Genomic DNA, 72,089 nt, shown 5'->3' with positions numbered 1-72,089 from the left:
TATAAATTGGATTAGATCTAATTTAAAAATCTCAACTAATGATTTAAAACCTTTGTTTGAAATACTAAAGGGTGATTCAGATCCTGATTCAAGTAGAGTATTAACTAAAGAAAGAGAACAAGCCTTGCAAGTTGTTGAAACTGCAATTCAAAAACATTACTTGCAACAAGTTAATTATAACTTGCCTTGGGTTTTTATTGTGCTAAAAATGAAACATACTCCAACAGGTTGTTTATGGCAAAATGATCCACTTGAATGGATACACTTACCAGTATCAGGAAAAAAAATATTAATGTCTTATCCTACTATGGTAGCTTCTTTGGTATTAAAGGCTAGATTTAGATTTAGAATTGTTTGCTTGTGAAATGCATGAAATAATTATTCCTTACACAAGAGAACAATTTGACCAATTATTACAAATTGATGATCAATGGGCTATTGCATTTCTAAATTTTACAGGAAAAATTTCTTTCCACTTGCCCAATAATCCTTTACTACATTTTTTACTTCAAACAGAAATAATATTTCCTAAATGGTGCTCCTCAACTCCATTAACAATGCTATGTTAATATTTACAGATGGGTCATCAAATGGAAAAGCAGTTACCATAATTAATTCTCAACCCACAGTTCTATGGACACAAGAAACTTCTGCACAAAGAACTGAATTAGAAGCAGTCATCTATGCTTTCAAAACTGTTGCTCAACCCTTTAACTTATACACAGACTCACTATACATTGTTAAACTGTTTCCAACCATAGAAACAGCAATGCTCTCCTTTTCATCTAAAATTATACATAGGTTACAAGAACTTCAGTATCTAATTCATAAAAGAATTTCACATTTCTTTATAGGTCATATTTGGGGACATTGTGGATTACCTGGTCCCCTTGCTCAGGGTAATACCCATGTTGATCACTTAACTAAAAATTTTATTTTAACAGCTATAGAAGAAGCTATTATATCACACAAAAATCATCATCAAAATTTATCTGCCTTAGAAAAACAATTTCATATTTCTAGAGAAGAAGCTAGAACTATTGTTAAAAACTGTCATGTTTGTCCTAAATTTATTCCTTCTCCACAGATGGGAGTTAATCCTCGAGGACTTTTACCTAATGTCTTATGGCAAATGGATGTAACTCATATATCAGAATTTGGAAAATTGTCTTATGTTCATGTTAAATTGATACCTTTTCTCATGTTATTGTGGCCTCAGCCAGAACTGGGGAATCCTAAAAGGATGTGATTCAACATCTATTCCTTTGTTTTTCTGTTTTAGGAATGCCTAAAAAATTAAAAACTGATAATGCTCCGGCTTATACATCAAAGCCATTTAAAGATTTCTGTTCCTGGTTTAATATTTCTCATTCTACAGGAATTCCTTATAACCCACAAGGACAAGCAATAGTAGAAAGGAGCCACCAAAGATTAAAAATACAAATAAATAAGCTAAAGGAGGGAGAGCTTAAATACTCTTCCCCACATCACATTTTACAACATGCTTTATTTGTTTTAAATCATCTAAATACTGACAAGGAGGGAAATACTGCAATGATGAGACATTGGGAAAGTGAAAGGTCAAAACGAAGTTTAGTAAAATGGAAATATTTATTATCTGGTAAATGGAGAGGACCTGATGTCTTGCTGACATCCAGTCAAGGCTATGCTTGTGTATTTCCACAGGATGTGGAAACACTTTTGTGGATTCCAGACAGATTGATATGTCACTACAATGAGCCCTATTCAAAGGAGGAAGAACAAAGAGTATTGGATCCCTTAACAACCCAATCAGACAGACAAAAATGGGCTAGTATTTAAGATGAGACGGTTGCATCTTGCACAATCATCCGCAACTCGCAACTAAGACCTGCCAATTTGGGGACAAGTGAAACGCCTGACTGCCACTGCTGAACACATGATGAACAGCTCAGGAAAACCTAAAACCCCAGAGGCTTTGTTTTTTGCATTGATTGCTCTCATTTTGACTCAGGTACTGCCTATTCATGCTTATGATAATGAAGGGAAAGCTTACTGGACCTATTTTCCAAATCCTCCCTTACTGCATCCAACTACTTGGAGCAGATCTAATATTAAAGTATTTACTAATGAGCCTCAATTACTTAGAGGAATTTCAGATTTTTTAATACCACATAAAATAACATTTACAATTACATTTCATGGAATTACTGAAGAGACACCAATGTGCTTTAGTGCAGATAATCTACATGTGCCATTGGGATGTCTCCCTTTAAGTTATAGGACTTACATTACTGATTCTCCAGGAGAAGAAGACAATGAAAGAGATATATGGTCCCTAGAGATAACCTCACTTGGATATGCTAATTATAAAGATACAAATACTTCAGTGGCTTTACTGCCTCCTTTTAAACCCTGTGATGACTTTAACAGTCATAAAGACAGCTCTTGGAATCTACTCAATTTAGAAACAGATTTCCCAAAATTGTTTGAATGTGGTTTTCATCATACTTCATTACAGTTTAAGCCACAAGGCTCTGCTACTACTATTACAGATTATTCTGTGTCTTCTCCTGATTTTGATTATAAACTTTGGTTAAAGATAAGATGAAATAAAACAGTACATTTTAATTTTAACCCTTTTCATACCAATGAGCCTATTCATAGATGGTTTACTCCTGGATGGGTAACACCCATCTATTGGAGTGACCTTATAAATGGTAAATTTTCTTACCTTCCTGACTTGTATAAACTATTAGCAGCTATTAATATAGTATTACTACAAAGACCTAAGTTAAGTAAACCTAATGACTTTGCAGTACGTGCTTGTATAAATGCTTCTCATGCTATTCTTATGTCTACTATAAATAATTTCAATATCACTAAAAATAAGGAAGCTTATAACATTTATTGCCATGATTGTGTTCTTACTACTTGTATTAATTTAAACATGACTAAAGATTAAAAGGTGTTCTTAATTGTACATCAGACTAATTATGTTATATTGCCAGTAAACCTTACAGTATCTTGGTATGATGACACAGATGTTGAAATTTTAAAAACAGTTAATGAACTTTTAAGACCAAAAAGATTTTTTGCAGCTTTGATCCTAGGAATAACAGCTTTAATCAGTATAATCACTTCCTTAGCTCTCTTGACCACAGCACTTGTACAGGAAATTCATACCGCTTCACAAGTAAATGTTTTATCTCATAATGTCTCTGTGGCTTTAGCAGCACAAGAACAAATTGATAAAAAATTAAAAACAAGAATTAATGCTCTTGAATAAGCTATTCTCTTTATGGCAAATGAGATTCAAAATATTCAAACTAGAATGACCACTAGATGTCATGCTAACTATAAATGGATTTGTATTACTCCTTTAAAGGTTGATGATAATACTAATTGGGAACAAGTTAAAACTCACCTTAGAGGAGTTTGGATTAGTACTAATATAGCACCAGATATCAATGCTTTATAACTACAAATAAAAATGTTAAGTCAGGCTCATCTCTCAGTTGTTCCAGCAGATAATTTTGCCTCCCAAATATTTCATAATATAAAAACAACTATATTAAATATTATGTTCCTAAAATACAATATTAAAATATGGCTTGATTGGAGTATGTATTTTAATTTTAATTTTTTGTCTTCCAGTCATCCTCTGAGTAATCCTCAGACTAGTCAAGAAAATAAAAATTCAAGAAGGTCTCTTCACTTTACAAAATAAGAAAGGGGGAGCTGTGGGGGCATCCAGAATTCCATCCAGTGCTTGACAAAGATCCTCTGGAGGATGATTGCAAAGGCTAATCCTAAAAGGAATTGCCAGATGTTTTGCTCCAAAGCATGGTGTTTTCTCTGCTGTGTTTTTCTGTTAATATATTACTCAATTCAGTCTGAATGGATTGCTTAAGGGGATGAAGGGAATACAAAAAAAAATTCCAGAAAATATTACCTACAATCTGAAAAACAATGGGTCTTTACCACTAACAAAATTAAAAATAATTTTGCAACTGTCCAATGAGTCCCTGAAAGTCTCTGGAGAAAATAGTTGTAGATCTGCCTTTGTCTCCAACAGGCTGGTTAAATTTTACTGATGGTTTTGTTCATGTGTGGTGGTAAGGTATAAGAATAAGGTTTCATAACATTCCTTTCTTCCTACAAAGAATATGTCACCCCTATAATAAACATTGGTACACAATTACAATTGGGACCACTGCCCTACTGTACCCCTTAACTCAGCAATTCAGATATTAACCAGATGGACTGAGTAGAGATAGTCACATGAGATTACTTGTCTATTGTTTTAACCGTGAGAAAAATAAGAATAGTCTTAGGTCACATAGAGTTTAGATATTAAGGAAGTAAATATTGTATTAGTTCATTGACGTAGTTAGATATTCTTAAAACAATTGTGATTAGGTAAGGATAATTTATAAGGTTACTGTTTTCTCATAATTTTCTGTTTCTTGTTAAAAACAATTTCTGCCTATGCTTTGAAAACTTCTTTAATATTAACCACAAGACTGCCATTATAGCCTGAAGAAAAATGTATATAAACCCAGCCTTCCCCAGAAAAAAGTGGGATTGATTGCACCAGAACTAGAGTCTGTGTCTTTCATTCTCCATCCATTGCCGACGCTATCTCCCCGTGCCCCGTTTACCGGTGTGGAACCCGTGGACTCCTGATAGGGTTGGACCCTGGCACTTGGATCCCTGATACAATTTTGTGCTCAGAGATCAGTTACATCTGTTTTCCTCCTTAAGTGAATAGAGGAAAACTCTTTCCCTCAGGACACACCACTAGACTTGGGAATTGACATGCAAAAAATTTCCTTGCTGGATTTTTGTGAACAGGAGAATTAAGAATTCCTTAGATAATGTTTGGATTTCTCATGATTGCTTCTCTGCATACAATTACACAAAGTAAGACTGTTGATGATCAAGTGTTGTAACTTAGAGGAGCTGTTCCTGTGCTGTTGATGTATCCTATCAAGTACAGTGCCTCCCTCCCATGCATAAGGCTGTGTTTCAAGTCCCCAGCACTGTGGGATTGTGGAAATAACTGGCAAACAAAAGAAACCAATTCTGAGGCTCCTAACCTTCTATACTCTCTCCTTTTTTTTCTCTTCTTGTCACAAACTAAATCAAAACTGCAAAAAAAACATCAGTTTCACATGCAACTGATTTCCACTGAGCCACTTTCAGCAGGCAATTGCACTCCAAAATAGCAGTGCTGCCCACTCAACTGCATTTGATCACTCAACTCTCCTTAGGGTGTAGGTCACATGTGTCTCATGAGTGTCCTTATGCAGATATTACATCAGCACCTTCTTCAACTGCACAGTGTGCACCAGGATGCAGTGGGAGGAATTCAACATGACAACTGCACTTGTCCCTGGCACTCTCCAGGCTTTTTGGACACACTCCCAATACTCTGTCAATGCAGTGGACATCCACACCTGAACACTTTCCATGTGAACCTCAATGTTAACTGGAAAACCAAAGGGTGAAGACAAAAGACAGCCAGCTGCTCTTGTCCCTGTATTTTCTCTGACAGTTTTGCTTTTCATTGGCTAGCATGGGACTTCTTGATAAATAAGGGTAGCATTTGGGGCTGAATCCATGTTAGCTTCTATTGATAGCATTCAGGAGGATCATAGGGTGTTTGCAACCTACTCTCCCAATATCATTGGGGGTCCAGTTTCAAGAGGAATGGTGCCCTGCCGGGTTCCAGCCCTAGCAGGAGTCCATGGATTCCACACAGGTAAACAGGGCACAGGGAGAGAGGATCAGCAATGGATGGAGAATGAAAGACACAGACTGTAATTCTGGTGTAATCAATCCCATTTAATTCTTGGGAAGGCTGGGTTTATATACATTTTTCTTCAGGCCATAATGGCAGTCTTGTGGTTAATATTAAAGAAGTTTCCAAAGCATAGGCAGAAAACAGCAACCTTACAGATTATCCTTACCTAATCACAATTGTTTTAAGAATATCTAACTATGTTGATGAGCTAATACAATGTTTATTTCCTTAATATCTAAACTCTATGTGACCTAAGACTATTCTTATTATTTTCACGGTTAAAGCAATAGACAAGTAATCTCATGTGACTATCTCTACCAGGTCCATCTGGTTAATATCTAAATTGCTGAGTTAAGGGTTACAGGAGGGCAGTGGTCCCAATGGTTATTGGGTACCAACATTTATTATAGGGTTGACATATTCTTTGTAGGAAGGAAGGAATGTTATGAAACCTTATTCTCTTACCTCACTACCACACATAAACAAAACCATTGTTAAAATTTAACCAGCCTATTGGAGACAAAGGCAGATCTACAACTATTTTCTCCAGAGGCTTTCAGGGACTCATTGGACAGTTGCAAAATTATTTTTAATTTTGTTAGTGGTAAAGACCCATTGTTTTTCAGATTGTAGGTAATATTTTCTGGAATTTTTTTTGTATTCCCCTCATCCCCTTAAGCAATCCGTTCAGACTGAAATGAGTAATATATTTTCAGAGAAACACAGCAGAGAAAACACCATGCTCTGGAGCAAAACATCTGGCAATTCCTTTTAGGATGAGCCTTTGCAAACATCCTCCAGAGGATCTTTGTCAAGCACTGGATGGAATTTCAGACACCCCCCCCAGTGCCCTTTTATAGATCAATGTTAATATTGATGGACGACCTGAAGATATGCAGTGTAGAATTGGGTGAGGCAAAACAACCACCCAGGTTGTGAGTTATTCTCATGTTTAGCACAGATCTTGGAATTAATGCATTGTGCTTTTGGAGGTTAAGGAATGAAACAAGAAACCCTCTTTCCAAGAACTCACACCGGAAGAAGGAAATCAGAGACAATAACATGCTGGTGTGGATAGAAGCAAGACAAGAAAGAAAATTGATTTCACAATTTGCAAATGATTGAGGTATGCTTTTTCTGCTCAGTAATTCTATTACACTATTGGTTAGTATGGGACCACTTCTGTTTTGATAGTCAGGTTTTGCCGATGTAGGGTCTTCACACTTGAATATTCATAGGACTTTTGGGGATTAAATTTCTGATATTGTGGTGCACTTTTTATTAGGAGAGCCAGGGATTGGTGTTGCATATCCCAGGATCAACTGGTTAAAATTGTAGGTCATGGGTGTAGATGCTGTGATGTTAGGAAAGTCTTTGCTCATGGTTCTTGTGCCAGACAAAATAGGAATCAGCAAACGTGTATTCAGCTATCCCTTGGGAGCAACAGAAACTAGACAGAAATTTGCAAAGGCATTGATGTTCTTACAAGGGGAATGAGGGTCGGTATTCTTGGTTGAATACAAAATGAACGGGCAATAACTACTTCCTGTATTTTTAGTGTATGATGATGGTGAATATATATTGTGGAGTTTGTGGGTTGACCATGAACAATGGATAGTTTCATAGTGTCTCTTCTCCAAAGTTGTTTTCCAGCATCTACACCCTTCAGCATTTTTTGCCCCCCAAATGTACTCTCCCCTTTTGAATATTCAACTTGGAAGGTTTGAACTATTCCACTTTTAGCATGGACTCTGTTCAAATCTGGTGTTATGCCCTGTGAAACTGTGCTCATTGTGCCATCCCCATACTGTTATTTTATCCCCTGACTTGTAGTCTGCATTCTCCCAGAATTGTTTTAGAACTCTTGGTAATATCCAACAGGCCCTTGTGACAGAGAGGCATTTGTCTGGTCAAGAAGATGATCCATTGTGTGAATACAGATTGGCAAGACATTTCTGCAGCTTGAGGTGATTTGAGGTGCCCCTAGAAAAATCCCAGCAAGTAAGTTTCTGGGTGCAGCCTAGTTGTAAGGCAGCAGCCAAGGAGGAGTTTAACAGAACAACTCCTTTGCATGTCAGGTTCGTCCTGTCCTTCTTCCAACATGCTGAGTGAATGACTCTCTCCTCTCTTCATGAGCCACCAGAAGAGCCACTCACCTTCAAATAGCATGTGGACATCCCAGGTTTCAGGTGTCTTTTTTCCAGTCTTTGTATGTTAGGAAGGGAAACCCGACAGATGGAATGTGATGTGTCCCAATTCAATGATCACCTGAGCCACGGCACTGCACTGCATGCTCTACTGAACTGAGTTCTCACCAACCATTTCTCCCTGTGGCTGCCAGGCCTCTAGGCTAGTTTTCTGACTAGGAAGAAGACCCGGGTTTTCCCAGTCCAGGAGAAGTGGGTTCGTGTGGCAATTTCACTGTTGTGGCTGCTAAGCCTTGTGTTCCACGTGCTCTCAAGAACCCCTCCATCCCAGTCTGTTCCACTGGATATTGTGGGGGTTAATAGCCTGCAGAAAGATCCAGGTGAGCGGGCTGTCAGCATGTATTGTGCAGCCAAAGAGCACATCGTCACTTAGCACGCCTGTGTGGAAATGCGAGCTGTCAGGCTTCAGTTGGTTCACTTTTCCTGTCTGCACATGGAGGAATTTATCTCTCATGGTGCTTCATACCCCATACAGCCTGGTTCCTTGTCACCTGGGCAACAATGATAGAATCATTTCTTGAACCCGCAAGCCCCTGGCACCCACTCCCTTTGTCTTTCCTCTTACCCTCACAGCTGAACTGGTGCTTGTCTTGAATGTGGCTTGAAGCTGCCAGGAACAGAATTGTCTCCAGTTGCCATGGGAACCGTGATGCCACTGTGCTCTCATGCTGCTCCTCTGTGACCTCAGGTGGATTCTGGGGTGCAGGTGCCAAGTCATTGGAGCCACTCCTTCAAGTTCATGTTGTCCAAGGCTTTCAAAACCCTCTGGGGAGTGCAACCAAGTGCCTTCTTTTACAGGGATCTGGAAAACCCATGCCCTTCACAACCTAGCTGTCCAATGCGTGCTCCTTTCCTTTGATTAGAGGAGCTCTCCCATGTATGGCTCTCATGTCACAGAAGAACTGGTAACCAAATGATGCACTTTTCTAAGTGGAATTGAAGGCAACTTAATTATTGAAGGATCAAGTATATAATTTTCAGCCTCTTATCACACTGTAATGAATCTTGAGAGTAATAACTGAAAACATAATGAGAGGAAAATTGAAATTGGATGAGGAATGTTTTCTTTTTGCCACCACATTTTGATCCTGGGACCCCAGTCCCCATGAGCCATCACCTCTTTCCTTTGCCTGTTTATATCTCCCAACAACATCTGGCTAATTTTCTGAGGCACCCCCTCACTGATGGAAACAGGCTTAGCCCAAGAGGAACATCTTCCTCTGCCTCACCCATTCCTGAGTTGGTCAAGATCCAGCACCTGAACTGGCTTGTGCATTATGCCCAGCTCTGTGCTGTTTACAATATTGCTCTTTAACAGTGTACCATGTAAACAGTGATTGTTTGGCTTTTAGTAATCATTCTTTAGATTGTACATAGGTGAGGATCCTTTTGACCCACTTCCCCCTCTTTTGATGTTCTCATGGTGTTAGTTTGTAAATTCAATCATAAAACTGACACTTATTAGTGATGTGATTGTTGGTATAAGATTACCTACAATCTTATGGTCAGGGCTGTTCTCCCAATAGTCATTTTTTGGGATATTGTGTGATACAGTCAGCCAGTCAGTTTAATTAAGAACATCAAATTTGGACTTCTCAGTGGTGATCAGTCCGTTCTTAAGTTGTGACCCATAACATTGGATGATGTTTTTTGGAGGGTGGTCCTCAGTGCTCTGGGAATTAACATTTATTAAAATTGTGTAGCATTTCAGGCATTGGTGAGGAGTCTGTCTGCATGGCAGCACCAATGGCCTATTGAGGTTGTTGGCAAGAGGATATACCCACATTTCCTCAAGTGTGTTCTCTAATGTTGGCCTGGACATGCTGATAAGACCAGAAATGTTGTACTCACATTAGCTGGAATGGGTTTCACCCAGGTAATTAATTGGTAGAACAAGTTTGCTTAGGGCCCACTAGAGAGTGACCACTGATGATAATACTGTGCCCACTCAAAATTCCTACAGGTCATGAGCATGGGTGGGGGAGGGGCACTCAACCATGAGACTAAAGGGACTCTGATGTATGGTGTGGGAGGAAAAATTAAGTAAAGGAACCAGAGAAGACAGCATTTTCAGGTAAGGGGCACTCACCTACAGGATGCAGAGGAGTCTGTGCAATGATTGCCTTGGGGAAACTTGAACAGGACACAAAGAAAAATGAGTACTCTCAAATGAGGGGTGCTAAAGAGAAGGAACCAGAGTGTAATGAGTAAGAAACATTTAGAAAACTAAGAAAAAAAGAAACAGAGAAGACTGAGCACTGTTAGGTGAGGGGTTTTCACACAGACAACCCAAATGAGAATAAGTAATGACAAGTTAGTCAAATTTAGCAGTGTGAAGAAAGGAACTATCACCAAGAATGACGAGTGGAATAGGAGCACTAGTGGCTGCGGGGCACTCACCCACAGTACTCAGAGTACCTTGAGCAATGGTGGATGATAGGAAATTTATGGCAGGACCCAGAGAAGACTAAGCAGTTATGGGAGTGGGATGTTCACTAGCAGGACTCAGAAGATCCTGAACAATTCTGGTTGAGAGGCTGCTTATGGCAGAATGCAGAGACACAGTGCACAAATTAATGAGGTGCTCTTGAATACAGGATCAAAAGGAGAGTGAGGTCATTTGGGAAGGGGTTCTCATCTATAGTGCTCTGAGATTTGGGAACAATTTGGAAAGTGTCTTTTCAGCCAAAGTTTCAGTGACATCAAATAGAGTGGGAAGGATCCTATTTCAAAGGTAAAAAGAATTTCTGAAAAATATTAAGAACCAGCCATTGGCCACATTTCACACTGTTTTTAAAAGTGAGCATTGTGCCTGACTCACTTGTCCTAGAAAGTTTCCACTCTTCTCAAAAGAGTGCAGGCAGTATATATCAGAGAAGACACTAGAATTATGAAATATATTTTTTCATTCACTGTTCAGAAAGATGTCCAAAACCCTGGGCATGTTACCTCACCCATAAGAACTGTTATTGAATAATGGTGTGGAAATGGTGGAGAATGTGTGGTGGAATGAGATCTTCAGTTCTGTAGGAAGTGACATCCATTAATATTTTCATGGGTTTTCAGATTTTCTTTAGGAGCCTCCCTGCAGGGCAGCAGAAATAGGTGTATTGAGGATGTTGAGGGATTATCCACTACTCTCCATGTTTCTACAGTAGTGTTGGTATGGACATGCAGATTAAGGCAGAGATGGTGTGCTCCCATGAGCCAGAATTGGAATCACACAGACTCTTTACTAAGAAAACAAAGTTGCCTAGGGCTCAGTGGAGAATGAGTACTGGTCTTGGAAGTGTGCCGAACCCCAATATCCACAGGGGACTTAGCAAAGGTGGGAGAGGATTGCTCATTCATATTACTCAGAAGATCCTTAACAATGGTGCAGGAGGGGAGATTAAGAACAGGACCAAGAGAACACTGAACACTGGTGGGAGAGGTGGTTCACACACAGTACTCAGTTCGTGAGCAATATTGGAGTAGGTGAGGTTAAGAACCCAGGAAAGGCTGAGCAATATTAGACTATTTATGATAACACACAGATCCAGAAAGACTGAGATAAGATTGACTATGGAAACTTAGCACATGGCACAAAGAATAATGAGCACTTCTGGGTAAGGGGTGCTCTCCCAGGGGTCCAAGTGTATACTGAGCATTGCTGGATGAGGGACATTCAACCAGAGGACACAGAGAAGACATGATATTGGAGTGTAAGTGGCATTTTTAATAAATATTCTGGAAAAATTGAACATCTGTGTGTGAGGGGCAGTCGCCAGAGGACTCAGATCACATTAAGGATGGTGTTTGAAAGGAGATCAAAACACAACCCAGAGAAGACAGAGCACTGTCAGGGGAGGGGCACTCATCCATAGTATGCAGGGGAGTCCAAGTCAGAAGTTTCCTTGGGGATGCTGGAAGATGACAGTGAAAAGACTGACCACTCTAAGGTGAGGGAACTCACCAAAAGGACTCAGAGATGAATGAGCAAGGAATGTTTATGGAACTCAGGAAAAAGAAACAGATAAAACTGAGTGCTGTTTACTTAAGGGCACTCAGCCATAAGAACCAAAGAAGACTGAGTAAGAATAGTTTAGGAGAACTTAACAGCTTAGTCAAAGAAGGTTGTGACCGGTTACAAGATAGGCTATCACCAAGAAGACTCAGAGGAATTAGAGCACTACTGGATGAGGGGCACTCACCCACAGATCTCAGAATACCCTGAGAAATTGTGAATGAGGGGAGGTTTAGGGTAGGACCCAGAGAAAAATGAACATGGGGATTAAAGGGGCTATCACCCAAAGAACCCAATAGACCATGAGGAATATTTGTTGAGAAGTTTAGAGCAGAACCCAAAGAGAAAAAATACATATAGAGGTGGACTTGATTACAGGATCCAGAGGAGACAGAGTTATTGGGTAAGGGTTTCTGACCTATAGTTCTCTGAGTTTTTGGAAACATTTTTTTTTTAATTTCAAATGTTCCTTTATTAATTACACATTAATTTTCTCTATTATCAAAGTATTACATTATAAAATTTTAAAGAGAGACAAGGGAAAACAACACTCTTCATACCTTCTCATAACTTCTATAGGATATCAGTGTTCAGTGTTTTCTTTGTATCTTTATCCATGTGTGTTATTTCTTATATAGCATAATCAAAGTAGTTGTAAAAATACTTTTATAATAAAAATACCTATAGCTGGTTAGGTACAAAATCATACATTTCTTTATCCAAAAGAAATCAAGTACCATCCATGAGCCAAACTCTGTGGAAGGTGCTAGATCTCTGACAAGATAGTGTCACTGTTCCCACAAGGCTTCAGCTGGGTTTTGCAAATGTCCTAAGTGCTCTCAAAGGCTTGATGAGACTTAAGTAGATGCAGGAGCATGTCAAGGCCTCATATCAGTGATGCTTACACTAGCCTTGAGCCCAGGACCATGGTGTGAGATTAAGAAGTGTTCCCTGGGGTCCTAGACTTGAAGGACACCTTACACACCTTTGGTTGTGGCACCACATGAAAACTATTTTTCCCAAAGAATCCCAAACTCTTGTTATAGGATAAATATATCAATCAAACTCTGTTGTTAGCAGAAGTCTCTTTGACCAACATTTAGCCAATCTCTTCCCAATTATTTCAGGTAATAAGAAATTCACACTACTCACCCCTGCACAATCTTACCTACTTAGAATAACCATCAACTGAAAAAGTTAGTTTCATTGTCCCCTGTCTTTGGTAGATAAATGATATAATTACTAAGACCACACTGACTTATGGTGGCAGGTGTCTGTGCTCCTTCTCCCAGATCTGACCCACTCCATACTCCCACAACCAGATGACAGCCGGCTGGGTTCTGCAGCCATGGTGGTACCACACTTTTCCCATCAATCCTGGGCAAGCAATCAGAACTGGGCCAATCAGTTCTACATCTCAAAAACTGCTATAAAACACCTACCAGCTGTAGGTACATGGCTACCTCCAGAGCTAAGAGGTCATACAGCTCAGGGGCTAGCATGATCATATTAGGGATGAGTGAGCTGGCAGAACTGGCATGCAGAATAAAGGAGAGAACAGAAGGAAAAAATGCTATAACTCCAAAGAGAGAGCTAGAGATGTCCCTGATTCCTGACAACTTCCTAGTTCCCATTCTTACCCTTATCTTGACTTCTAAAGCCACATTCTGGGTAAGTTAGTTTGAGTCATTTTCTGACTCTTGGAACTAAACAATCCTTGATGAAAACAGGCCTACACTCAGCTGTTCCCTGAACTTCCCCTGAGCAATGCCTACATGCAATGGGGATGCAGGGATAGCTGAGAAGCTGAAAGCAGCTTCCTGCCTCAGAGAACTCAATCATGGAAAATAAGCAGGATGGTAATACTCAATCAGATATAGATTAATGGAAACAGATGGGAATGCAGGTATGACAGCCAAGATTCCAGTCCGTTCTACCACTGACTGCCTGTAACCTTCAGTGGGTCCCATCCCCCCATACACACAGTCTCAGTATCTTCATCTGTTAAATAAGGGGTGTGGAATAAATGACTTTCAAAGTCACTACTTGCTTTTAGGATTTCTTCAAAATGGAAACCTTTTACATAATCATAATCAGCAACAGTATTTTTAAGAGTGGTATGGGCTGTCGGCTATCTTGATTCTGCACAGTTTACCACTTCAGTTAGGAGCCAGTGAAACTCAGCAATACCTTGCAGCCCACATTCATGTTTCTGAAGGGTGGAGTCAGGGAAGGGCACTCTTAGAGAACTCATCAGCTCTGCAGTGTGTCCATGAGAGCTTCTGGGATGACAGAATGATGTAGAGTTGTGCTCTCCAACACTATAGCCCCTGGCTTCTCTGGTTCTTGACCACCTGAAATGAGGCTAGTGTGAGCAAATAAAATCGTTAATGCATTTAAGTGTGATTAGTTAACATTCAAGTTTAAACAACTATATGTGGATAGTGACTGATGTACTAGACAGCACAGTTGTGGATATCAACAAACATACCCAAGACAAGACAAACACAGCCCTTAAGGAACAACAGGAATAGAGAGGGTCACTGTTCTAATGTAGGTATGAAACAGTGGCACTGGGTCCTGAAGAGGACACTGAAAAGTCTTCCAGTACCAAAGTACTATTGGTGGGGTATAAAGGGGAGAAAATGAAGAGGAAGAACCTTATGGGAAATGAAAATGGTCTATCCAAAACCATGGCTGCCCAAGGACCCCAGCACAGCAGGGGACAGCAGCACATTCTACAGCAGGGTTGTGGACCCCCAACCCCCATCCTTCTCCTGAGTACCAGGCAAGATGGCAATATACCCAGCCCCCTTGTGGCTGGCAATATGATATGGTTCAGATAGTGAGATGCACAAGGAAGTCTATCAGGCATTTCTGGGGCAGTCTTGCTTTCTGGATACAGAGAGGTCACCCTTTCCTCTTTGATGCTTCCTTCTTTGTTCTAGTTGGAAATGGAGGAGAACTCAAAAGTGGAGGCATCCTTGTATCTTCTAAGGGAGTCACATGCCTTCTGTGGGGTGGCCACATGCAGGAATACCTACTACCTCCAAGAGTGCCATCGGATCTACACTGGAGTCCTGACAGTGTCACCAAGGTGGTATACTTTGGATTCAAAGTCCTTTTGTTCATGAGGCATCTCTGTGCTCACTGAGTGATACCTCATAATTTTTCTCTCAGAGACCCCTGGAGAGCCCTGAGTGAGCCTTGGAAGTTCTGGGCACCCCACTGGGAAATGACTCAGGGTGTTCACTCATCTCCGGAAGGTCTACTGCAGGGAGAGTTAACCAGGCTCTTCTGTGATAAGGCCCTCTGAGTCACTGGACAGGTTAACTGAAGAGCCAAGGAATTTGAAAAAAATCTCAGAGATGGGCAAGGCCTTCTTGTCACCCACAGATGGCTCTTTGCTGATGCTACTTAATGTGCTAGACACAGAGCTGTCCAGATCTACACTGGTAGAATGTTCCTGCAGGTTTTTTGCTTTATTCCTCCAAGACAAAATACTTTCTAAAGACTGTTAAAGATCTCTTTGCTTTGTTTTCCAGCATATCTAGCCTAAATCGAGTGGCACTGGCTGGCAATTTACTTCCAATATTCTCTTTTGCAATCTGTGATGCCTGTTTCATCTCCCAAACATGAATGTGTTCTTTCTGTTTCTCTTCATATAAACATATCAAAAAAGAAATGATCAATTCATTCTCTTGCTGCTCATTCCTTGGTCTCAATTTCTCAACCTCCTCAAAAATAGTTGCCTGTTCCTGGTTAGTTAATGTTGTCAGGTGTTTTTGGAGTTCTAGATTGGTTTTGGAAGAATTAATTCCCTCTATCCTCTCACAGAGTTTGTGCAGGGCCTGCAAGGGACAGCACTCACCCAGCTGGGCTGGCACTTTTGCCATCTGCCACACCTCAGCCATTGTGAAAGCATGTTTCAAGGTCATCATGATTTCATCAACCACAGCTTCATTTGTGCAGTGGAACATGTTACAGATGAAATGGAAGCCACCACCTCCTGTAGTATCCCGGCAGATAAACTTGAAATGGTCCCCATGTCTAATGCCCTGAGAGCAAAAGTATAGCTCCTTAAATTTTTTCTCCAGTGCTATCTTTTTGGTGAGGACTGATGAGGTAAACTTCAGACTGGTCAACCATGAAGTTCACTTTTCCTCAATATCTGTTGGCTGCACAATATTATGTCCCCTAATTACATGGTTCTCAATGGCATTTTCCTCAAAAGAGCTGAAGAAACTCCTGCTTCAGAGGCTGATTTCCTGAAACTCCTTCCTGAAGACCAGCAAGCACAGGCCAGACTGGGAGAAGGATTTGCGCATGGGCCTTTGTGGCTCCAGCGCCCTGTCCCAGTCTGCCCGCAGACTGCAGTTCATGTGGTTGAACTTCTCGATGCACTCCTCGATCAGTGCGGGTGGGGCCTTCTTGTGAGCCACCGTCAGATGGCCGCAGAAAAGCACCTCGAAATTCTTGGCGAATGTGTCATAGAATTCCGAGGGGCAATGCAACTCCTCCTGGAGAGCAATCACTAGCTGGCCTGGCGGGTGGAACTAAAGTTCTCAGGCACTTTTTCCACCCAGCTGAACAATGGCAACATCGCAGGCTGGGTGGTGGTTCCTCGAACGCCAGCTCCCTCTTACTCCCGCCACCGGGCTGTGAGCCCGCGGGCATCTGGGGATGGGCTCGGGGCATGCCGGGTCCCAGGCATCCTCCCCTCAGAGGCAGCAGCGAGGGTGGCAGGCTCCTCCCCGCTCATCAATGCCAGTGAGGTCGCGCCCGCTGGGCCCAGAAAGGGAAGTGGGAGGGGACAGCCAGTTTTTGGAAGTTTTTGGAAAGTATCCCTTGGGCCTAAATTTTAGTGACCTCAGGTAGGTTAAAAATGGTCCATTTTGAAGATCTGAACCACCAGTCCTTTATAATGATGCAAAATTGTCCTTGGCCACAATTCAAACTGTCTTTTGAAGGTTGCCTTGCACCTGACTCAGAAGTACTAGGAAGTCTCCATTCTTGTCAAAAGATTGCAACCAGTGACATATCACATGAGTTCCTCAAAATACTTAAATATACACTTACTGTCCACTGTTCATAATAATAACAGAAATCCTGGGCCTGCTATGTCACCCATGAGAACTCAGCCACTTAAGCAATGGTGTGAAAATGGTGGATAATGAGTGGAGCAATGAGGTCTTCGGTGCTGTGGAAATTGACATCCTTTAAAATTCCCTTGGGTTTTCAGGCATTGGTGAGGAGTCTATCTGCATGTCACCCCAAAACTCTATTGAGGATGTTAGAAAATGGAAGTATCCACATCTCTCCAAGTTTCCACAGCAGTGTTGCTATGGACCTGCAAACAAAGTCAGATATGGTGTACTCACATTAACCAGAGAGGGAATCACCCAGATATTTCACTGAGAGCACATTTGCCTAGGGCTCAGTGGAGATTGGACTGGTGGTAGAATTGTGCCCACTCAAAATACGCACATGTCAGTGAACACTGGAATGAGAAAGGCACTCACCCTCAGAAAGCAGAGGACCATAAAAATAGTGTGGGAGGGAGATTAAGGACAGAATGCAGAGAGCGCTGAGCACTGGTGGGAGAAGGATTCTAATCCACTAGACTCAGGAGACCATGAGAAATGGTAGAGTAGGTGAGATTAAGATAGAACCCAGAAAAGGCTGAGCAATGTTAGGCTATGCATAATCACACAGAGTCAGAGGAAGCTAAGATAAGATTGGTTATGGGAACATAGTACATGTTACAGAAGAGACTGTGCACTGCTACATGAGGTTCACACACCCAGAGGACTGAGAAGACCTTGAGCAATGGTGGTTGAGAGGAAGTTTAGGGCCTAACCCAGAGAAGAAAGAACAAATATTCATGAGGGGTGCTAGACTACAGGATCCAGAAGAGACTAAGTTCTTTTGAGAGAGATGTTTTAAACCTACAGGGCTCAGAATTTTTGGAATCATTTGGAGAATCCATTGGGCTATAAAGTTTTAGTGACCTCAGATTTGGTTGGAGTGGTCCTACTTCAAAGATCTGAAGATGTCCTCCATGATGTTGGGATACTGTCCTTGACCATATTTCACACTATATTTTGAAGGTGCATATTGTGCCTGTCTCAGAGGCCCTAGGAGGTTTTCTGTCTTATCAAAGGAGAGTAGACTATATCAGGGAAGATCCTGAAAACACTTAAATATATGCTTTGATTCACTATTCAGAATAAAGTAAGAAATCCTGGGCATGCTATATCATCCATAATTTTTCAGCCATTTGAGTGACAAAGGTGTGGATATTGTGTATGATGAGTGGTGGAATGAGGTTCTCAGTGCTGTGGGTATTGACATCTTTTAAAAGATTTTTGGGTTTTCAGGCATTAGTGAATAGCCTGTCTGCATGAGAACACCAAAAGCCTATTGAGGTTGAAAAGAGGAAGGATCAACATCTTTCAAAGTTTCCACAGTAGTGTTGGCCTCAATAGACAGATAAGTCTCAAGATTGTATACTTACATTAGTCAGAATGAGACTAACCCTGAGATTTCACTGAGAGAACCAGGTTACCTAGGGCTCAATGAAGAGTGGGGATTGTGGTAGATGTGTGCTCACCAACAATACACACAGGGGACTGAACTCTCATGGGAGAGGGGCTCTCACCCACAGGACTCATAGGATCCTGACAATGGTGTATGAAGGAATTTTAAGGAGTGGACCCAGAGAATACTGAGCAATTGTGGGAGAGGGTTTCTCACAAAGAGGACTCTGAAGACCCTGAGCAATGTTGGTGTAGGTGAGATGAAGACAAAACCCAGAAAAGGTTGAGCAATATTTAGCTACATATGGGCACACACAGCAGTCAGAGGAAATAAGATATGATTGGATATGGGAACTTAGAACATTGCATAGAGAATACTGAGCACTGCTGGATGAGTGGCACTCACCAGTAGAACCAAGAGGAGACAGAGTATTGAAAGTTAAAGGGGCACTCCAAAACAATGTTCAGGGAAAACTGAGCACTTCTGTGTGACTGACATTCACCACAAGACTCAGGTGACACTGAGAAGTTGTGTGAGAAGAGAGATTAAGGACAGGAAGAAGAGGAGACTGAGCACTGTCAGATAAGTGATACTCACCCACAAGACCCAGAGGAGTGGAGATTGGATAACCTGTGGGAAACTGGAACAGGACAGAGAGGAGACTTAGCACTATAAGGTGAGTGGTGCTCACCAGAAGGACCAAGAGAATTTTGAGGAAGGAATGATTATGGAACTGAGAAAAATGAACAGAGAATATAGAGCACTGTTAGGTGAGGGGCACTCACTCACAGGTCCCAAAGGAGACTGGGTAAGGACAAGTTATGCAAACTTAGTAGCTTGACCAAAGAAGTCTGAACCATGGTTGGGTAGGGGTTATTACCAAAATGACACAGTGGAATCAGAGAAGTAATGCATGAGGGACAGTCACCCACAAAACTCACAGTACCCTGAGTAATGGTGGATGAGGGGAGACTAATGTCAGGTCCCAGAGAAGACTAAAGAATGGTGGGAGAGGGGCACTAACCCAGAGAACTCAGAAGACCCTGAGCAATGGTGGTGGAGAGAAAATTAGGGCAGATACCAGAGAAGATAGTGCAATGGTAGAAGAGCATTACTTGATTACAGGATCCAGAAGAGATAGGTGTATTTGGGAGAGGGGTTCTCACTAATAGGACTCTGAGTTTTGGAACCTGTTTTAGAATACCCCTTGGGCCAAAGGTTTAGTGACCTTTTGTATGGCAAAAATAGTCCCATTTTGAAGGTCTGAAAAATTCCTCCATAAAGATGTACAATTGTACTTGACCACATTTCACACTGTCTTTTGAACATGTACATTGTGCCTGACTCAGAAGGTCTAAGAGTTCTCCTCTCTTGTCAAAAGAGAGCAGTCAGTGATATACTAGACAAGATTCTGAAAATATTTAATATAGGCTTTTCATGCACTGTTCAAAAATATGTCAGAAATCCTGGGCATGATACATCACCCATAGTTATTCAGCTACTTTAGCAATGGTGTGGACATGGTGGATGATGATTGAAGGAACAAGGTCCTCAGAGCCTGTGCATTGACATCTTTTAAAATTTTCTTGTGTTTTCAGGCATTGGTGAGGAGACTATATGGCAGCATCAAAGTTCTATTGAGAAAGAAGTATGCACGTCTCTAAGTTTCCACAGAAGTGTTAGCCTTGACATGCAGATAAGGTCCAAGAATTAGCCAGAATAGAACTCACCAAGAGATTTCACTAAGAGTAATGAGTTGCCTAGGGCTCAGGGGAGAGGGAAAAGTTGTGGAAGAAGTGTGCCCACTCACAATACCCACAAGGTACTGAGTACTATTGGAACAGGGGTGCTCACCCACAGGACTCAGAGGACCCTGAGAAATTTTGGGGATGGGATATTAAGGAGAGGAACCAGAGAAGACTGAGAAATCATAGGTGAATTGTGCACACCCACAGGACACAGGAGTCTGAGCATTGCTGTCCAGAGGACCTGGTACACAGGACAGTTTATGCCCTTAATACTTTGAATGTAGCACTCACTATTCACCTTTTGTCAACTGTTCCAATGCTGCCTTTGGGCTGATATGTGGCCTCATGGGATCTTCCATGCCTCCTCTGTTCCTCAGTGTCCTCTCCCCATGGTGGTATGGGAACAGTGTCCATCAATTTATGTTAACCTTAACAGTCTCTCTCTTTAACTCCCATACAGTTTGTGATGGCATAATGGCCTGAGGGGAGGGTCAGGCATGACTTTTTGCTATCAGGGCCTTGGAGAGGTTGTGTGGCCCTCAGGACTGATCATGTCCTCCCATCCTTGGACCTAATGACCTCTGAATCCACTGGCTCCAGTCAGAGGTCTGAAAAGCCTGACTCCATTTCTGTTTCTAACCCTGTTGTCCATGATCTTAGGAGTGTCTGGTTGGGAGGTGCTGTCCCAGGTATGAGGAGTGAGATCAAAATATGAGTGTTGAGTCTGGGTAAGAGTGCCTCAGTTTCCCATCCAGTCCCTGCTTGAGCCAGGGGCCTCTTTGCCCCTCCTACTCCATAGGGGCCACAGCTGTGGTCTGTAACCCTTGTTTCCTCATGCTCAGTCTTGAGCCCATAGTCTCCCCCTTCTCCCCTTCCTGTCTCCATGCCTGGCTCTGCTGCAACTCCACCTGGACATGATATAATGGGTCATTTGACCCTGACAGCAGAAGTTTCACAGACTCATGTGAGGTCCTTATTGACAGGTGGATAGAAAGATTACCACGGGATCTCGATCTGTCCTTGTCCCTAGGGCTCCTCATTGAGAGTCACCTATGAGCAGGCAGAGCCTGTACCACCATCACAGACTCACTCTGGTTCCCCTATGCCATAGAGTGGGACATGTCCTTGAAAGCATCATAACTCCCCCACAGATTGCCCAGGGTGTATGGTTTCAAAGGCGACTGAAATGCCTGGGACCAGGGGAAAGGAAAGGGACTCTGTGTGACTGCAGGACAGAAGCACAGCTAAGGGTGCCTGCTGCAGAGGGGCACAGGTGCTCTCTCCTCCTCACTCCCTGTTCTTCCTTTCTCAGATTTTCTGACATTTCCCAAGCACTGCAGGGAGCCCAGTGATAATTAAGAGGGCAGTTTTCCCAAACCCCAAGTCCTGATATAGCAAGTTCATGATATGCTCAGATCCAAGTAGCAGCCTCAGCCTGGACCCTCCCATGTTTCTCTCTACCCTTTGCCTTCTCCCCCTTGACAGGGTCCAAGGGTCCTGGGGGGGGGGGACCAGAGTGCCTTTCAGTTAAGTTACCCCATAGCACTTTTTGTATTTTATATTAAGGCAGAGTCTCTCTAAGATGCTCAAGTGGCTTCAAATTTGATCCTCCTGTTCAGCCTTCTGAATAGCTGGCATAGATGAGGCACCATGCCAGCCTCAGTCCATTTCTTGTTAAACAGAAGACTTTCCCTCACAAGGGCCTGATGTAGAGGAAGCTATAACTCAGACCCACACTGAAGTTAGCCAGGAAGCAAAGTGTGTCTAAAATCAGACACAATCTTGCTCACTTGTGTGCTGAAACTGAAACTGGGTTGTCCCCACTTGAAGGCTGATTGCAGTGCCCTAAAAAGTTGTCCACTACTATCAGGGTTCCAGGGTCTCACGTGGGTGCAAACCAACTTTAACCCCCACCTCAAGGAGCTCTAGGCTGGTGAAGTCTGTATAGCCTGGTCAAACAATATTCCCCACAGTGGTCTTGGATCCCAGAAAGGAGGATGGTCCAAAATGTCCAGAGTTCCCTGATGTGGATTCCCTCAGAGTCTCCCAGTGGTGGAACACCTCTGCAGTTGGGAAATAAGACTAAAGATCAGAAATGCTTTCCTGTCTGGGTCTTGCACTATCACATGTTCCTCTGTCCTAACATGCACCACCAACTAGGCTTCTGTCATCAGGTATCCCAGCTTGAGTCTCCCATTAGGCCACAGACCTACTTTCCAAACCTCTGCCAAGCTCTTCCAGCTTGAGGGATTTCCTGTTGTTTTGGGAACCCTGGCAGGTGTGTTTCCTCCAATAGCCCCCTCTAGAAATCCACCCAGTAACCTCCATTGTAGCATTCATGTTAGGTCCCCCGAGGGGCAGTTGCAGGGAGGTCATTCAGCACAGTCATGTGCTGGTAGCTGGTGGAACATGAGTGACCTGGGTCCTTCCCTCCAAGAGCCAGTCCTCAGAGTGGTCTTTGAGGACTAATGGGAGGGAATGAAAGCGTTCAACATGTTGGAGAAAGATGTGTGACTTGGGAGAAACTGCATGACCTTAATGAATGCTGACCCCTCCTTCATATTTAATGTTTATCTCTGAGAAGTTCTGAAGGGGATTATGTCAGGGAACAGAGCCCCTCTATGAGGCATTGGCGCATTCACGAGATAGGCCCAAAGAGCACTGACTAACATGTGAAACATAGCCAGAGGGCATGTCCAGGACCCAGAAAGGGGTACTGTCAAGACACGAAGGTTGCCAGTGCCATGATTTTGGATTAGAGACCTGAAAAACTGAGAAGGATGGCTGGGTGCCTGTTGGTCAGTCTTGCATCTCTTCAAAACAATTTGTGAATCATTTAACTGTATGGAGAAGAGCTAATTTCCCTCAGGTTTGTCATGTCTAAGCCAAGGAACTTACCTCATGCCAGTTCTTGTGAATGCCTCATAATCTGCCCATGAGCACCACAACATCAGGGTGTTTGGAGCAAGCATCTCCTCTCCAGGAGGGGTAGGTAGGCTCTTGCCACTATAACAATCCTCCTTAAGAAACACCTAGAGTCCAAGAGCACCCCTTTCCTGGAGTTTCTGCACTGATCCTGGGACTGCACACTAGACCAATCTCTAAAGGTGCCCTGCCTCCGCCTGGTAGAGCAAGTCTTCACTCACAATGGATCCTGCTGTGCACACCAACAGCAACCAAACCATAGCATACTGCCTTTGAGATTCCAGAAGTCACCAAGGACTACACACCCTCCTACCCTTCCTTCCTTCCTAGTATCTAGCACTGGGAGCAGTGGGGGGATGACTTTTTTAATGAACACAGAACTTGCTGGAAAATCTGTCTGTAATTCATACCTCCTGCTCTCCTCTGGACACAGAGAATAGAAATGCCCACAGTTCAGATTGCTTCATACAAATCTTTCTATTCTTCTACCTTGAGCCAGGTTTAGGGCAACCTGCTTTTAGTCTATTCTTCTATGTGTCCAGAGTACTGAGGGTACCCACACCTCATCCCTCTCCAACACTCTCCCTTTAGGTCTGGTGGACAGTTCTGCTCTTCTGTGCCTGTCAATCTGGTTCCTGGTGGACTGCTTCCTGACCAGCATGCAGGTCTTGAGCCAGGGAAGACTCTGGCCACCCAAGAATTTTACTTGCCCTAATCCCCTCTCCCTTCTCTCCCTGGTGACTAGGGGCATTTCTAGCAGACACTCTGGAGTAACTCAGGTGTCTGACTCTTCTGCAACAGCCAGGGTGTAGACACTGCCCCTTAGTGTGTGCCACAGGGGCTGCTACATTCAGCACAGAGTCTGACACAGGGCTGCAGGTAGTAGCCTCTCCCCTCCAGCTGGGGCACCTTTGTGTTTCCAGACTCTACTGAGGCTTCTCAAGCATACCTTCATCCACCAGGCCTTTCCAATGCCTGGGATCCCTGCCTCTACTATCACAAGTTTCTGAGACCCTCCTGGTCTCACTAGATTCCTGCACCCACCTGTGGGCTCAGCATCCTGTTTTAATGGCAGCACTGCCAACAATTCAGCTCCAGAAGGTTCCTCCCTGAATTTATTTTTGTTTTATTTATTTAATTAATTGACTCTACTGAGAATTGAAGTCAGGGATCTTTACAGCTGACAGTTCTAATTCATTTTATTTTGAGACATCTTGAAGTTGCAGAGGAAACCCTCAAAGTTGAATCCTACTGTCACAGCCTCCCTGGGCTCAGGGGTTACAGACTTGTGATACCTGCCCAGTGATGGCTTTTAAAGAATTCTCAGCCTCTCATACTAAATTAGAGGTCACAGTTTGGTCAAAAATAAGTCTCTAATTTTTTTTATGTAGCACTTTAAATTATATTAAATAAATATTATTACAGATGAAGCCACTATTGCCTTGTGGACACTACCCTGACCATGAAGTTTCCTTACTAAATCATCTGGGGCACACACAGGCAACAGGCCTCCAGGGTAAACCACTCCTCTGGGGAGGCCTTGGAGGCTGTCTGGGATCCCACCAAGCTTCACCTGTAGGCTGGGCAAAAGGCCAGGCACCAGCAGCAGACACTTGAAATTCTTCCCTGGGCGCCAGACCCAGGAGGGCTGAAATTGAGCCAAAACCTGCTGCTGATGCTCCTCCTCCTGGTCATGCCTCTCATCCCAGCCACCAGGGAGACTGATGTAGGAGGATCCCAAGTTGAGGGAGCCTTACATTCTAAATGAAATACTGGAAGTGTATGTGCATTTAAAACAATGCTAATATTTTAGGGTAAAAATGAATATTGGGAAAAATTGTAATTAAACAAGATTGGTCATGAAGTGTACCTGTTTAAACTCAGTAATAAATATATGAGATTTACATGTATTACCTTTCTTTGTTTCTCTTGTTAATTTAAAATTTGATTATAACTCTTGCTTTTCTTTGAGAATTTTTAAAAGATTTTGCTTTTCTAAACATGATAATTTGCTACATATTCCTTTTCAGTTTTCTTATTAAACTGGGTTCAATTGACTGTAAACACACCCCCAAAATAGAAAACAACACAACCATAAGAAAAGCTGGACAGACTGTGGAGAAAAAGGAAACTCCTGTAGTGGTAGTAGGAATGTAAATTAGCACCATCACTGTGGAGGTTTGTCAAAAGACTAGGTATGGAAACACCATATGGTCCAGCTATAAATACTTCAAGATTTATGCTGAAAATTAAAGTCAGCATACTGTAGCAATACACATATACCCATGTTAATAGCAGCACAATCACCATTGTCACACCTCAGAAACAGTCTAGGTGAGTGATGGTTTCAGTATACTTCCTTTCTGTTTCCTGCACGTGGGCTCTCAGTTTCAGGCCAGAGTTCATGGGCACTTAGAGGAGGAATTCAGACACATCCTTCACCCTGACCTGGTCACTCAGACAAAAAACAAGGGAGGGTGAGGGCAGTCGACCCCAGGTACATCGATGACCATAACCTGCACAGTTCTTTGGAGCTGACCTTGGTGTGATCAACCCTTCCTTCTCTCCCCTGGTGCTGTTCACAGGGCATCCTCTTCTGCCCTGGATACTGGACAGCACCTAGACTGGACCATTGGTGCTCTTCCCCTACTGCCAATGGCTTCCTGTAAGTTTGGTCACTCTTCCCCATGCCAGGCACCAGCTACACATGCCTTTCCCTCTATGCCTTGATATTAGCCTTGTCCTTTCTAGAACCTTCTGAGGTTACTAGCCAAGCTCTATCCACATCACTGTAGTGAGGTCCAAGTCATTGCCTCCTATTTCTCAGCAGGCGTTTCCTGCATCATTGTCTCAAGGATTTCTGATCTTTATATTTATGGATAGTTTTACAAGAAGGGAAGTTTACAAATCAAGAGTATGAGGAAAAGATAGGTCTCAGGAGGAATTCAGATAAGTCTGGCACAGGCTGCAGACCATTTCTCCATCTGGGGGCACCCATGATATGCATCTCTGCAGCAGGAAACTTTGTGCACATGAGCAGAATGTCTGTGCCCAGAGAAAACATGTCAAGTGTCTGGGTCTGAGGCTTTTATTTGGAGGTATTTACGTAAGTGCCCATGAACTCTGGCCTGAAACTGAGAGTCCAGGTGCAAGAAAGAGAAAGGAAGTATACTGAAACCATCACTCAAGCCACCCCTTGGGGATTCTTGTTTCTTCCTCCTTCTGTTAGTTGTCACAGATGTGCACCTTGATGGAATTTTTACTACACACTTGCATGTGCACAAAGTGCAGCCATGTTCTCTGGAAAGCATCACTCCCCAGCAAACCCCCTACTTTTTGGTCCCTCTATCTACTGATCTCCCTTGGATTTCATGACATCCCCTGATTTTATTCTCCTGATTTCCCTCCAGCTTTGGTTTATTTCATTTACCATAATGTTATCATGTTCCAGTCATTTTCCTGCAAATGATGTGACTTCATTTTTTTCATGGATGAATATATTTGCATTGTGTCTACATACCACATTTTCTCTGTCTTCATGCTTTGGTAGAACAGTCACCTAGACTGTTTCTGAGGTGTAACAATGGTGAATCATGCTGCAATTAACATGGGTATATGTGTATTGCTACAGTATGCTGACTTTAATTTTCAGCATAAATCTTGAAGTATTTATAGCTGGATCATATGGTGTTTCCATACCTAGTCTCTTGACAAACCTCCACATTGATGGTGCTAACTTACATTCCCACTACGACTACAGGAGTTTCCTTTTTCTCCACAGTCTGTCCAACTTTTCTTATGGTTGTATTGTTTTCTATTTTGGGGTTGTGGTTACAGTCAATTGAACTCAGTGGCACTCACAACTTAGGGCTCATTCCTAGGCTTATTTGTATTTTATTTAGATACAAGGTCTCACTGAATTGCTGAGAACCTCACTTTTACTTAAGCTGGCCTTGACATGACCATCCTCCTGCCTCAACCTACCCAGCTGCTGGGATTACAGGCATGCACCATGGAGACAAGTTAAGTGTTTGTGTTGATGACTACATTTCTAACTGGAATGAGAAGGAATTACAGTTTACTTTTGATTTGCATTTTCCTAATTAAAAATGATCTTGAATATTTTTCATATATTTGCCAGCTATATTTATCTCTTCTTTTTAGAAGTGTTTAATTCATTTTCCCAGTTATTAATGTCTCATTCAGGGGTAGGGTTTGATGTTAAGTATTTAAGTACTTTATGCATTCTAGATACTACTCTTCTATCAGAAATGTAACTAGCAAATACTTTTTCACATCCTCCATGTTCTCTCTTCACAGCCTCAATTATTTCTTTTCTGTGCAGAGACTTTTTACTTTGAATTTATACCACTTATTAACTTAGCATTATTTCCTGCATTTTAGGGGTCCCACTGAGAAGGATATGTCTGTGCCTTAAAGCTGGAGTGTTGCCCCTAGGTTTTCCTGTAGAAGTCACAAGGTTTCTTGTCTAATTCCAAGATATTGGATACATATAGAGCTGATACTGGTGCAGGGTGAGAGATGTAGCTCTAGACTCATTTATCTACCATGGATAACCAGATTCCCTGCACTATTTGTTACAAAGACTACCTTTTCTCCAATGCCTTTTTTTGACACCACTGTAAAGGATCAGGTGAGTGTTGATGTATGGATGTGTCTGTGTGTCTTCTAATCTGGACCATTAGTGTGGGTGCCTGTTTTTAGGCCAGTACCATGTAGATTTATTAAATAGGACTGTAATGTAATTTGAATCAGGTATTGCACCTGCAGCATTATTTGAACTTTGATTTTCTTTGACTTTTTGCAATCCTTTATTTGTCCAAATGAAGCTTAGGACTTTCTTTTCTAGTTCACTGAAGAATGTCATTGGTATCTGACAGAGATTGCCTTGAATCTCTGTATTATTTTGGTAGTATGTCCATTTTAACAGTATCAATTTTGCCTTTCTCTGAACATGGGAAGATTTTGCATCTTCCTGTGTTGGTTTCACTTTCTTTTCTATGTTCTGTAACTATAAATTTGGAGATCTCCTTGGTAAGATTAATTCTTAATTCCTCCTTTCTTCTTTCAATATATATATTTTTTCTCTTTTTCTTTCTTTCTTTTTCTTTCTTTCTTTCTCTTTCTTTTTTTCTTTCTTTCTTGTTTCTTTTTTTATTTTTGAGTGTTTTGTGAATGTGACTGTTTTCATAATTTCTTTCTCAGCAGATTCATTTTTGGTAGATAGAAAAGCTTTTGATTGTTTATGTTGATTTTGAAAATGAATACTTCCTTGAACTGTTTAAACTTTAGCTCTAGCAGTCTTTTGAAAGAAGTGGTAATTTGATTTCTTCCTTGCCTATTTTTACACCTTTTCTTTTCCTCCCTTGCCTACTTCCTCTGGATAAAATTACTAGAACTACATTTAAATACAGTGGTGAGAGTGGAAATTCTTCTCTTGTTCTGGATTGAAAAGGACATCTTTCAGCTTTCCCCCATTTACTATGAGGTTGGCTTTGGGTTAGTTGAATATAGCCTTTATGATATTGAGGGAGGTTCGATCTGTTTCTAGGTTTTCAGGAATTTGAGGAATTATACATGGATGCTGATATTTTTTAAATGTTTCTCTGCATATTTTGAGGTGACTATAAGATTTTTGCTCTTAATTCTATTTATGTGATTAATTTTATTTATTTGTTATTTATTTATTTATTTTTGTTAAACCATCCCAGCAACCCTGGGTTCAGTCAGCCTGGTAATGGTGTACAGTATTCTTCATATGTTGTTTTATATGCTTTGCTCAAACATTATTAAGGGTTTTTGCATTTATGTTCATTAGGGATATTGTTCAGTGGTTTTTCTTCCTTTATGTTTTCTTATTTTATTTGACTTTGTATAATGTATTTGGATGTGTTCCATCCCTTTCTAGTTCATGAATTAATTGAGAAGAACTGGGATTAATTCTTCAAAGCACTGATAGAATTCAGCAAAGATTCCATCTGGTTCTGAGTTTTTCTTTGTTGAAAGTCTTCTTGTTAATGCTTCTATCCCTTTGCAAGTTGGTGTTATCTTTAGGTTTTCTTTATCCTTTTGATTTTGTTCTGGCAGGTTTTATGTATCAAGAAATGTATCCATTTCTTCCACATTTCCCAATTTTTTGGAGTACTAGTTTCCAAATTATCCTCCATTGATCCACTGGATTTCTGTGGTGTCCATGATAATTGCTCCATTTCTATTTATATTTTTATTGACTTTGGGCCTTCTCTCTTTTTCTTTTGTTAGTATTGTCTAAGGACTTACCAATCTTGTTTATGTTTTAAAAAAATCAACTCTTTGTTTCATTATTGATTAATTTTTTTATTCTGATTTGATTGATTTTAGTTCTGATATTTATTATTTAATTCCATCTGTTACTTTTGGTTTTGTTTACTTTTGTTTCTCAAGGACATTGAAAGACATGATGAGGCTGTTTCTTTGAGATTTTTCTGATTTCTTCTGTAGACACTCAAGGTTATAAACATTCCTCTTAGAACTGTCCCCAAAATGTTCCAGTTTCTGATATGTTGTTTCATCCTTTTCATTTCTCTGTGAGAATTTTTTAATTTTTAATTTGATTTCTTCTATCATATATTTATCATTCAAAAGTGCATTTTTCAATATCCATGTATGTCCATGGTTCTGATAGTGTTTGTTCATGTTGGTTTCTAAATTCATTCTAGTATGATTTGATGAGATGTAAGAAATTACATCAATATTTTTATATTTCCTAATTGTTGCCTTATGACCTAAAATATGGTGTATTTTGGAGAAGATTCCAGGAGTTTCTGAGAAGGCACTGTTTTCACCCATTGTTTTGTAAAATATTTTTTGGAGGTCTTCTGAATGTTTTTGATTCATATTATTTTTTACATCCAATGAATCTTTGCTGTATTATTTCTGGATATCTTAGCTATCGGGGGCAGAGGTGTACTGAAATCACCCAGTGGTATGGTATTGTGGTCTGTCTGAGGCTGTGATTCAAGCAGTGTCTCTTTTAGGTAATTAGTTGCACCCATGTGTGGGCTACAAATAATTCTCATCATTACATTTGTTTGTTGTATTATTCCCTGTACCATATGAAATGAATTTCCTTGGCTCATCTGTTTAGTATTGTTTAAAAATCTGCTTGTCAGATAGGAGAGTAGATACTCCTGCTTCTTTGGGGTTCCCTTCATGGTTTATCAATTTTCATTTTTTTTATTTTCTGTGATTTGTGATACCAATAAAGTGTATCCCTTGCAAATAATACATATTTATGTCTTACTTTCTAGCACATTCTACCAGCCAGTGTCATTTAATTGGAGAGTTGAGGCCATTTACCTTCCATGTTAATGTAAAGAGATATTTATTAATTTCTTCCATTTGATTTCTTTCTAATGTTTACTTTTTTCCTTAGTCTCATTTGCTTAGCCACTCTGAATATTACTTGTTTATTTGTGGAAACTGGAGAGGATGCCAGAGCCACCAGGTCTGCTGGATTTAGGTTGCCTTTGGAGCCAAATGCTCATATTCAGCACACATGGTCCTTTATATGTCTCAGCAGACAATTTTCAGTTGAGAAGGTTGTGTCCCTCTAACCTGTGGAGAAAAGCTTTCTGTTCAACAGCAGAATCAGTCCCAGCTTCTCCTTTCTAGCTGCTGTATTCACCCTGGATTCTAAACCCCTCGAAGCATGATGTCTCCAAACCCAGCCACAGTGTTGGCCTGTCACTTGGAGAGATCTATCTGATTCCAAACTAAGTCATGACATTGCTGGTTGCCCCCCAAGCCCTGAATCCTCCCTATGTGGTCACAGGCTTACTATAAATAAGCCCAAAATATTCTGCATGACTTGCTGACACCCACACTGAGCTCAGAGCTGGGTCACAGGCTACAGGGATAATGTAACTTGTGAAAGACTCAGCAAGGGCCTCTTCTGACTCAGGGAAGAGGGTGTTGCCCACTACAGGTTTTGTCTGATGCTGGGCACAGCTTCCACCTCCCTGTTGGGTCTAGATTAGGTGGGACTATAGTCCTGACTGGGTACAATAGGAAACCAACATGAGGCAAAATTCTGTCAATTTCTCACAAATCCCTGTCTCCTGGGAGTGAGTTCAGAGGGCACCTACACCCAAGTGATATCGTTTCTCCCCACCAAACAGCTGGGACCCATGACTGAACCCATGATCCTGAACATCAGTGCCTGGAATTCCCAGGCAGTGTACTAGTGGAAGCTTTTTGCTCCAAACACCCATGGGCACACTGGACTCATGTGATGGTCACTGATCACACCTGAATTGCCCCAGTGGTTTGTCCTCATGACCAGAGAATACCAGCTCTTGAGAAAAGGAATGCATATTGGCAGAAGACTGATCTGGGCACTGATTTCTCCCTGGGCAGTAAAATTTAGAAAGTTTCTTTAATCAAGAATTTCCCAACTCTGGAACATAATAAAAACCCACATGACATTTTTAATTAATAACACGTGTTATATTTCTTGCTCAATTTAAGATTTTATAGATGTCCCACCTGTGGGGTGAAGGTTGATTGAGCAGACCCAGCCTGGAGTGCATGGGTTGCTGGGACTGCATGTGCCAACCATACTGCCTCTCAGGCCACCAACACACACCCAGTGATGCACAGGGTGTATCTGTTCCCATATGACTGACTCGCTTCCCCAGTCACTGAAAGACTTGGTGATCACCGATGGTCTCTAGTCCACTTTTCTCATCTCTCTTGAGTGCTGGACATACAGCACTGGTGTTGACCCTGGATCTTGTTCACCTGAGGTGTTGCCACAGGTTCCAGCTTCTCCAAGGCTGCTCTGGGGTTGAACCCTGGAATGTCAGTTGAGAGGAGCCAGGGTCACCTTGGTTGATTCCATTCCACTTCACCTACTCTCAATCCCAAGCATTCTCTGTAGCTACACTGTGGCCTTGCACTGTGTCCAACTCATCTACTGCTTCACCATCATTTTTCACCACTGGAGTGATTCCTCCCTGGTCTGAAAAGTAATCTCCATATCACGTTGCCCTGCACAATTTATGAGACCCTTCTGCATTTCTGCATGAAAATATCATCTTTCCCTTTCAAGGACTTCACAATTTCCAGATGTAGTCAAGCAGCAGATCTTCCTCTGATTGCTCTGTCTGCATCAGTGACCCCAAGAAGGTGAGCTTGGGGATGGGTTGTGTACTTGTCCCATTTTCATCAAACTTTTAAAGTTCTTTCCACTGGCTCATAAAAGTTGTATGTTTGGAAACTTCAATTTTAACTCCTCCTCCCTGGCAGTTGGTATATTCATTGTTAGAAAAGTTTTTGCCCACCAGGAGGGTGCCTTCAGATATCCCTCCCCTGCTTTTATTTATGTTTCTAAGCAATGTGTTCTCAGGCCTCATAAGGGTGATTACCTATTTTCTCCCTCTCATCATTCAGTGGATTTTCTTTCTCAAGAAATTCCCTGTGGATTGTTCTCCATGCAGGCAAGTGTAATATCCAGAGCTCTGACTTCATGTCCAGAGGAGACAAGAAGGACCCAAATCCAGTTCTTCTCAGGGGCTTTTATTCCTGAAGAGGGATGCACCAGGGTGGTCATAGGAGAAAAGTTATAGAAAGTGACAGAAGGCAGCAGAAGCCTGGGGAGTATAGTAGCCCTGAAACCTGGAGGGGAGCAGGAAATTCAGTGGCTGGAGGAGCCTCCAGAGATGGTCTGTGAACAGAACCAGCCCTTCTGTAAAAACTGCCAGCTCTGCCACACCTCCCCAGGCAAAATATGTGTATGAAAACCTGTATGCAAAAACCAGGGCTGCACATGGGTAGGGCTGAGCTATAGAGCCAACTGGGTGAAGAACCCTGCTTTTTTCACCTCCTTTCAGGGGTGCTCAATTATAGGACTCAGCAGACCCTAAAAATGTGCAGGAGGGGAGATTAAGTACAAGACTCAGATAGAATGAGCACTGTTGAGAAAGCTACCCTCATCCACATGACTCAGAATATGCTGAGCAATAGTGGCATAAGTGAGGTTAAAGTGTGAGGTAGAAAAGGCTGAGAAAACAGACTGACTGTGATCACACACAGGTCCAGAGGAGACTGAGATAAGATTGTATATGGGAACTTAGCACACAGCACAGAGGAGACTGAGCACTGCAGAGTTAGCAGCACTCACCCAGAGGTCCCAGAGTACAGTGGGCTCTGGTGGATGTGTGGCACTTACCTAGAAGACACAGAGGAGACATTACTGATGTGTAAGTGTCACTCAAAACAATATTCAGGGAGAACTGAGCACCTGTGTGCAAGGGGCAGTCACCACAAGACCCAAATGTCTCTTAGCAATGGTGACTGAAGGGGGATTAAGGACAGGACTCAGAGAAGACTGAATACTGTCAGGTTAGGAGTGCCCACTCACAGGATCCAAAGGAGTCAGAGTAAATATTGCCTTCAGGAACCTGGAACAGGACAAATAATATATTGAGCATTGTAATGTGAGGGGCATTCACGAAAAGAACCCAGAGAGGAAAGAGTTAGGAATGGTAATAGAACTCAGAAAGAAGAAACAGAGAAAACTGAGCAGTGTAAGGTGAAGTGGGTTCACCCACAAGACCAATGGAGACTGAGTAACTACAAGTTAGGCTTATGTAACAGCTTAAAGAGGGCTGAGCTCTGTTAGCAGAAGCACTGTCACCAAGAAGACCATGTTGAATCAGAGCACTAGTGGGCAAGGGACATTCACCCGCAGGACTCAGAGTACCCTGAGCAATGGTGGATGAGGGAAGATTTAGGGCAGTGCCCAGAGATGGCTGAGAACTGATGGAAGAGGGGGCTCACACTGAGGAGTCAGAAGCCCCTGAACTCCAGTGGTTAAGAGGAGGTTTAGGGCATAATTAAGAGAAGACAGAGAAAAAATAAATGGGGATATTTGACTACAGGATCCAGAAGAGTTGGAGTTCTTTTTGGAAAGGGGTTCTCACCTACAGCTTTTAGAGTTTTAGAATCTCTTCAAGAGTATTCCCTCTGGCCAAAGTTTCAGTGATCTCAGGTAGGGGTGGAATGGTCCTATATCAAAGGTCTTAAGAAGTACTCCATGATGATGAGAAGTTGTTCATGACCACCTTTCACACTATCCCTTGAGTGTGTGTATTTTTCCCGACTCAGTGTTCCTAGGAGTTTTCCTCTCATTTCAAAAGCAACAGCCAGTGACATATCAGTAAAAGATCCTGAAAATACTGGAATATTTGCTTACCATTCTCAGTTAGAGAGATGTTAAAAATCCTGGGACATGCTACATCACTGATAAGAGCTGAGCCACTTGAGTTAATGTGTGGACTTCTTGGACTGTAAGTGGTGAAAAGAGGTTGTCAGTGCTTTGGAAATGTCATGCATTAAATTATTTTGGGTTTTCAGGCATTGTTGAGGAGATTATCTTCATGACAGCACCAAAGGACTATTGAGGTTGTTGGAAAGAGGAAGAGTCCACATCTCTCCAAGTTTCCACAGTCATGTTGGTCTGGATATGCAGGTAAGTCCACTGCATGTCTACTGACATTAGCAGGAAAGGGGCTCACCCAGAGGGATCACTAAGCAAACTAGTTTGCCTAGGGCTCATTGGGAAGTGAGTATTGGTAGGTGAAGGGTGTCCACCCACAATATCCATGGGTGAGTGAGCACTGGTGGGAGAGATGTACTCACCCATAGGACTCATACAACACTGAGGAATGGTATACAAATGTACATTAAGGACAGGACCCAAAAAAGACTTATCACTGTCAAGAAAGGGACACTCAGTCACAGGACCCAGAGGAGTCTGAGCAAGGGTTGCCTTGTGGATCCTGGAAGAGGGCAGAGAAAATAATGATCACTCATATGTGAGGGGCCTCACCCAATGGACCCAAATAAGAATGAGCAAGCAATGTTTAGTTAACAGAAAAAAAAGAAACAGAGGAGAATGAGCAATGATGAGAGTTGGGGGCTCATTCACAGGACCCAGAGGAGGCTAAGATCAGGTTAGTCAAACTTAGTTAAAATAAAAAATGCTGAGCAATGTTAGAAAAGGAGATGTCATCATGAGAACTCAGTTGGGTCTGAGCACTTGTGGGTGAGGGGCACTCAACCCTAGTATTCAAAGTACCTTGAGAATTGATGAGTGAGTGGAGATTTAGTGCAGGACCCAAAAATGCCTTAGGCAACAGAGATTATGCTGGTCATGAGGCTTCTTAATTCTCAGAAAATACCAAGTTAAAATTGGCTACTCAGAATAGAGAGGTTCTATGGGTGAGTCAGTCAACTAAGGTCATATACACAACTCAGGTTTAAAAGGTTACAAAGCTAATGGGTTTTCATGGAAGCTAAAATGTTATTATATGGTAGTATGGTTATGATTTTATGGAGGTCATAAAAAGTTTAGATACCAAAGAGGATATTCAACTCATACAGATTTGGTATATAGTACAGCCTACTTAGTATAGAGATGCTACTCAGCTCATGCATGCTACAAATGTCATTTAGGTTACTAGACTGCAGAGATTACTAGACCATAGGAGCTAATAGAGTATACTGAGATAATTCATGCTACTTATAAAATTAAGGATAAGCAGGTCATAGAGGTTGAACCGAACATAGAATTTAGTCAATGATTGAGGTAGCACACACCAATGAATATAGACAGGTAATAGATGTTCCATAAATCACAGAGGCTACAGAAGCTAAAACAGAAATAGTGATTAAGTAGGCCACAAGAGCAATAAGTGACTTATATGATAGTGGGGTCAGAGCGTTTACAAAGTTCACAAGGGCTAATGAGATTTTAGTTCTTTTTTTATTTTTTATTTTGGTTCATTTTACACAAATGTGGTACAATTGTTGTTTTCCTGATTATACACAAATTGGAAATGCAACATTTTTGTAATCATACATGTAATGATGTTTGTCTCATTATGTTATCTTTCCTTCCCCAACCTCTCACCACTCCTTTGTTTCCTCTATACAATCCACCCTTCCTCCCATTCTTGACTCTTCTTCCCCCATCATGTATCATCATCTGCATATCAGAGATATAATTCATCCTTCTATATTTTGTCTTATCTCACTAAGCAACATATTCTCCAATTGCATCCATTTACTTGCAAATGCCATAATTTTATTCTTCTTTATGGCTGAGTAATATTCCATTGTGTATATATACCACAGGCTTTTTTTTAATTCATCAATTGGAGGGCATTGGGTTGGATCCACAATCTAGATATTGTGAATTGAGCACCTATGAACATTGATATGGCAGCATTACTGTCATATGATGACATTAAGTATTTTGGGTATAAGCAAATGAGTGAGAGAGTTGGGTGAAATGGTGGTTCCATTCCATGTTTTCTAAGGAATCTCCACACTGCTATCCAGAGTGACTGCACTAATTTGTAACCCCACCAGTAATGTATGAGTGCACCTTTTCCCCCACATCCTCAACAACAAGTATTTTTGCTTGATAATATCCATTCTAATGTGGGTGAGATGAAATCTTAGGGTGGTATTGATTTGCATTTCTCTTATTACTAGAATTGTTGAACTTTTTTATATATCTGTTTTTTTTATATTTTTAAAATTTTTATAATGGAAAAATTAATTATAAATTCATGATTGTGCTTATTTTTTGAACATATTACAATGTTAATGTAGCACTCCAAGCCTAATACTTAGGTGAACAGATCAAATATATTAAGATTTTTTTCATTGTTTTTGAACTAAAAGATGGACTTTAAAGGTTTACAAGTTATCAAAAATAAATAGTAAATATTTTTAAATTTCTCCCATATTTTCCCAAACTTCATAGTTTTAGGGAAGGGTTGTATTTCTGCTTTGAAAGATGTTTTACCATGTTTTATTACTTATTTTCTAAGTCTTCATATTGACTTCAGGTTGAAAAGTTCCACCTGCTCTGCAGGTGTTTTAGGTTCTGCCTCTGTCTGAAAGAGAAACCCTAGCAAGCCGAATGGAGTTGGGAGAGTGCAGGGAAGTAGGTGCCATCTTGCAGTCAGTGTGCAGGGTGACATGGTACTGGATGTGGTACACACTCTCCTTGATTCACAGAGAAAGTAGGATGAGATAGAGATGGGATTATTTTATTGTTCATTGATTTTCAGAAGAGCAAGACTATTTGATATCTGGAAGTGTTTTCTGATTACATTTTGACCAACCTGTTCTCTCTGGCTATATGCCAAAATGACTCTTGTCCCTATTTTGAGGCATTTTCTGAATATTGATGAAAGTGTGGCAGGAATTTCCTGGCATGAGTATGTGGGTATCTGCTTTATTTCACAGGTATTCTAGTTAAGGAGCTTTCTAGTGTCCATTAGCGACATTTCATCTCCAGGTAATCTGGTGTGGACTGATCCCATGTTCCACTGATTCAGAAGCAGGTTCAAAATACTTTCTGTAGCCTCTGGCTTCATACAGTGGTACTTGGGTAGGCAGTGGTTTGACAGGTTGTCATTTCCAGCATGTGTGAAGTTGATCATAGCTGCTCAAATTGTCGCTTCATCTGAGTCAGGTACACTTTTGATATTACATGTTGTCATTTAACATGTTCTCAAGAATAATACTGTGATTTGGCAATAAAAAAAGTTTGTGTAAACACAGAAAGAAATAAACCCAGAGTAGAGGGGAATATATTTGGTATTGGTCAGATATTCATTATTAGAGGAGTTCCATATTTTCTTGCAAAGCAACAGCAGGTATTTACAGAACCTTTTTAAAGGATATTGACAAATCAATGAAACTGATATTTTATTACTGAGATATGACCTAAATAATTTCTTGTTATCCCAAGCAGTGCATCTGAAAGTAGACAAAACTGCCATATTTCTATGAATAGATGTAATAAATTCAATTCATCCAGAGGCATATGTGATGAATTCAAGCAACATGAAGGATTAGTTAATTATGCCATTGAGTTAGTTTAATTGAGTGTTTTTCTTTACTAATTGTTGGAAAAAAATTGATGTGTCTTACAAGTGATCCTATAAGTGCATCTTAGGTTGAATGGAATTTAGTGTACAGAATGGGTTTTATTATCAGCTCTGTTGTCTCACTACAGAATGGGGTTTTGTTTTAGTTGGATCTGTGGTGGAGAACGTCTTACTGAAAGAATCATTAGAGATGACAGGTGGCTTTGTAATTTCTGTTTTTTCTTTTTTTGGTACCAGGGACTGAATGTAGGGATGCTTAATTACTGAACCACATCCCCTGCCCTTTTCTATTGTTCTTTTTTATTTTGAGAGAGAGTCTTGCTGAGTTGCTGAAGACCTCGCTAAATTACCAAGGCTGGCCTTGAACTTATGATCCTCCTGCCTCAGCCTCCCAAGTTGCTGGGATTACAGGCATGTTCCACCATGCCCGGCTGATTTTTTTTTTTTTTTCTGAGAAGCATTTTTGTCAGCAGTGCTTGCTATCTGCATGCTGTAGGAAAGGCCCCTCTCAGTTATTGTTTGTGAGACAAAAGCAAGCCCTGGTGTGTTTGGTAATGTGTCCCTGCCTGAGGACCATGGACAGGGAGGGAGGCTGCCAGGTTTGATGTGGTGGAAGCTGTTGGCCTCGTTCCTTCTCTGGTGTTTGCTGGTGGCACAGCCCAGCAGACACTCCTCATCTGGAGGCCTTTCTGCCCTTCTGCCTTGTGGTTCTCTAGTCTGACAATGGCTTCAAGCTTCCAGCAGACGAATCAGGATGGGATTTGCCACCTAAAGATTGGAGCTACGGCTTCCAGAATTATTCAAGATGGCCACTCTGGCTTCAAAATGTGTTGGCAAATGGGGAGTTGAAGCTCAGAGTGTGGCTGTGGTCAGCAGAAGGTCCTGGAGGTGGGATGCAGTTGGTCAGGCAGGGATCCTGGAGGTCAGGTGTGTTTGGTGTGGTTGTGGGATCCTGGAGGCCGGTTGCAATTGATACCACCATTTAATGGTGATGAGTTCTGCTCTTTCTAATGTTGAAGATTAAACACTAGAGAAGCATTCCAAGGCAAGTGTATTAAGCAGGTTTTATTTGAAGGTAATACTACAGACTTCTCCCAGCAGGAAGAAGGGGACCATGACTGATGTACTAAAGTCCCAAGAAGTGAGTGCACCCTACATCTTTTATATGTTAAAGTCTCTTTTCTTTCCAGTTCTCTTCCCACTTATCTCTCCCTTTCTGCCTACATGACTAGGCCTGGTTTTGCATTAAGTGAGAAACAATGGGCAGGGGGAGGGTCAAGGTGATTCAGGCAGGTAAGAGCTCAGGGGGCATTAATTAGCAGCTCCTTGCTTGCAGTCCTTGATAAAGGCAGGGAAATTTGGTAATCAATGGGCTCCAGAGATTCTTGACATTCCATTCTTCCAGGGGCAGTCTCCAACTTCCAGAGGCAGGTGGCTTCAGTCTGGCCAGGGGTCCTATGGGGCCTGGCTGTTGTCTTAAAATGTGGCAGTTACGTGTAATGAAACCTGCAGGTACTGTATCAGTGATCTTCCAGGTAACAGTAGGCAACTGATGCTCTGCTGGTGGTCGGCAATCAGTTTGCTGATTGTTGTTATATGATCAGGAGGAGAACCTTGTGCGTTGGGTGATGGGTAGGTGTAAGCAGGCGATGGACAGGTGAGAGGCAGGCAAATGGTGGATGATAGATGCCTGATAGTGAGCAACTGGCACTCAAAAAACACTTCAATATACTGGCAGACCGCAGGTGATCCCAGCAGACAAGTGGGGTAAACAGCAGGGGATCAATAAGCAGCAAAAAACTGCCTCACCAAGAAACAGATATTCTCTGTTTAAAACCGGAGTTAAGGAGCAACAAGGAACGCAGCCTCCCTCTAGTCTGCCATCTTGGATTTCTATATATCTGTTGATTGCTTGTGGATCTTCTTTCATGAAGTGTCTGCTCATTTCTTTAGCCCATTTACTGATGGGGTTATTTGTATTCTTGGTGTAAAGTTTTTTGAGTTCTTTATAGATTCTGGAGTTTAGTGCTCAATCAAAATTATTTGTAGAAAAGAGTTTCTCCAACTCTGTAGGTTCTCTCTTCATATTGTTGATTGTTTTCTTTTCTGAGAAAAAGCTTTTTAGTTTGAAGCTCTCCCAGCTACTGATTCATGCTTTTAATTCTTGTGCCTTGAGTATCATATTAAGAAAGTCTTGTCCTAAGCCAACAAGATGAATATTTAGATATATTTTTTATTTTATAAGGTGCAGAGTCTCTGGTGTGATTTTTAATTTTTGATGCATTTTGAGATGCAGTTTGTGCAAGGTCAGAGATAGGATTTTAGTTTCATTTTGTTGCATATTAATTTTGAGTTTTCCAGCACCATTTTAGAAGAGACTTTCCCCATTGCATGTTTTGGGCACCTTGTTCTAGTATGGGAAAGCTCTATTTATGTGGGTTTGTCTCTTTGTCCTCTATTCTGTACCATTGATCTCCCTGTCTATTTGTTGCCAATACATACCATTTTTTTTTTTTTTTTAACTATTGCTCTGTAGTATAGTTGAAGGTCTGGTATTGTGATACCTGCTACTTCACTCTTCCTAGTAAGGATTTCTTTAAATATTCTGCATCTCTTCTTCTTCCAAGTAATTGTCTTGATTGCTTGCTCTATTTCTATGAGTTGTGTCATTGAGATTTTAATTGGAATTTCATAGAATCTACATAGCACTTTTGGTAGTATGGAAATTTTGACAATATTAGTTCTGACTATGCAAGAACATGGGAGATATTCCATCTTCTAACTTTTCTTTAATTTCTTTATTTAGTGTTCTGCAGTTCTCATTGTAGAGATCTTTCACATCTTTTGTTAGATTGATTTTCAATTATTTATTTTTTTAAACTTTTGTGGTAGTTTTCCTAATATCTCTCAGAAGATTCATCATGTATGAATAAAAATGCATTAGGTTTATGAGCATTGATTTTACATCCTTCTATTTTACTGAATTCCTCTATGAGTTCTAGCATTTTTCTCATGGAATTTTTCAGCTCCTCTAAATACAGAATCATGTCATCAGAAAATAAGGATAGTTTCACTTCTTCTTTTCCTATTCATATCCATTTAATTTCTTTGTTTTGTCTAATTGCTCTGCCTAGAGTTTCAAGGATGATGTTGAATAGAACTGATGAAAGAGGTCATCCCTCCCCTCTTCTAGATTTTATGGGGAATGCTTTCAATTTTTCTTCATTTAGAATGATTTTGGCTGTGGACTTCGCATTGATAATCATTATAATGTTGAGCAATGTTCTTACTATCCTTATTTTTTCTAGTGTTTGAGCATAAGGGGGTGCAGTATTTTATCAAATGATTTTTCTGCATTTATTGAAATAATCATGTGATTCTTAACTTTAAGTCTGTTGACATGGTGAATTCCATTTTTTGATTTCTGGACGTTGAACCAACCTTTTATCCCTGAAGTAAAACCAAATTGATCATAGTGCATTTTCTTTTTAATATCTTTCCAAATATGATTTGTTAAAATTTTATTAAGAATTTTTGCAACTATGTTTATTAGGGATATTGGTCTGAAATTTTCTTTTCTCTATGTATCTTTGGTTTTGGAATCAGGGTGATATTAGCTTCACAGTATGAGTTTGGAAGGGTTCCCTCCTCTTCTATTTCATGGAGTGCTTTGAGGAGTATTGCAATGAGCTCTTAATTGAAGGTCTTGGAGAACTTGTATGAGAATTTATCTGGTCCTGGCCTTTTCTTTGTTGGTAGACTTTCATGACTTCTCTTTTTCATTTCTCAAGGTTGAACTTTTAAATTGTTTATGTCCTCCTGACTAAATTTGGGTGGATCATGTGTCTCTAGAGATTTTGTATTGTTTTGGACTATAGATTTTCAAAATAGCATCTAGTTATGTTTTGTATTTCAATAGTGCCTGACAACATATTCCTTTTTCATCCCAAATTTTAGTAATTTAAGTTTTGTCTCTCCTTCCACTTGTTAATATGGCTAAGATTTACCAATTTTGCTTATTTTAAAAAAAACAATATTTTTTCATTTTTTAAAATTATTTCTCTTGTTTTAATTTCATTGATTTCAGCTCTGACTCTAACTATTTCCTGTCTTCTACTATTTTGGTTTTGATCTGTTCTTTTTCTAGGACTTTGAGCTCTAATTTTAGGTGCCATATTTGTTGACTTTTTCTTCTTCTATTGAATTCATTCCATGTAATGTAGTTTCCTCTTAACACTGCTTTCATAGTGTATCAGATATTTTGATATTTGGCATCTTTCTTGTCATTTACCTGTAAGATCTTTTTTAAATTTACCCCTGATATCTTCTGTTATCCATGCTTCATTCAATATCTTATTATTTAATCTCCATGTCTTGGAGTAGATTCTGTTTTTCATTTCTTCATTTATTTCTAATTTCATTCCATTATGATATGATAGAATACAAGGTAGTATCTATATTTTTGTGTATTTTCTAAGAGTAGTTTTGTGGCATAATATATGATCTATTTTAGAGAAGGATCCATGTGCTGAAGAGAAAAAAGTGTATTCACTCATTGATGGATAAAATGTTCTATGTCAGATAAGTCTAAATTATTAATTGTGTTATTGAGATCTATGGATTTTTTTGTATTGTAAACAAATGAGGTACAACTTGTTTCTCTGATTGTACATGAAGAAGAGGCATACCATTTGTGTAATCATACATTTACATAGGGCAATGATGTTTGGCTCATTCAGCTATTTTTCCTTTCCCCCTCCCCTCCCACCACCTTTTTCCTCTCTATAGTCCTTCCTTTCTCCATTCTTGCCTCCTTCCTACTCCCCATTACATATTTTCATGCACTTATCAGCAAGATAATTCCTCCTTTGATTTATTGGAATTGGTTTACTTCACTTAGCATGATATGCTCCAATGTTATCCATTTGCCTGCAAACACCAAAATTTTATTCTTTTTTTATGGCTCAGTAATATTCCATTGTGTATGTATACCACAGTTTCTTTATCCATTCATCTATTGAGGGCCATCTCTCAACCTGCACAAAACTCAACTCAAAATGGACAAAGAACCTCGGAATCAGACCAGAGAACCTGCACTTTATAGAAGAAAACATTGTTCCAAATCTTCATCATGTTTGCTTAGGCTAAGATTTCCTTAACATGACTCCCAAAGCATGAGAAATAAAAGCAGGAATCAATAGAGGGGATAGATTCAAACTAAAAAGCTTTTTCTTAGCAAAGGAAACTATCAGCAATGTGAAGAGGCCTCTACAGAGTGGGAGTAAATCTTTGCCACATATACTTCAGATAGAGCTCTAATCTCCAGAATCTATAAAGAACTCAAAAACTTTACATCAAGAACACAAATAACCCATTAAAAAATGAGCTAAGAAAATGAATAAACAGTTCACAGAAGAAAATCTGCAAGCAGTCAACAGATATAAGAAGAAAATGCTCAACATCTCTAGTAATTGGGAAAATGCAAATCAAAACTACCTTAAGATTCCACCTCACCCCAATTAGAATGGTGGTTATCAAGAATACAGACAATAATAGGTGTTGGCGAGGATATGGGGGAAAAGGTACACTCATACATTGCTGGTGGGGTTGGAAATTAATGCAGTCACTCTGGAAATCTTTGTGGAGATTCCTTAGAAAACTTCAAAAGGAACCGCCATTTGATGCAGCTATCCCTTTCCTTGGTCTATACCCAAAAGACTTAAAATCAGCATACTACAGTGATGTAACCGTGTCAGTGTTCATAGCTGCTTAACTCAGAATAGCCAGTTTGTGGAACCAACCTAGCTGCCATTAAATACATGAATGGATAAACAAACTGTGCTATCTATTGTTTATTTGTTCCTTGTTTGTTTGGAAGATATATCAAGTGGTGAGAGAGGTATGTTAAAGTCAACAAGTACTATTGTGTTTTGGTCTATTTGGTTCCTGGAATTGAGAAGAATTTGTTTGACTTACATGAATGAGCCAGGTTTTGAGGCATGATTGTTATGTGCTGCTGAATCATGCTTTTCTTAAGCAGTATGGAATGTCCTTCTTTATCCCTTCTAACTAATTTTGACTTGAGTCAACTTTATCAGATATAAGGATGGATAGACCTGCTTTTTGTCTGAGTCCATGTGTGGTGTATTTTTCCCATTCTTTCACCTTTAGTCTGTGGGTATCTTTTTCTAAGACATGAGTCTCTTGAATTCAGCCTATTGTTTGGTGTTCTTTTTAAACCAATCTGCCAGTCTATGACTTTTGATTGATGAATTCAGACCATGAACATTCAGCATTATTGAGATATAATTTGTAAACCCACTATTCAGCTTGTTTCCATTCTTTGACTTGACTTTTTTTCTCATTTATTTGGCTATTATTTTAGGGTCATTCCTCCCTATGCTGAACAACATCATGATTTTTCATTTCTTCCTCATGGATGTTTTTGCCAAGAATGTTCTGTAGTGCTGGTATTCTTTTTGTAAATTCTTTTAGTTTTTGTTTATTTTGGAAGAATTTTATTTTGTCATCAAATCTGATGGTAACTTTTTCTGGGTATAAGATTCTTGGTTGGCATTCATTTTCTTTCATACTTTGAAAAATATTGTTCCAGGTCCTTCTGGTTTTTAGATTCTGGTTTGATAAATCTGCTGATATTCATATTGGTTTCCCCCTGAATGTAATCTGATTCTTTTTTCTCTTGCAGCCTTTAAAATTCTATCATTATTTTTTATGTTAGTTATTTTCATTATAATGTCCCTTGCTGTGGATCTGTTGTATATTTGGTGTCCTGTAAGCCTCGTGTATTTGATTTTCCCTTTCAATTTCCCAATTGGGAAATTTTCTGATATTCTGTATTTGAATATATTTTTCATTCCTTTGGTTTGTCTCTCTGTTCATCTCAATCCCAATAATTCTCATATTTGTTTTTTTCATAATGTTCCATAATTCTTGCAGGTTCCATTCATGATTTCTTACTATAATCTCTGTTTGGTCAATTTTGTATTCAACATTAAATATTTTGTCTTCAATATCTGTGGTTCTGTCTTCTAGGTGTTCTAGCTTATTGCTTATGCTCTCTATGGAGTCTTTAGTTTGTTGTTTTCTTCAATTAGTGGATTTCTGTTTTTTTCATAGTCTCTATCTCTGTATTGATATGATCTTTTTCTTCCTTCATTTTATTTTTAACTGTTTTCTGTGATCATCAAATGCCTGCATTTGCTCTCTTATCTCATCATTTGATTCTCTGATCATTTTAATTATATACATTCTGAACTCCCTTTCAGACATTTCTTCTGCCATGCTGTCATTGGGTTTTCTTGTTGTAGCATCTCGGTTTATTTGCGAAACTTTCTTTTCTTGTTTTTTTATACTGTTCATCTTCCCCTCTACAAGTGCAAATCTTAGGTATTGCAGTCTTTCCCCTATAGACTTATAGTGTCCCTGCAGGTTTCCAATACCTTACCTTGAGGCAAGAGATCAATATGAGCAGCACAGCATGTGAAGTATATACAACCTTAATTCAAATAATCCCTCTTAAGATATTAAAAATGTTGTCTAAATGAACACATGTAATGAGTTCATTTAGTATCTAGAGCTTAGCCAATAGTTTGTGATAATGACCACGATGATTAAGGACAAAGAGGATGGGGTGGGGTGTAGGATATAATGTTATTGAGATAAGATATGTGTCACTAGAGATGCTATGTCATAGGCATAGTGAAAGTGGAATTAAAAAGAGAGTTGTTCTTATCTATTATATACACAAACATTTATTAGAAATTTAGTGAAAAACTAAATATTAGGCAAAAAATTATGCGACTCTTATAAGAAATCTAGGCATCAGCACTCCAACACATATGCACAAGAAATGACTTTCTGAATAGGACCTATAAAGCTCTGGAAATAATGGTATAATTAATAAATGAGTTGACATTGAATTAAAAACTGCACAGCAAATGAAGAAATTATTACTGTGAAGTGAGAACCAAGAGTTGAAGAAAATCTTTGCTAGCTTATCTTTTCAGATAGGATTAATAGTAAAAATATATAAATATTTAAAGAAAGAAAATCTTAAATCAATTAATAAATGGTCCCTTGATGTAATCAGAAACTTTTAATAGAAAACATAAAATGGACAAAAATTACATGAAAAAATGTCAACAGCATTACCACTTATAAAAACAGAAATAAAATATACATTGAGATTTCTTCCCATTATAGTCAGAAGGGCAGGCACCAAGAATAAAATATAAATAAATAAATAAACACATGCTAAAGTGATGTGGAAAAAAAGAAACAATTTTCACAATATTAGTGGTATTGTAATTTAGTACAACCACTATGGAAAATAATATGGTAATTCCTGAGAAGACTAGAAAAAACAACAGCAGAAGGTTCAGCTATACCTCTCCTTAGTACATATCAAAAAACTTAAAACCACCAAACTAGAGCAAAAGAGGCCTAGTCACATGTATAGCAGCATATTTCAAAATAGCAAAGCAATGGATCCAACCCAGATGTATACAGGTGGATGAATGCATAAATCTAAAATTTAGGGGAAATCAGAGATTGAATTCTGTGGCACTGAAAAAGTAAGGCATTTATCCAGCCCTATCTTGTATTGTATTTTGTGACAGGGACTCTCTAAGTTGCTTAGCACCTCATCTTTGCTGAGACTGACTTTGAATTGCAATTCTCCTGCCTCAACATCCCAAGGTGATGAGTTTACAGGCCTGAACCAATACTCCCAGAAAACTGTGGTATTTATACATAATAAAATTTTATCTGGTGTAGAGAAGTATGAAATTACCTCATATGTCATTGAGTGGATGGAAGTTTAGAACATAATGTATAGCAAAACATGTCATATACAGAAGTCAGGGAACAAATGTTTTTTTCTTATATTTGGAAGCTGAAATGGAGAAAGAAGGTGCTGTGTGTGTGAGAGAGAGGGAGAGATAGAGATAGAGTTTTATGAAAATTGAAGGGAGATGAATAGAGTACAGAAAGGAGTGGAGTTTATATGAGTGTGCAATATGGGAAAAACTAGGCAATGATATTGGCCAAATTATAGTGCCATATTGTGTGTAAGTATGAATATGTACCAAATCTCACAACTGTGTGCACCAACTAGAAACAATACAAAGGAAGAAACTTTACTGTCCCCCCAAAATACTTCAAGAATAAGTAGAAGATATAAAATCATAGAATTTTTTTTTCTTGATAGTGTCTACTCAGTTAATATATGCTTCTCAGTTCATAGTGTATAAATATAATAAGTGGTATTCAAACCATGCTAAGCAGGTCATAGGGGTTACACAATCAAAAAAGACACAGGTACAAATGGCTACAAGTGTCAAGGAACCAATGAAGCTTATAGTTGTTATGAAGGAAATAGAATGAATTCAGGGGAAGGAGACTAAACAGTCATAGGGGTTACAACTGTCATTTAGTCTACAGAGGCCATAGAGGTAACTCAGGTCATTTAAATTTCTCAAGTTTTAATGGTTACACAGTTCAGAGTCTACTCATGCAAAAGAGTTTGCTCAGACCATAAAGTTTTCAGGGATCATAGAGATTTTGTAAGTCAATGAGGTTACATTGGTTGTAATGGCTATTCCATATAACAGCCATAGATTTACACAGAAAATACAGGTGAGGCAGATTATAGAGGCTAACCAACATAGAGTTAGTTCAGCTTACAGTAAAAACTAGACCACAGAGGCAATGTGAGACATAGAGTCTGTGCTGGTAATAGAATATAAGCAGATCATAGCAGCTATTGAACCTATAAATGCTGCTTAGGACATGGACACTATGCAGACTATAGAGTCTCTGGTCAGAATATAGGCTAGGCACATCATTGAAGTTATGTAGATAAAAGTCACTATTCATGTCATAGAGAGCTGAAGTGTCATAAATAATATCAAGGTCAGAGCTGCTATACAGGTAAATGAGGTTACATAGGTAAGAGGGACCATGAAATTCATCAAAGCTATTCATGAAGTAGGTGGTTCTCAGGACACAGACACTATACTGATGATAGAAACTACTCAGGCCATAGAAGCTAGGCAAGCCATAGAGGTTATGCAGACTATAGAGGTTATGCAGGACCATAAGAATACACAAGTAGCAAAGAATACACAGTTGGTAGACTATACCAAGGCCATAGAAGCTATGAAAAACACACATGCAACTTAGGACACAAGAAATGTTCAGGTGATGGAGATCATTCAGATGAAGGAGAATATTCAGGTCCTAGAGGATATGCAGGTCATAGAGGCTACTCAGGATATAAAGGCTGAAAAGTCACAGTTTACTATTTAGATCAAACAGGATACTAAATTCAATAGAATACTCATGTCATGAAATCCATGCAGATCACACATCCTCATGGCCAAAGAGTCTACTTAGGACATACAGGTTATACATGCCATAGCAGTGACTCATGTCATAAAGGATACATTGGTCAAACTTGTTACTCAAAAAACAGAGCATATTATGTTATAGTGTCTTGAAGGTCAAAGGGGTTTTTAAGTTCATTTAGGATACTCAGAACATTAAAGAGGCACAGGTTTGATTCCAGGAATATCATAGTGTGTACTTGGACATAGAGCCCACATGAATATTAGTGACTATTTTAGGTCATAGAGGTCCTAATGGTAATTGAGGCTACTTGGATCCTATAGCAGAAACAGGCAATATTATCTACTCAGGATCTAGAAAATAAGAAGGCCATAGGGGCTACTTAGCACCCAGACACTATTAAAGTCACAGAGTCTATTCAGACAAGAGAGACTTCTCAGTTCATAAAGTATACTTAGGTTATAGAGGCTCTAGAGATCACAGAGGTTATGCTTGTTATACAGGCTCAAGAAGATATTGATGTTAAATTGGTCTTAGGGGAAACTCAGGTAATAGGGACTATGAAGAATCTAGAGGCAATTCAGATTATAGAAGTTATGCAGGTCCTAAATGGTACACAGATTATACTTGCTACAAGTTTATAGAGAATACTCACACCCCAAAAGTATGAAGTTAGACATAAACTACTGAGATCATAGAGACTACTGAGGTCATTTTGGCTTCTTGGACTATAAAAGTTATGCCACTCATATAGATTGTGAATACCAAAGGCTAAGTAGGTCACAGAGGATATGTAATTCATAGAGACTACAGTGATCAAAGTGACTCTAAATTTATTTAACAACTCTTGCTATAGTGGCCACATAGGTCTCTTAGGCATTCAGGACTTAAAGGATGTTTTCATCAAATGCTATGCTGGACATAGACCCATATGTCATAAATATGCACATCATAGATGCTACTCAATTGATAGAGATGATGCAGTCATAGAAGTTATGTATGTCCAAAAGAGTGTACTCAGAACATACAGACTACTAAGGCCAAAATATCTAAATAAGTACCACAGAGGCACAAGAGATCATAAGGATAAAAATTCATAGAGGTTCTTGATGTTTTAGAAGGTGTGCAGGACACAGAGGCTACTCAAGTTATAGAAGCTATGTAGATCTTACAGATACTCAGTCTATAGAAGTTATGAAGGTAATAGAGTTGACATATATAAGGCTATACACAGGCCATAAAGACAATTAAGTCATAGTGGATACTATGGTCATAAATGTTGTTGTCATGATTTTGAATTTTCAGGTCATTAGAACTTCACAGGTGAGAGAGACTCTGTATGTCATAGAGTCTATGCATGTTATACAGGTTATGCTATTTACAGAACTACTTTGTAGAGTCTACTCAGATCCAGAGAAATGTTAGCAATATGGGCTACCAAACCATACATGCTACACTGGCTATGGGCATACTCAGCCATGGAGACTTCATACATCATAAAGGCACATGGGTCATGGAAGTTAACAGGTCATAACTTCTACTCAGATCCTAGAAGCAATGCAAGTAGTAGTCTACAAAATCCTTCAGTCCACTGAAGCCAATGAAGTACACAGGTCATTTAGTCAACAAAAGTCATAAAGATTGTACAGATCATAGAACACTTATTGTCACAGAATTTTATTCACCACATAGGATCTTCACATCACAGAGTATACTGAGGTACTAGTGGTTACTATGTCCATTTAATCTAGTAGCACCTTAGAGTTCATTCACATTGGTGAGACTACTCAGCTCACAAAAACTAATAAGGTCCTAGAGCCTATTAAGGTAATTTAGATGAATCAGTCTATAAAATTTATACAGGTCAGAGAGGCTAGGGAGGTCATAGAGGCTTCATAGACATTAAGACTCAGCAGGACATAGAGGCTACTCAGTTTATTTAAGACACTGATGTCAAAGGTTATGAAAATCTTAGTAGTTTCATGGACCATAGAGGGTATCCAGGTCACAGACCTATGCAATTCCTTATGGATACACAGGTCACAGATATTTCACAGGTCATAGAATTTATTTAGTGAATGAATTTCAGACCAGTCAATGTACAGAGGCATGAAATTTTTTTGAGTCAAGTAATTCCTCAGGACAATAGGCCTTATGTCTGAAGGATTTAGAAATGCTCTGCAACACCTCTGTCCTTGAGGCATGGAGACATCCTATTATAATAAAATTTTCTACCAGTGGATTCTGAGAAGCAAGTTATGTGATATGCACATTCACTAAGGTAACTGCACTACATAAACTACTGTAACTTGATATGATCCTGGAATAGATAATAAAGTAGAATGACTTTCCCACCAAAGGCACTCCTTGCTTTTCACCATGCTGTATGCTTGCCTTTTTATTGCTCTACCCTTAACCCTTATGACTGGACCCAAATTAGCATTTACATCTTAGAACAATTTGGCTACCCAGGCCATAGAAGCTACTTAGGATAAGACTTGTAGACTTTTCAGAGCATAGAGGCTAAGCATATAATACAAGCTACATAAAAACAGGCTATACTGGTCATAGAAACTATGTAGTACATAAAGGGTACTCGGGTCATGGAGTTACTGTAGTTGTTTATGATTTTTTGAAGGTCATATCAAACATGTCATGGAATGTTCAAATACACTAAATGCAGAATAAAAATATATAATATCAGCAGTCAGTATAAACTAAAGTTTAGGGTGGTCTATAAATACCTCTCTACACAGGGTTTGCCTGAATAACCTGAAAGATATCATGAAGTAAGTCATAAAATATGTTTTAAAATTTGTTTTAGTCAGACCTAATAAATATAACCCAGAAGGTGAAACAACTCTATAGTGAAACAATTAAGCATTTAAGAAAGAAATTTGAGAAAAGAGGGATAGAAAGATCTCCTGTGTTCATGGGGAAACAAAATTAATTTTGTCAAAATGGACATTCTATCAAAACCTATACACAGATACAATACAATCCTAATCAAAATATCACTGATATTTTTCACATGAGAGGAAGCATTTATATTGATATTCAAAAATAAATAAATATTTATATTACTTTAATAAATTAAATATTTATATTTAAAAATATATTTACTGAATTATTTATGCATATAATATAAAATGTTTTATATGCACAACATATGTAATCATATATCATATATTCTTACATCAATGTGGAGAAATAGGTAGAGCCCCATCTCTATCCCATAGCTTTGTAATATATTTTGACTACAGAAGAGGCACAAAAGTGGTGTTCACAGTCTATGACCTCTACAGTCTGTATATGGCCTTGGACCAATCTACAATGTCCACACTATGGAGTGAATCTGAATCGGAGTTTCTTGAAAATAATAGAATAAAATGTTCCTTATTTTTGAACTTCAGCAATCATCCAAATTCACCACATAAAAGAATATATACAACACTTGGTCATTTGAGAAATATAATTTAAATCCTCTTCAAAATTCCAAAAATAGATGTCTAAACATTTTTGCTAGAATTTTATGTCATGCCACATAAGTGCTATGAGTGTTCTTGTGTTGCGTCTAAAAAGCTCACACATATTGGTGTGCTTTGGTTTGTCAACTCTATGTTTCTGTATACATTTCTCATTATCTTACAGAATATAGTAAGAGAAAACAAGTGACATTTTTTTCCACTGCTTTGTTTCCCAAAGGTGTATTCTCATGGTTTCTTGTTGACAGAACTTTGTAGAACAAGAGCAATGCTAGAAGTAGAGGGTTCTAAGTTCAATTTGGAGACTTCATTGGGATTTCTGCCTCTGGCTCCACAAGGCACCTCCAACACTCATCATAACTCCCATTTGGGGTTCATACTTAGACCCTACTGACATAGATATCACTTGTTCCAGTCAGTGTTGGGTCCATTCTCAGACATGCACAGTGACCCTCAGAGGGTTCTAAACTTCTGATCTCAACTCATAAAATGTATATCATATTATGGAACATTGCCATCTTAAGAGAATATTCTTAATGCTTCTTATCTCTTTGATTATTTTTGTCAGTATGAATTAAGTGTACATGTATCAGAATTTGAAGTGTATCAAAAGATCTCCAGTTTTTCCAATTTGTTTTTTACCTATTTTCAAAGGCTTTATTCATATATTTAAATTCAAAAATTTATAATAGAGCAATTTAAAGAATACTTTTATCTATGTATTTATATTTCTTATACATTTTGGGGTGAGAGTCCAGTGATGTTGTAGTTCTGTGGTGTTTCATTTAAAAAATAACAAATATTTTAGAATAGTATTAGCTTCATAAATTTTTGATTCTTAAGATCTTTGATAGTAATTTGGTAAATTTTTATATCCTATGTAGATTGAAATATACCAGTATGATATCACACAAAGTTTTACATTAATATGCCATTCCAAATTTAAAATATGTTTCATTTATTTCAAGAATCTACCTTTCAGTTACATGTTTTGCACTTAAAGATTGCTAGCTCATATTGGACAAGTCATCATCTATAAGACTTTTGAAAGTATGTTTGAATAAAATTTCATGGGGTTTCTACATTTTACATTGATCAACTACTAGGTATGATTTAATTTTTGTCTTCATTTTTGTTTAAATGACAAGACAAGTTGAGTACACTGTATTCATGCATTAAACTCTCCTCTTTCACATGACAAAACACAGCTTCTCCCCTTTCTACATAATATAAAATGCTATTTTTGATGATATCCTTTTGATGCAATAGAAAATATACGTAGGCTCTCAACAAGAGACAGAGTAGGTTGAAAGGCCCCAGCTCCATGCCTTAAACCCTGAGTCGGGGCTAAGCCTCGCTTCCGTCCTTGACGGATAAGGTCTCCAGGCAGCCGCACATTCCTCGGACAATTATCTCTTAACAACCTTGGAAAGCACAGGGGTCCAGCAGTCCTGTTTGTCCTTGAAACAGTTAGCAGCACAGATACCACCATGCTCTCAACAGCACGGCTGGCCCGGAGGCCGGTACACTGATAAACGGGAACTGAGAAAGAACAGGGCGGTTGGGAAAGTACAGAATATCGAGTGGAAACAGGAACTGATAAGCAGGAACCAAGAAGATGTCAAGCAAAAATCTGAAGAACAACCTTACCCTTTAGGTGACTAATGTGCTGGATTCAAAATAGCCAATAAGAAACCTGTTGCTTACCGCGTGTGCGAAACCTGCCCCTTCACCCTATAAAAACCCTGTACCCCAAAGTCCGGTGTGCCAGTTCTCTGAAGCTCCGGCTGAGGTTTTGCTGAGCACTCACAGGCGCCTGTGTATCAATAAACAGCCTCTTGCTTTGTAGCCAGTATCTTCGCGTGATCTTCCTTGGACAGGGGGACGGAGGGTCTTTCATCTGGAGGTTCCACCGAGATCGGTGTTCTTGCTGCCCCAAATCCCTGCCCGAGGAACTTCTGGAAGACCTACTGGGAGGTAAGCTGGCCAGCTCGAGCTCGTTGTCATGTTGTCATATTTCTTGAATCTCTGCATGTCTATTTCCACGTCTCTTGAGCGCAGCGTTAGTCTGATCATGCGTGGTCACTTTGTACTTTGGGCAGCCCGAGAAGGAGTTGATGAACTCAGACTTCTCCCCTGCCACCCTGGGAGACGTCCCAGGGGACCTAGGTGCCCAATTCTTTGGGACTCGACACGTATCCGAGGGATAAGTCACCTTGTTTTTTTGGCCGGAGGGACTTACGCTCTCCGACACCACTTGGTACTTTCGGTTTGTGCCAAAGACACGCAGCATTTGTGATCTGTTGTCTTGTCTTTGTTCTCTTGTGCCTGTTTCTTAACTTCCTTTTCACTAGCGATACTGAAATGGGGCAATCCATGGTAACCCCCCTGAGTCTCACCCTCGACCATTGGCAAGACGTCCGAAACCGTGCCAGCAACTTGTCGGTCGAGGTCAAAAAGAAGAAGTGGGTAACCCTCTGCACTTCTGAATGGCCAACCTTCAACGTAGGCTGGCCCAAAGAAGGATCCTTTAATCCCCATCTTGTTTCACAGGTCAAATCCCACATCTTCATTCCAGGCCCTAGAGGACATCCTGACCAAGTTCCATACATCGTGACTTGGGAAGACCTGGTTTTTGACCCACCACCATGGGTCACCCCCTTCTCTACCCCAAAACCCCTCCTCTCTTCCCTTCCTAATGAGCCCTCCCTTCCTCCTCCTGCTCCTCTTATTCCAGTCCCTCCTCAGACCGCCCAAACCTCTAGACTATACCCTATACTGGATAAATCCAAGCCCTCAGTTCCTCCTAAGTCAAAACCTCGGACTGTCCTTCCGCCTGAGGAGAATACCTTGATAGACCTACTAACAGAGAAACCCCCACCATACCCTCCTCAACCTCTTCCCAACCCCAACCCTCATCTGGATTCCTCCGAGGAGGATGAGGAACCCCCAACTACTGGGGGGACCCTCCCAAACTCCTCTCCGATAGTGGGAAGACTCCGGGGGTGCAAGGAACCTACAACTTCTGGGGAAACCTCAAAGGCTTTCCCCTTAAGACAGACTGGAGGCCGCAACGGTCAATATCAATACTGGCCTTTCTCTACCTCTGACCTTTACAACTGGAAAACCATAACCCTTCCTTCTCAAGTGACCCTGTAGCCTTAACCTCTTTGATTGAGTCCATTCTAGTGACCCACCAACCAACCTGGGATGACTGCCAGCAGCTTCTCCAGACTCTCCTCACCTCTGAGGAGAGACAAAAAGTCTTATTAGAAGCCCGTAAAAATGTTCCTGGGGACAATGGGCGTCCCACCCAACTCCCCAATCTGATTAATGAGGCTTTCCCCTTGACACAGCCTGATTGGGATTACAACACTGATGAAGGTAGGAACCACCTATGTCTCTATCGCCAGTTACTCATAGCGGGTCTCCATGGGGCTGGACGAAGGCCCACCAATTTGGCTCAGGTAAGACAAACTGTTCAGAGGGCGGACGAAACCCCTACTGCATTTCTAGAAAGATTGAAGGAGGCATATCGAAGGTTTACTCCTTTCGACCCAGATAGTGAGGAACAGAAAGGCAATGTCTCTATGGCATTCATTTGGCAATCTGCCCCTGACATTAGAAGCAAGCTACAAAGGTTGGATAATCTGCAGGATTTCTCCCTAGCAGATTTGTTAAAGGAAGCAGAAAAAAATTTACAATAAGAGGGAAACTCCAGAAGAAAAAGAAGAGAGGATTAGGAAAGTGCAGGAGGAAAGGGATTTGAGATACCGAGAGGAATTAGATAAGAGGGATCGAAAGCGTAATAAAGAAATGAGTAAAGTATTGGCTGCAATAGCTCAGACAGGGCCACAAGAGACTAGGCCAGGGAAAGAAAGGGGACGAAGCAAGCCCCAAGTGGAATGCGACCAATGCGCCTACTATAAGGAAAAAGGACATTGGGTAAAAGACTGTCCAAAAAATCCCAAAAGGCTCCCCGACTTGAGGAGGTACCCCAACAAAACCCCTCAACTACTAACTTTGGATGATGAAGATTAGAGATGTCAGGGCCAGGAGCTCCCCCCTGAGCCCCGGATAACTCTACAAGTGGGGGAGCAACCAGTAACCTTCCTAGTGGACACAGGAGCCCAACATTCAGTGCTGACGCAGGACCCCGGACTCCTAAGTGGAAGGACAACATGGGTCCAGGGGGCCACCGGATGCAAACTGTATTGATGGACCACTAAAAGAGAAGTCCACCTTGCCTCAGGTAAGGTCTCCCACTCATTCCTGCATGTGCCCGACTGTCCATACCCATTACTAGGAAGAGACTTACTAACCAAACTAAAAGCCCAGATTTGTTTTGAAAATGGAAGGGCCTCTATAAGTGGGCCCAACGGGGTGCCTCTCCACATATTGACTTTTAACTTGGAAGATGAATATAGACTATTTGACAAACTCCCCGAACTTGGCAAAGATATGGACTATTGGCTCAGCTCCTACCCAGAGGCCTGGGCTGAAACTGGGGGAATGGGAATGGCAATACACCAAGCCCCCATAGTGATCTCACTCAAGACCACTGCAATATCTATCAATATTAAACAATACCCCATGTCCAGGGAAGCTTACCTAGGCATTAAACTGCATATCAAGCGGCTCCTATATCAAGGCATACTAACACCTTGCCGGTCACCCTGGAACACCCCCTTACTCCCAGTCAAAAAGCCAGGGACTCAAGATTATCGCCCGGTCCAAGACTTAAGGGAAATAAACAAGAGAGTGGAAAACATCCACCCCACGGTACCCAACCCTTACAACCTCCTCAGTACCTTGCCTCCCACCCATACCTGGTACACTGTCCTAGATTTGAAGGATGCATTCTTCTGCTTGAGGTTGAGTCCCCAGAGCCAGGCCCTATTTGCATTTGAGTGGAAGGATCCTGAGGAAGGACTCTCAGGACAATTGACCTGGACCCGGTTACCACAAGGATTTAAGAACAGACCAACACTTTTTGATGAAGCCCTACATCAGGACTTAGCTGATTTCTGGGTAAGGAACCCCCCCCTAATAATACTCCAATACGTAGATGACATTCTAATGGCGGCCCCTACCAAAGAAGAATGTACTGAAGGGACCAAAGCATTACTGCAGGCTCTAGGGCAATTGGGGTACCGGGCCTCTGCAAAGAAGGCACAAATCTGTCAGACAAAAGTTACTTACCTCGGGTATGAGCTTCATAATGGTCAGAGATGGCTCACCACAGTCCAGAAAGAGACTATCTTGAGTATTCCCACTCCCCAGAATCCCAAACAACTACAGGAATTCCTGGGGACAGCAGGTTTTTGTAGACTATGGATTCCTGGGTTTGCAGAGATAGCAGCCCCTCTGTACCTATTGACAAAGCAGAACAGCCCTTTCGCCTGGACAAATGAACATCAGAGGGCATTTGACCATATCAAACAGGTCCTCCTATCTGCCCCTGCCCTGGGTTTAATGGACGTCACCAAGCATTTTGACCTCTTTGTTGACGAAAAGCAGGGATATGCAAAGGGGGTCCTAACCCAGAAATTGGGACCATGGAGACGCCCAATCGCCTACTTGTCAAAGAAGTTGGACCCTGTGGCATCAGGATGGCCTCCCTGCCTCCGGATGATAGCGGCAGTAGAAATCTTGATTAAGGATGCTACTAAACTGACTCTGCCAGAGTGGAAACAGGAACTGATAAGCAGGAACCAAGAAGATGTCAAGCAAAAATTTGAAGAACAACCTTACCCTTTAGGTGACCTATGTGCTGGATTCAAAATAGCCAATAAGAAACCTGTTGCTTACCGCGTGCGCGAAACCTGCCCCTTCACCCTATAAAAACCCTGTACCCCAAAAGCCCGGTGTGCCAGTTCTCCGAAGCTCCAGCTGAGGTTTTGCTGAGCACCTGCAGGCGCCTGTGTATCAATAAACAGCCTCTTGCTTTTGTAGCCAGTATCTTCGCGTGATCTTCCTTGGACAGGGGGACGGAGGGTCTTTCAAGGTGAAGTTCCATCTGGGTCCAAACAACATCTTTTTTGTTTGAGACTGATCAGAGAGGCTACAGTGGTTCCAAAACTACTGCTCTACCTAGACTTTGCTTTTCTACCATACACCTTGCAAGCATGAGAGAGAGTGTATATAGAAAGTGGATTCACAAGAATAAATTATCCAAGTCAGAAAGTAAACCCTTTTCTTCAGGATCAAAGCAATGTCCTCCAAAAAATACACATGATTTGATTAAATATTTGCATATTTGAAGATCCAAGAAAATAAAACAAATATCATGGATCCATAGTGGGAGTTTACACATTTATTCAATAATTTTTTTCTGAATATCATGTGCTGATCTCTAAAATTACATATTGCCCATCACATTATAGAAACTCTTTTCTACTAATAATGGACAAAAATATCTCTTATGTCAATGCTTGCTATGGATGACTATTTGCAGTTTCATTTGTTAATTTTTCAGAAATTTCTAGATATTTTATTTCAACCTGGGCATACTATAGAGTTATATTTATCAAGCTTCTTTGCAGTTATCTGTGATCATGTTATTCTCTCAAAAAGTGAAAAAGAATGGAAGTGATATATGCCACTTCCAGTATGGCCAAACAAATTGCACCCTTCTCCATGCTCTTTTCTCTTCTAACTATATGTGATTTTGACATTCAAAGTTGCATGTAATGTGATTCTCATGATGATGAAGTATGTACCACCTCAGTCCAAGAATCATGATTTATACCACAAAGAACACAATTTTATTTTATCTCCTTCTCAGTTATGAGCTCTTACTTAAAATATGAGATTTCTCAGGATAATTACTATCGCCTTTGCTGATTTTACAAATGCATAGTGTAAAGTGGTTTTTGAGAGGAGACTATTTGCACTTCATTTATAATAAGTGAAAAATTATGATGCATATAAACATGTATCTTCCCTTGGCCTAATTATGTGTTTGAACTGTGTGTGTCCACATGAATATGAAAAGCTTTATGTTCTTTGCATGTCTCAGCTTTTACTTAGTAGCATCTTAAGTATGTTTTTTATTATTACAGAACTTTATTATACAGTAAACACATTTGAGATTAAAAACTTAAATTAGACATCACACATTTATAAATGTAGAACAGAAGATATAGATGGAAAAGCTGGGTTACATTCAGATTTATATGTCTAAAAGATTTTAAGTTTAATATTTCTGAAGCCTTGTGATAAGACCTTAATCTTAGACCATATGGAATATCAACTTCCATACATTTCCTTGGCAAAATTTCACTAAAATTGAAATGAGGAGTTATAAACAAAACTAAGGAAACAAACAGAAAAAGAACTGGGTGAAAAGTTACTCATATATTCATGCTTTCATGTATTTCACAATGAAAGGCATTACTAATCAAATTTAATGTTCAAGTCTTGTACCCTAGACTGACAAATTCTGTGTGTGGGTAGACTATGGTTACTCTTATTACAAGCTGTGGCAATATTCTCTCTAGGGAACCCTGTCCTTCAGTCCTCTTCTCCAGAATCAGGAGAAGAACTCACTGTGCTAACAATAGCAAGGCTGGTAAATACATGAGCTGCTAGGTATGTGTCATCACTTTTTTGGTTTCTTAATGTTATACTGAGATGTTTTTGTTTTTGTTTTGCCAATCAAATGTGTTAACACTGAGTCAAATGTGAGGGAGCCGTGATTCAAATCTTGGCTCTGACACTAACTGTCTGTACAATCTTAGGTAAGTATGTTTATTTTTAACAGAAGATGCATAAAGACAGTTCAGTCTCCAGGTCTCTCCCCATGACCATTGGGAAAAAAATGAGCCAAAATTGTCATTGACTATATCATATAATTATTAGAAATATTTCTTTGGACTATCAGAGTTTACTAAGAAATATAAGCTAGACTTTGAAATGTTGGGGTTGGCTCCAATTTGTCCACTACCAACACATGAAAATAAACCTAACTCAGTAGACTTTTGTTTACTGTGAATCTATAAGTTCCCACCACTATCACATGTCTTATAAAGAGCAACATCTTATATCAATTTAGCCATGATGGTTAATAGTGTGTGTTTATTCCTTTTGTTATCTTTAAATTCCACATAAGATTCCTCATATTTCTATCATAGTGCCTAAAGATAAAGTTTTTATACCTGAGTTTAAAATTCTATTATATATATATTATATATCTATCTCCAAGGGAAGACCTCAGGAAAAAGAGAAAAAAACATTTCTCAACTTGTTCCATCTTGCAGTAATTTGCCTTTGTCTTTTTATCTCTCAATCCTTCACTCATCTTCCACTAACTTGAAACCTCCCATCTTTATTTTAGAAGACTGTTTTAGTTATCTTAGACTCAAAGAAGAAGAAAACACATACCCCTACTTTTCTTCATAGGCTGAGGAATGATGGAGTTTTCCAGATAGTTCCTCTTTTGCCTTCTACTCAGCTAAAGATACATTCTCTCAGAATCTCCACCTTCCAATTTGTAAGTGGATTTTGGTTTATACTGCAATGCATGCTGAGTGTACACCTTGAGGCTCAGGAATCTTTGAACTTGTAATGCTGGAGCTTTTAAGAATATGCAGAGTCCTGGAAATGGACTAGAAGTACTTTGCTTTGTGAGATGAGTATAAGCTTGTTAGCAGCCAAGAGTGGAAAATTATTGCTTAGGTATGAGGTTCCCCAGAATCTCACATGTGCAAGGACTTAAGAATGATCTCAGGTAAATAATTAGATTATGATCATTTTAATCTGAGGGGCAGAGTAATGTCTTGCTGGAATAACTCCATGTTAACTGTAGGTAACTAATGTGCAACTGGAGACATTGTGTCACTGGGGATTTGAAGAATATGAACATCATAGAGTCTACAAAGTGAATAGATAATAATTTCTCCTAAAGACTATAGAGGGCATACTGTCTATGGAATTAATAGGAAGTACTGAGTGAATTAATACTACTCGGTCAATAGGGCAGTTATAAGCAGTTCATAGAGAAGCACATAACACTGATGCTCTATGATCCATAGTAGATATGGAGGTCATGGAGTTTATACAGTTGATAAAACCTATATAGGTAATGGTCTGATCTTGGGTGAGGTCAACCATGGTTGAGAAATGACTGCAGATTTCAGCCTTCACAGGCTAGGTCACCAAGATTGGTGGACTGAGAGACCTGGTTGCAGAAGAGCCCAACATTGATAGGAAAGAGGTCCTGGTAAGTGCTTAGGGTCAGAGGAACCCCAGCCTAGCTACAGGGTATCAGCAAGTAAAGAGGCTGTGCATCCTTCCCTACCCAAGAGGAGGAAGAGGGGAGGCAGGTGGTGAGAGAGTCAATGAGAAGTCAGGAACCACCTGGCTATCTGGGAGGCATCCACAACTCCCTCCATGGCCTGCTGTGTTGGCCAGTGCCAATTGAAGTCCCACTGGGGGAATCAGGGTGGGGTTGACTGGGCCTTCTGGTCTCTGAGGAGAGAACTGGCTATTTGTTCTGCTGAGAGGTAAACATAGTAGACTGAAGGATGGATGCTTCCTGAGTGTGGACAAGTTGACCTAGTTATAACTGCAGGTGCAGGAGGTGAGGGAGGAAGACCTAAGGATCAATCTGAAGGAATCTGTCAGTCAAGTGTGGCCTGTCCCTTGCCATCCTTATACCCAAGTCCTTGTATTCAGTGTGTATTGGAATCCTGGCAGCTGAGATTCTGGTGGGGTTGGGCAGACCCAATCAGGAGTGCAGAGGACACTGGGGCTTCATGTGCCACCTATGCTGCCTGGGTGGCCAATATCATAATGCCTGTGACAATCAGAGTGTGTCGGTCCCATGTGGGCTACACACTATACTAGACACTGAAAGAGTGGGTGAACCCTGATGGTCTCTGAGTCACCTCACCCAAGCTCCCTCAAGTGCTGATTATATAGCACTATTTTATACCCATGATCCTGCTACCTGGAGTTGGTGCCCAGACCTGTGGCTGCTCTGTGTTTGAGCCCTAGAATGTAAGTCGAGAGGAGGTGTGGCAGTGTCTCCCAAAGGATCCTGACTCAGCTGACTTGGTAACACATCTACATCCAGAAAAATCTAACTGCATGGTCCCTGGAGGCTGAAGGGGGCCAGTTCTTGACTGGTGAGTAGTAGTAGCACCCTGGACAGTGAACATGACCACCTCACTCTGGCTAGTGTCCTGGAAGTCTCTGGACACTTGGGTGTCCATTCTCACCTAGAATCCTGATGGTTGGAAATGTGAAAGTGCCGCACCAAGACCATGATGCATGTCCAAGGGGACCCAGCTCCAGATTCCTAGCCCTGTACTCTGGAGAATGCCTTGGCCTATGCCCCACCACTGCCTGCTAAGAAAGGCACCAATATGCCAAGGGTCAGCACCCCAAGTGGCACTGAGTCTCTCAGCAGTGCTGCAGAGACCTTTGTCACAATAGGAGGCTCTGAAGTAAGCCAGGCTCCTGTAGACCCTAGTGCAGTTATAAGCAAGGACTTCATGACAAGTGCTTGATGTTCTGGGGGATCTGAAAGAGGCAAGACAGAGAGCTGTTCTTTGAGGGCTGTGGGACACACTCCTGTTCTCTCAGCACACTCAGACCTCCTGACAGCATACTTGATGCTTCCCCCTCACTCTTTAACCCCACCAATAAAGCAGCACTGGTGACCAGGGCCAGATCCCAGAATGTGACCAAGGCAAGGGCCCAGAATTTGACCAGGACCAGGGCCCAGAGAGTGGCTATCTTCAGGGTACAAAAGGTTACCAGATCTAGGGACCAGTATTTTACTATGGTCAGTGTGCAGAGTGTAACAAGAGACAGGGACAAAATGGTGACCAGGGTTTTGCCCCAAAGTGTAACCCAGATCAAGGTTCAGTGTTTAACCTGGATCATTGTCCACAGTGTGATCAGGTTCAGGGCCCAGTGTGTCATCAGTGTCAAGATTCAGATTGTAGCCAAGGACATGGCCTAGAAGGTGAGTAATATCAGGGCCCAGAGGAGGACCAGGTTCTTGGCCCATAGAGTGATAATGTCAGAACCCAGATTATGTCCTTGGTCAGAATCCAGAATGTGACAAGGATCAGGGCTGAGATTGTTATCAAAATTGAGGCCCAGAATGTGCCCAGGGAAAGGGTAAAGAGTGTGACCAGGGTCAAGGTTCAGTGTTTGTCTAGTTCAGGGTCTTGTGACCAGGTCAGGGCCAAAGTGTTACTAATTTATGATCCTGTACTTGACCAGGTCAGAGCACAGAGTGTGATCAGTTCTGGGCCCAGTAGTGAACAGGACAGGGTACAAAATGTGAACAGTTTTAAGGTTCAGAGAGTGACCAGGGTCAAGGGGTACTGTGTTACCAGGGCAAGGGCCCAGAGTGTTTTAAAGGTCAAGTTCCCAAGTGAGACCATGATCAGGGTATACTGTGTGACCATATCAGGACCCAGAGTGTGACCAGAGTTTGGATCCATAGTGTGACTAAGGTCACAGTTTAGTGACTGACCAGGTCACAGCCTAGTTGTCCCCGGGTCAAGGCCATGTGTTTGACCAGGTAAGGATCCATTCATGACCAGTCAGGACCAAGTAGTGATCTCTCCAGGACCCAACTGCGAGAACCACCAAGGCTTCTACCTATCTTTTTCTGCCTTCCTTTCTGAATAGTTGTTGCCCATGGAAAAATTCTGAGTTCGGCATTTTCCATGCAATGTGTGTAGTGGACAGAATTGTCTGCCCCTCTGATGCCCTGCTGAAGGAGGCAACCTTGCTGTTCACATGTTGCACGTGTGGAACAAGGTCAGAGAAATCACAGAATTTGCTGATAAATTATGGCCAATCTCAGTGCCCAGATTAGAAATGGGCATCCACCTAGTCCCACCCTGCTGCTGGAGGCACTAGTGCCAGATGAACATTTCACCCCATCACATGTCCCCATCCATCGAGGAAGGCAGGCACTCTCTTTGTCACATACTAGGGCAATATCATGCATCAGGATAGCAAGAGGAGGTGGAAAGAAATCGAATACCTGATGCCAAGCATTCTTGGCACCTTGGCCCTGGGTGGGGAGAGATGTGCCTCAGTTCAGGGATCCAGGCTTCCCAGTCCACAGCCATCCATCCAAAGGCATGCACCCTGGTGTTTGGAAGAACCAACCTACCATACTCTCCAACTGGTCCTGGCCCATCACCTGCCTGCCCACTGGGCAGACATCCTGCTGATAGTTCTGGTAGCCCACCATTCGCCATAATGGCTGCCTGTCCTCTCTCCAGGGCAGAATACCAAGACCCTGAGCAAAGCCCACCCTGCACCCTGCTCCTCCCCTGGGTAGAAGATGAATGTCATTCTGGGGTCATGCCCACCTATGTCAATCCAGAACCTCAGCATGGCAGCCATGGTCCCCAGAGTCCCTGGACACAGAGAGCAAGACACTCAGACTCAAATGACCCTGCCAGGTGGAACTGATGCAGCAACCAGAGCATGGCTTCTCAACCATGGTCCAGCCAGGCAGGTATGCAAAGCAGTTTTCTGAACTGCCTTAGGCCAGCAGATTTTCCCAGGGCTCCCACCTTTGTTGTGTGGGGTCAGTGTCCCAGTTCACTCCTGGCTACCAAATGTGTGGCCACCAGGTGTTTGCCCAATGCACACCCAAAGAAGACACCCCATCTGGATGGCAGATCCCTCAGGCCCACCCAGGCCCTCTGCCCACCCTCCACAGTCCAACCCTGCATCCTGGAGGAGAAGGAAAGTCTAGAGGCCAGGAGCACATACTGTGGATCACCCAGGGTTTCATCTCAGGTCCTGTGTGCTTGAAACCTGTGCTATCTCATCTGGGAAATGGAGGTGAGACAGCATTTGGGAGACAATGCAGCCTGGAGAACTAGGCATCCTGCTGGGAGCATGGCCAACTCAAGTCCTGGATATAAACCCTGTTCCTGGAAGAAAAGAACTGCCCACAAAGTCTCTCCCTTTTTTCCCAACCCTGTCCCATTCAACAACATTCCTCACCAACCCCCATCTCTTTTAAAGCTCCCTGCTGCATGAGTCCCACTGTTCCCATGGCCCCTGCCTTCTCCCCTCCCCATCTGCCACTTATATCAGCCTCTTATCCTCCAGGTCTTCCCAAGTGGTCCTGGGATCCTCCCCTCTTGCATGTGACACCATCAAATTCAACAAACAGTGGTGACTTTCTCCTATTACAAACCTGCCACTCTCAAAACCCTCTCCCTTATCGATGGACCTGGCCTCAACAGCAACCCTCTGGTGCCTCAGCCCCATAAGCTGCCATGAGTGAATTGATTCTAACACACCCAGCCTCCTTCCTGTCTAACACTCCATCCAGCTGTGCTTGCTAAGGCTCCATCTACTTGCCCTCTGTCCTGACTCCACTCTCTTGTCTCTGCTGCAGGGCAACTCTGACCAAGTCAATGCCCTGCTCTGCTACAAGGTCTCCACCACAAGGAATTTTTGCCTCTCACCAGAATGAACCCCAACTTCTGGTCTCTTACCAAGCTCCCAGGTCCTCTGAGACTCAAGCCTAGCTTCCCCTATCTCTGAATGTTTCCCTGAATGCTCCTGGTTCCAACTTCTCACCACTGAGAACAAAGAGTAACAGAAATTAGAAACACAGGAAAGTCCTCCATTAAAGGCACACTGGAATTTCACCAGGATACATGCTGCTGCACTCTCCTGAAGTCCCCTTGTTGTCCCTGCCAAACAACCACTTCTTGGGATCCAGCACCAGCCCAAGTCTTCCCCATTCTGGAAACTTCCATGAGTAGAATCAGGAAGGGGCGCTACTCTGAACTTGAGGGGCCTCAGTTCTGTGAACCTGCATTGAGGGTCTGTCCACACTCTGCTCTCTGCTGCTGAGTGACCTGGTTTTGGGGACTGTGTAAGAGAGTTTCCTCCTTTCTCCTGTTAATGAACAGATTGGGCATGACCCAACTTCAAGGGTCCTCCAGGTCCTTTCCTGACTCTTGGCTGTGTGGCTAGGAGAGAAATTGCTGGGAAAAGGAGGCTGCTATGTAGGGAGAGAGCCAGATTCCAAGATTGTAACAAAATCCAGAGGCCTGTAGGAGGAAGGGATTGCTTAGACTCTGAGTTTTAAAGTCCTCAGTCCCAGGGCTGCTTGGGGCTGTGTGTGAGGCTACACAACATGGAGGATTTTGTGTCAGGGCACATGCCTTACATCATCTCTGGGATACAAGAAAGAAACAGGATGAGCCCAGGTCCCACAGTCTTCTTCAAGTACACACCACAGGGCTGTGTACCCCCAGAAGACCTCACCTCCTATATTGCTCCTCAGAATCACTATTGAGGACTGGCCTTGAACAGTTGGCCTCTGGACTCTCTGTCCTACAGACAGTCCTAGTGAACTTTAGCCTGTTGCTGCATGAGACACACCCATGCTGAGACAATCTCTAGCTTTCTTTGAGACCCAGTCTGACCAGGGCCAAATCTGCAAGGCAGGCCCAGGGTAATTTGTCTGTTGCTCCAGCTTCAACCTGGGGCAAAGTCTGAGGCCATCTCTTCAGGAACAAGGAAATCTAAGGGGCAGGAATGAGGCCTCTGGGATGTTGTCAGGTCTATGACATCCCTGCTGTCCTTGACATGTCCCAGCTGCCCCTAGGCAGATGCACTGCTGTCTGGACTAAAGACCATCCTGTCACCTGAATGGAGGTAAAGCCTCATTTCTGGGCAGTGGCAGGGTCCCTGACCTCAAACATGACATGCTGACTGCCAAGGCCACTGGAAGACTGCAGACCTTAGGGACAACTAGACAGAGTTCAGAGGAGGATGCAGAGCAGGTGGGCAGCTGTTTGGGTGTCAGTGGAGGAGTCATCATTCCCATCTCTTTTTCAAACCACATGGCAATACTAGCATGTAGGTGTTCTGGGACTGCTCAGGCAACACCAAGTATAAAAATTGAGAAGGAAGGCATTCCTTTCATTAGCGAGCACTCTTACACAGAAGCCCAGAGAAGGGAACCTCCAGCCTTATCCTTGTCAGGAACCTTCCCTTCAATAGTTGTCACCCCAGATGCTGAAGAGGAGGCTTCCAGACTGAACAGGCCCTGGGGATGACCTCATGCATCCTGGACCAGGACTGCTCTCTCAGCCTAGTGGTTTTAGTTGTGGAACAAGAGAGGGAGGGTTTGGACATGGGCTTCTGGTCTGTGTAGAGCATCTGTCAGAGCCACTAGCCAGCAGCTAGCACCCTGGCTTCCTACCCCAGCCTTGTCTCCTGTGTGTGTGCACTGGAGGCTGCATCCTCAGAATCCATGCACTACAAACATGGTCACTTAGTGCAAAGGGTGGTCCTCTCCCCTCACCCCTCACCCCTTTGGCATTCCCAGTGTCACATGAGCTGGCCACTGGGGTATCAGAATGTGGTGTTAGGCAAGTTAAGTGAATTTAGCAGCTTAAACAATAAAGGTTGAGCCATGTCTGGAGAGGGGCAATCAACTGGAGGACCCAGTGAAATCAAAGCACTCTGGATCAGAGCACCCTCCTCAATGATGGGTGAGGGTTGGTTTAGGGCAGGAAACAGAAAAAACTGAGCACTGTTGGGAGTGGAGCATTCACTCATAGGACACAGAAGGCCTTAAGCAATGGTGGGTAAGAGGAGTCTTAAGGCAGAACCCAGAGAAGCCAGAGCAAAATTAGGTGAGGTGTGCTTTACCATATGTTCCAGAGGAGACAGACTTCTTTTGAAAAAGAGGAGCACAACAATATGACTCACTGCCTTTGGACAGTTATCAAGAAAGTCCATCAGGCTATCGTCTCAGTTACTTCAGTTACTTCAGTTGTCACACTGTGTTGTGACAGTGGTGCATTTTCAAAAGTCTGGGGGAGAACTCCATAATGATAGGAAATTGTCCTTGGCCACATTTTACCCTGTCCCTTGAAGGGGTGCATTGTGACTCAGAGGTCCTAGGATGTTTCCTGTCCTATCAAATGAGAACAACTAGTGACATATCAGATAAAATTCTAAAAATAGTTAAATATATGCATTCCATCCACTCTTCAGAAAGATGTCAGCTGAGCTGCATCACCCATATAACCTCAGTCACTTGAGTAATTATGTGGAAACAGTGGATTCTGAGTGGTGGAATGGCCAGTAGTGTGGGAATTGACATCTTTTAAAATTGTCTTGGTTTTTCAGCCATTGGAGAGGAGCCTGTCTGCATGGCAGCACCAAAGTCCTATTGAGATTGTTGGAAAGAGGAATTATCCACATTTCTATAGGTTTCCACCGTAATGTTGGCCTGGACATTCAGATAAGTCCAGAGATGGTGTACTGACATTAACTGGAAGGGGATCCACCCAGATCTTTCACTAAAAGAATCAAGTTGCTGAGGGCTCAGTGAAGAGTGAGCAGTGGTGGTACAAGTTTGACCTCCACAAGTTCCACAGAGGACTGAGCATTTGGGAGAGGAGCAATCTCCCACAGGACTCAGAGAATCCTGAACAATGCTGCAGGTGGGAAGATTAAATAGAATACCCAGACAAGAATGGGCACTGTTGGGAGAAAGGCACTTACTAACAGTACTCAGAAGACCATGAGTAATGGTGGGGCATGTGAGATTAAGATAGGACCCTGAAAGGCTGAGCAATGTTAGACTATCTATAATCACACATAGGATCCAGAGGAGAAGAAGATAAGATTGACTATGGAAACTTGGCACATGTCACAGAGGAGACTGAGCACTGGTGGGTGAGAGACACTCACTGAGAGATCCCAAAGTATACTGGGCACTGCTGGAAGAGGGGGCTCATACAGAGAACAAAGAAGAAACAGGGTAGTAGAAGATAAGGGGCATTCCAAAACAATATTCAAGGAAAAATAAGCACCTGTGTGTGAGTGACTATCACCACAGGACTCAGTCGACACTGAGCAATATTTGTGAAGGGATATTAAGGACAAGATATGGAGAAGAGTGAGCATGGTCAGATGAGGGGCACTCAACCACAGGACCCAGAAAAGTCAGAGCCAGGATTACCTTGGGAAACCTGAAACAGGACAGAGAGAAGATGGAGCACTCTAAGGTGAGTGATACTCACCCAAAGGACTCAGAGAAGAATGAGCAAGGGATGGTTACTGAACTGAGAAAAAAGACACAGAAAAAAAAAAAACTGAGCACTCTTAAGTGAGGGCACTCAGTCACAAGTCCCAAAGGAGACTGAGAAGGAGAGGTGAGGTTAAAATAGCAGCTTAAACAAAGAAGGCTAAGCAATGTTAGGAGAGGGAATATTACCAAAAGAACCAAATGGAATCAGAGCAATAATGGGGAGAGGTGCTCATCCACAGGACTCACAGTACACTGATCAGTGGTGGATATGGGGAGATTTAGGGCAGAACTCAGAGAAGGCTGAGTACTGGTAGGGGAGAGGTGCTCACCACGAGGAATCTGAAGACCCAGAGCAATTGTGAGGTAGATGAGGTTAATAAAAAACCCAGTAAAGGCTGAGAAATGTTAGACTACCTATGATCACACTCCAGAGACAGAGAAGGTTGAGATAAGATTGGTTAGGGAATCTTAAAACATGGCACAGAGGAGATTGAGCAGTAATAGGTGAGGTCTCTGAGTATAGTAAATACTGCTGGATGGGGGATTTCACCCAGAGAAACAGAAATAATAGTACTGGAAGATAAAGGCAATCTAAAAGAATGTTCAGAGAACACTGAGTACTTTTGTTGAAGGAACACTGAACACAGGACTCAGATGACCCTGAGCAATGGTGTGTGAAGTAACTTTAAGGACAAAACCCTGAGAAACAGTGCTGTCAGGTGACTGTCACTCACATGCAGGACCCAGAGGAGTCTTAGAATGATTGCCTTGGAGAATGTGGAACAAGATAGAGAGAAGGCTGAGCACTCCAAAGTAAGGGGCACTAACCAATAGAACCAAGAAAGAAATGAAAATGGAATTGTAAGGGAACTGAAACAAAGAAAATTGAGCACTATTAGGTGAGGTATGCTCACCCACAGGACCCAAATAAAACTTAGCAAGGATAGGTTAGGCAAACATAGTTGCTTAAACAAAGAAGTTAGAGCCATGTTAGGAAAGGGGTTATCACCAAGAGGTCCCAGGGGAATTAGAGCACTAATGGGTGAGGGGTACTCACCCACAGAACTCAAAGTACCCTTGACAATGTTGGATGAGGAGAAATTTATGTCAGAACCCAAAGAAGTCTGAATATTTGTTGGAAAGTAGGGCTCACTTAAGTACTCAAAAAATCCTGAGCAATGATGATTGAGAGAAGATTTAGGTCATAATCCAGAGATGACAGAGAAGAGATAGATGCAGGGGGCTTGACTACAGGATCTTGAAGAGATGGTAGTCATTTGGAAAAGGAGCTCTCACCTACAGGTCTCAGAGATATTGGAATGTTCTCATGAGTGTCCCTTGGGTCAACATATCAGTAATCTCAAGTATGGTGTTAATGGTCCTATTTCAAAGATCTAAGGAAGACCCCAGTGATGTTGAGAAATTTTCTTTGGCAACATTTTACATTGTCTGTTGAAAATGTGTATTGTTCCTATGTCAGCATTCCTAGGAAGTTTCCTGTTTCATCAAAAGATAACAGCCAGTGACATATCAGCAGTTCTGAAAATACTGAAATATATTATTTTCATCCACTGTTTAGAGGGATGTTATAAATCCTGGACCTGTTACATCATTCATGAGAACTCAGTCACTTGAACATACATGTGGAATTGGTGAACTATGTGTGATAGAATGAGGTCATTAGTGCTGTTGGGATTAACATCCATAAAAATTGTGTTTTCAAGCTTTGACAAGGATTTTGTCTGCATGGATGCACCAAAGGCCTAATTAGGTTGTTGGAAAGATGAAGTGTCCACTTCTCTGCAATTTTCCACAGTAGTGTTGGTCTACACACACAGGTAAGGCCAGAGATATTTTACTGACATTAGCAGAAAACAGGCTCACCAGAGAGTTCACTAAGGAAAACAGGTTGCCTAGGGCTCATTGGAGAGTAAGCACTTGTAGTTGAAGTGAGTCTACCCACTCTCCCAGAAAGGACTTAGCACTGGTGGGTGAGGGGCACTTATTCAAAGGACTCAGAGGTTCCTGTACAATGCTGGGCAAGGGGAAATATTTTGGAAGGACACCAAGAAGACTGAGCATTTGTGGGAGAGAGGCATTTTCCTAGATCACTCAGAAGACCCTTAACAATGATGGTTGGGAATAATTTTAGGGCACAAACCAGAGAAGACTGGGGCAAGACTCGGTCCTTGCCCACAAGATCCAGAGGGAACAGAGCTCTTTTCGTAGAGGATTTTTCTCCTAAAGGTGTCAGTTTTGGGATCCTTTTCAGGAGTGTCCCTCAGGTCAATGTCTCAATATCCTGAGGGATGGTGGAAATGGTGCTATTTAAAATGTCTGAAGAAGTACTCCATGGGTATGAGAAATTCTCCTTGGTCACACTTTACACTCTTCCCTGAAGGTGTAAATTGTGCCTTACCCAGATTTCCTAGGAAGGTTTTGCTCTTGTCAAAAGAGAGAAACCACTGACATATCAGAAAAGATTCTAAAAATAGTTAAGTACATGCTTTCAGTCCACTGCTTAGATAGGTGGCAGAAATACTGGGCATGCTACAACACTAATAAGAGCTCAGCCACTTGATCAAATGTGTAGAAATGGTGGACTATGTGTGGTGGAATGAGATCCTCATTTCTGTGAGAATGGACATTCATTAAAATTGTCTGGCATTTTCAGGCATTGATGAGGAGCCTGTCTGCTTGGTAGAACAAAAGGCATATTGGGGTTGTGGCAAAGAGGAAGTAACCACATATTTTCAAGTTTCCACAATTTTATTGGCCTGGACATGCAGTAAGGTCAGAGATGGTGTACTGACATTAGCAGAAAAGGGACTCATTCAGAGAATTCACGAAGGCAATTAAGTTGCCTAGGTTTTATTGGAGACTGAGTACTGGTAGGTGAAGAGTATGCACCCACAATAACCGAGGGAACTGAGCACTGGCTGTGAATGCAGATTAAGGACAGAAACCAGAAAATACTGAGAACTGGTGGGA

The 72,089-nt window shown here is 41.3% G+C and overlaps 1 protein-coding gene and 1 pseudogene across 1 annotated transcript; one reads left to right on the top strand and one right to left on the bottom strand.

Annotated features, from left to right (window-relative positions):
- Window positions 1-14,945: 14,945 nt before the first annotated feature.
- On the bottom strand, window positions 14,946-16,604 carry LOC124974307 (TBC1 domain family member 1-like; annotated as a pseudogene).
- Window positions 16,605-16,684: 80 nt separating this feature from the next.
- Window positions 16,685-55,746, top strand: LOC124974306 (uncharacterized). Its single transcript, XM_047537670.1, is given in 3 exon segments — window positions 16,685-16,875; window positions 54,805-55,163; window positions 55,166-55,746. Coding segments are annotated over 3 exon segments (1,131 nt in total).
- The last annotated feature ends 16,343 nt before the right edge of the window (window positions 55,747-72,089 follow it).

The sequence above is a fragment of the Sciurus carolinensis genome, unplaced genomic scaffold (genome assembly GCF_902686445.1).
Source record: "Sciurus carolinensis unplaced genomic scaffold, mSciCar1.2, whole genome shotgun sequence".
Lineage (NCBI taxonomy): Eukaryota > Metazoa > Chordata > Mammalia > Rodentia > Sciuridae > Sciurus > Sciurus carolinensis.
The sequence above is the reverse complement of the archived record's forward strand: the minus strand, read 5'-3'. Positions and strand labels throughout refer to the sequence as shown.